This window comes from Natrix helvetica (genome assembly GCF_964273705.1).
Source record: "Natrix helvetica genome assembly, chromosome: 1".
In the NCBI taxonomy this organism is placed as follows: Eukaryota; Metazoa; Chordata; class Lepidosauria; order Squamata; family Natricidae; genus Natrix; species Natrix helvetica.
Genome location: NC_138548.1, coordinates 114773606 through 114845694, shown reverse-complemented (window position 1 = coordinate 114845694; position 72089 = coordinate 114773606). Strand labels below are relative to the sequence as shown.

General features: G+C 39.8%; 1 protein-coding gene across 3 annotated transcripts; it reads left to right on the top strand.

The window, feature by feature from the left end:
• The first annotated feature begins 22777 nt into the window (after window positions 1-22777).
• CHKA (choline kinase alpha) lies at window positions 22778-56418 on the top strand. Of its 3 annotated transcripts, none has more exons than XM_081936936.1 (12): window positions 22778-23293; window positions 30171-30282; window positions 39605-39658; window positions 45515-45628; window positions 46008-46141; window positions 46310-46414; window positions 49206-49264; window positions 50243-50330; window positions 51603-51711; window positions 52366-52472; window positions 53746-53827; window positions 55153-56418. In XM_081936936.1, exons 1-12 carry the CDS (start codon window positions 22941-22943, stop codon window positions 55210-55212), a joined length of 1377 nt encoding a protein of 458 aa, XP_081793062.1. In that variant the 5' UTR covers window positions 22778-22940; the 3' UTR covers window positions 55213-56418. The 3 variants fall into 3 exon arrangements, with proteins under 3 accessions (XP_081793062.1, XP_081793063.1, XP_081793064.1); XM_081936938.1 differs by lacking the exon at window positions 22778-23293 and adding an exon at window positions 23610-24178; XM_081936937.1 differs by lacking the exon at window positions 39605-39658.
• The last annotated feature ends 15671 nt before the right edge of the window (window positions 56419-72089 follow it).

Sequence of the window (72089 nt, the reverse complement as noted above, 5' to 3'; positions counted from 1 at the left end):
GGCCACACTTGGAATACTGCATTCAGTTCTGGTCGCCACGATGTAAAAAAGATGTGGAGACTCTAGAAAGAGTGCAGAGAAGAGCAACAAAGATGATTAGGGGACTGGAGACTAAAACATATGAAGAACGGTTGCAGGAACTGGGTATGTCTAGCTTAAGAGAAAGAAGGACTAGGGGAGACATGATAGCAGTGTTCCAATATCTCAGGGGTTGCCACAAAGAAGAGGGAGTCAAACTATTCTCCAAGGCACCTGAGGATAGAACAAGAAGCAATGGGTGGAAACTAATCAAGGAGAGAAGCAACTTAGAACTGAGGAGAAATTTCCTGACAGTTAGAACAATTAATCAGTGGAACAGCTTGCCTCCAGAAGTTGTGAATGCCCCAACACTGGAAGTCTTTAAGAAGATGTTGGATAGCCATCTGTCTGAAACGGTATAGGGTTTCCTGCCTAGGCAGGGGGTTGGACTAGAAGACCTCCAATGTCCCTTCCAACTCTACTATTGTATTATTGTATTAAGGGTCTGTATTGTAACCACTTTATGAATAGGTATGACATCATTGTCCATGTTACATTCATAGAACAATGTAAGTACTTTGCCTTTCTCTGAGTGCAGAGATCCACGCTATATTATCTCTACTGCAGTTACCAACTTTAGAGTCATGGTGACACAGTGGTTAAAATGCAGTATTGCAGGCTAATTCTGCTGACTGTCAGCAGTTCAATCCTGACTGGCTCAAGGTTGACTCAGCGTTCCATCCTTCCAAGGTCGGGAAAACGAGGACCCAGATTGTTGGGGGGCAATATGGTGACATTTTTAAATCACTTAGAGAGGGCTGTAAATCACTGTGAAGCGGTATATAAGTCTAAGTGCTGTTGCTATTTACTTGGGGATTTCATGAATGCAGATAGATGGATCTCCCAGTTTGGCAACATCTGGGGTGTGCATTCTTTCTCTTCTCCTTAGGCCATTTTCTCTATGAAGCTAAAGCAGTAGTAGCAGCAGCAGCAGCTGGGTTAGATGATTAAAATTGTGTTTACTATTCAGTAAAAAAAATGTTGTTGACTTTGCTTCAGTGTAAAGGCAAGGATGGTGTGTAAGGCAGTGTGTTTCAACCCTGTAACCTTTTAAACAGCAGTTCTCCCTCTAGCCTAAACCAATATTTACCTAAGGCCTAATGGTGATTTATACAGGGGTCATGATTTTGCAACATCTCCTATGTTACTCATTTGGATTCCCAAATAACAGGTTAATGAAAAACAGGCCGGAAGTTCACCTTGTTCAAAATATTTTCAGAGTACGACAGTGGAAATGCCTCTGTTAACATTTTAATTTTATAGCACTACTTGATTTTATAATATCAAGATTTGGCATTATGCCCCTTTAGGTTTAATTCAGGCGTTAGGTAGCATGCCTAGATATATATGCAGGGGAAACATAGATTTTACAAAGGAGTTGAACCAAAGGTGCATTTGTGTCAAAAAGACAGACACCTGCTTTATTCTTTGTGATGCTCATTGCTCTATAAAAACAGAGACACATTTTTTTTTGGTCAAGAATGAATCACTCAGGGGTTTGTTTTAATTAGGAGAATTAGATTTTGTTATTGGAGAAAAAAAAACAGTCTTGCTTGCCTGACACATTTCTGGGTCTTGTGTCCAAGTTTCACACTGTACTGAAGCCAAAATGCAACAAATTAGAATAATAAAGATTGCAGATGACACAACGGTGCTGGGTCTCATAACTGGAGGGGACGAATCAGCATACAGGGAAGAAGTCCAGAAAGTATCCGCATGGTGCTAAAAAACAACTTACATCTAAATACTAGTAAGACAAAGGAGATGGTGCTACATTTCCAGAAGCACAGAGAGGAACCTGCCCCACTGTATATCAAAGGAATAGTGCGACTACCGGGGCCCTAGACCGGGTGGCGCCTTTGCGGCCTCTCCTGCGGCGACGAACCACCCTGGCACCTTGGTTTACCGAGGAGCTAAGGGTGATGAAACGCCACAAGAGACGCCTAGAGAGTCGTTGGAGATCCTCCCGTTCCGAATTTGACCGAGCACAGGCACGAGCCTATTTGAAGACGTACCTCGTGGCATTAAGAGCGGCCAAACGTCAACATTGTGCCGCTCTTATTGCATCTGCAGATAACCGCCCTGCCGCCCTGTTTCGGGTGACCCGCTCCCTCTTGTTTGAGAGACCACGGGAAGCCCCATTACAGGGCAGAGCAGAGGAGTTTGGGAAATATCTACAGGACAAAGTCGCTCAAATCCGGATGGGATGGGCCCCTTTCAGTGGTTCAGTAGAGACGCCCGTGGCGAGTCTTGAGGGACCGCTTTGGGAGGAGTTTGACTCGGTTGCCATCGAGGATTTGGACAGGTTGCGTGGACGTCTGCGACCCACCACATGTTTATTGGACCCGTGTCCCTCCTGGCTTGTACTGGCATCCTGGGAGGTTACGCGCGACTGGCTCCTGGGCCTGGTGAACGCCTCGTTGGGTGAGGGGTCTCTACCGGCCGCCTTGAAAGAGGCGGTGGTGAGGCCCCTGCTCAAGAAGCCTTCCCTGGACCCAACGGACCTAGTCAATTATCGTCCAGTCTCCAACCTTCCTTTTTTAGCGAAGGTTGTAGAGAGTGTGGTGGCACAGCAGTTCCCACGTCACCTGGAGGAAAATGATTATCTAGACCCGCGCCAGTCCGGCTTCCGACCCGGGCACAGCACGGAGACGGCCTTGGTCGCATTGGTTGATGATCTCTGGAGGGCCAGAGATAGGGGTTGTTCCTCTATCCTGGTCCTATTAGATCTCTCGGCGGCGTTCGATACCATCGACCATGGTATCCTGTTGCACCGGCTAGAGGGGCTGGGAGTCAGGGGCACCGTTTTACGGTGGTTTGGCTCCTACCTCTCTGATCGGACGCAACGTGTGTTGGCAGGGGAGCAGAGTTCGACCCGGAGGCCACTCACATGTGGAGTGCCACAGGGATCGGTGCTCTCGCCTCTCCTGTTCAACACATATATGAAACCGCTGGGCGAGATCATCCGTGGTTTTGGGGTGGGATATCATCTGTATGCTGATGATACTCAGCTATACATTTCCACCCCAAACCACCCCAATGAGGCCGTCGAAATGATGTCCCGGTGTCTGGAGGCCGTACGGGTCTGGATGGATGGCAACCGACTAAAACTCAACCCTTCCAAGACGGAGTGGCTGTGGCTTCCGGCCTCCCGGTTCAACCAGGTGCTTCCATCTCTGGCCATCGGGGGCGTCCAACTAGCCCCCATGGAACAGGTGCGCAATTTGGGCGTCCTCCTAGATGCCCGGCTGTCCATGGATGACCATGTAACAGCCGTGGCAAGGGGGGCGTTCCATCAGGTCCGCCTGATGCGCCAATTGCGCCCCTTATTGGACCGGGATGCCCTACGCACAGTCACCCATGCGCTAGTGACGTCTCGCCTGGATTACTGCAATGCTCTCTACATGGGGCTTCCCTTGAGATGCACTCGGAGACTACAGTTGGTCCAGAACGCGGCCGCGCGGGTGATTATGGGGAGGACTAGATACTCCCCTGTAACACCTCTCCTGCGCGAGCTGCACTGGCTTCCTGTGGTCTACCGAGTGCGTTTCAAGGTTTTGATTATGATCTTTAAAGCGCTTCATGGCACAGGGCCTAGTTACATGCAGGATCGCATCCTGCCCCACACATCCCTACGACCAATTCGCTCACACAGAGAGGGACTTCTCCGGGTGCCGTCCGCCAAACAGTGCCGGGGGGCGACACCCAGGAGCAGAGCCTTCTCTGTGTTGGGCCCAGCCCTGTGGAATGACCTCCCCCGTGACATCAGGATTACTTCCGATCTCCGCTCCTTCCGTGTACAGCTGAAGACCCACCTCTTTCAATTATCTGGCCTGGCTCAATCGCAATCGTAATCTCTCTTATTCCTCCTACTGTTTTTTAAATTGTCTTTTAAATGTCAAATTTTTAACTGCATATTGGGTTTCCTACAATTGGGGTATTTTAATGCTGATTTTTAACTGTCTAAATGATGTAATTTGTTACCTCCTCCGTGTATGTGTGTTTTGTATGTATGTACGTTTATGTGTTTTGATACATCTTCTATGTTTTATATGCTCCATTGTACGCCGCCCCGAGTCCTACTTGGAAAGGGAGCGGCTAATAAATTCAAATTATATATATAAAGGGGACTGTGTGGAGAGGGTTTCCTCTTTTTAATTCTTGAGAGTGCTTATTAGTCAAGATCTCACCTGAAAAAGCAATACGTCCCTGGTGATTGGCAAGGCCCAACAGAGACTTTCTTTCCTTAGAGTCTTGCAAAAAAATCAGGTAGAACAGTGGCTGATGACCTCTTTCTATCGGTCCATGATAGGAAGTGTCCTGCATTACAGTATGGTACACTGGTTTAACTGTTGCGAACAGAAAGGCACTACAGAGAGTGATCAATTTGGCACAAGAAACCATTGGCTGCCCTCTAACACCACTGGATGACATCACCAGGTCTCGCTGCTTTAGCAGAGTAAGGAAGATACTCAGAGATGATTCACACCCTGGTCAGTGTCTCTTCTCACTTCTATCATCGGGCAGAAGACATCGAAGCATAGCAGCCAAACAAATAGGTTTAAAAATAGTTTCTATCCTTGGGCTGTCAGACTCTTAAACACAACCACAATCGCTCCACGCACATGCGGAAATGTATGACTAGTTTTTCTTTTTCTTTCTTCCCCCCGCCCCCCAATTACTTGCATAGGGATTCTTTATACTATTTATGGGTTTTTTTGTATTTTTTGTCATGGATTGCACCAGTGAGGCTAAAACTGTTGCATACATGATATACAATGACAATAAGGCTACACTATACTATACAATGGTAAAAGCAAAGAGATTGAAAGAATTCCTTTTTGATTAAAGTTTTAGTATGTATCAAGTGCTTTACATCTTGTTCTATTTCAATAGGGTCTTAGCAAATATATATTTAAGATATACAAAACTTCTAGACTATTTTATGGGATGAGTCCAAGAAACATAATTTGTACACTAACATCATGTTCTATGAGATAATGTTGATTGTCACTTCTAGATCTCCCTTTTCTCACTAAAGTCTCAGAAGATTGTACCACAAAAGTAACATGTGCAATAGTTTTTATTTTAAAAAATTAGCAGCTGATGTCTATAAAAATATTTATATTTGTTATTTGTTCTCACAATATGTAGGACCTACAGGGCAATACTGCTGTGACTAACTTGGATATATTGCAACAATAATTTCCCCATTTCACAAATTGTTCTTGGGATGAACTCATTTCTATTGAGATGTTTCCCAATGTGTACCTTAAACCGGACTTTCCCTCGAGATCTGTAAGATTGGCTGCTGCAGAAGCTGGTTCAAATATGTCCCTATGACTTATAACCCTGGCTGCAAGATAAGGTGGGTTTTCAACAAACTAAACAAATATACATAGGTTTTTTTTTTCTGATTCTCAATTATAGTAGCTGCACTCATGACAATCAAACTGTGGCAGCTTTCGTCTATAGCCTAACAGCGCAAATATGTTGCTCCAGTTATGTTACAAGTTATTAGAAATATTCCTACTGTCAACACATCAATTTTCTTCATACTGCACAATAAACATGAGGAAATGTCTTGGCTGGTGTGCATAGAATGTCTGAAAGTTTTCTTACCAACTGACTCTACAAAGAAAACTACCCTAAACTCAGCCAGACGATATCTCCCAGCTCAAATAAGTTTCTGCACAAAAAAAATGATTCCACAATTCCATATTAGCAACTTTTAAATCTACTGATATATTATTTTTCTACATGAAGTTGAAAGCAGAATTAAAGAACAGTTTCACATAATGGTGAATTGGCAATGATCTCATTTGGACTTTCCATAAACAGGGAATAAAGAAATGGTGGCAATTCCAGACAAACTAGCTAATTGGGAAAGAAAAGGTTGTAGACAATTCTGGAACCATGCTTATAAAGAACTGCCTTCTCATTATTTCCTTCAATTTGACACAGCTCCTCCTCCGCTCCCCGTCTCTCACTTGCTGTGTTGACATGCTCATCAAGCACCTGACATACATAGGACCTGAAATCTACTCTTGTCTGCTAATTAATTAATTGGCTACTTTCACACAGTGATATATTAATTTATTTCAATATAGATAGATAAATAGATGATAGCTAGATAGATAGGGAGGGATTTAGCTGAATCACATGAAAGAACAATCCTGTTTGCTATACTATTCCTATGCAGATCAATCAAACATCTCACAAGATATTTAAGTCCAGCCCACCTTGAATTCCATATTGACTCTTATCTACTGCTAATTTGCTTTGCCTGAAAGTAGTTCAGATTTTTGTAGAGAGCATCAGCTTGCAATAAACCTTTATATTCGTTTGAGCTGCCTGGATTTCTGATTTTCCTGTGCTTCACAAATAAATAAAGTCTGTGTTTCTGATCCTGGAGGCACATATACGGCATAACTAGCAACCAGAAACAGCTTTATCCTCCATTCATGATTTCATCATACAGTATATGTTAACAAGCATAATAAAATTAATGGAAATCTTAAATCTGATCATGTGGCAGCTAACATTGAAGTATTTGGGGGCAGAACTGACAAATTGTAAGCAGTCCCATTCTGCTTAACTACATGAGAAGGAAATATCACAACACACACATACAAAATTAAATGTGCAATTTCTACAGGAAGTGCAACAGCTCAAGAATGGAATTCCGAAGAAAAGAAGCCTTTGATCACAACATTAAGCCAAAGTCAAAAGATGAGCCACCTAAGCATAGCACAGGCTTTCTGGATCTTGCTGCAGTCTGTGCATCCTTTAAGTACAATAATATTTAAAAATATAAATATGTCCATTTTCTGTGTATTTCATTGTCTGAGACAAGAATGGCATTAAATACTGAGATGCCAATAATAACTAAGTATCAAGGGTAATTCTGGGAGCTAAAGTTCACACATCTTAAAAGTTGCCAAGTTTAGAAACAGTGTCCTAGCAGGTGCCAGTATAACAGACAAATGCAAACCAAAAGTTCAATAGTTTAACTCTACTGTGTGCTGCATAAAGAAATACTTTAAGTTTACACCATTCAGCTTTGGCTGCCAAGGAGCTATGAGGGAAGAATTTCTAATTTTTTCCACTAAGTGCAAGTCAGTGACAATTAAGCTGGTGTAAAGTCAATTTAAGTATGCAGATTAATTCTGACAAAGTTGATCCATTACAATAAAACACAAAAAACTACTGCTTCTCCCGCCTAAAAGCATCTGACTCCCCCAGCCTGTTGTGCCATGCAGAAGTAGAAAAAGGAGCAAGATCTGAGCCTTCATTTTATTATAAAAGGCCTTGCATTTTAACTTGGCAGCTGCTGGATTTCTTCTTAATGAATTCCTTAATTTTTGCAATAAACCTTTATATCAGAGAGCTGACCTGAGGTCTCTAGTTTTAATATCAGTCAGCAGAAACCTGGAAGGAGGACAGATTTTTATTTTTTTAAACCTATTTATTAAAACAATGTATAAGGCTGCTCCATTTCCCAGAAACGATTCTGGGAGGCATACAAGGGTTAAAAACAACACTTTAACAAAACTCAAATGCCCAAGGCTATAAATGCAATCCAAGTCATAAAGAATAACATTAACCAGTATTAACCATCAGAGTTCACTTAAACTTATGACCATAATGCCTGAGGGGACAGCCAGGTCTTTAATACTGATAAAAGACTAACAACCTCAAGACTTCATCGTCCCTGGAGGGATACCCAGAATATGTAGTTTTAATTTATAGGCATCTACTCTAAACTGTGATAATTCCAAAATGACAAAACATGCATTGCATTATCATAACATAGATCCCCTCCTTGCATACATGGGTCATGGTGTCACATGCAAAGATGTAAGGGGTGGACTTTGAGTTTCTGACATTATGATGCATGTTTTGCCACTTGTTCCTCCCTCCCTGCTCTGACTCCTCCTAAGGAAGTCCATGACTTCCTCATTATTCCATTCCTTGTTTAACCCTTCTGAGATTCTAAAAGCATTATCTAATGGGGGGGCCATTACCGTATATGCTGGCTGTTTTAAAATACAAATGGAAATCGGATCATTTTGGGTTCCCATAATAAACCACTGGCTAACTTGAAAGAGCATTGCAAGCATTTCTTTAACAATTGCAAAAGTATCATTTTAGTTCCACTCTAAACCATACTACTGTAGTTTTATTATTTATTTATTATTAAATTTATAGACCGCCCCCTCTCCCCAAAGGGACTCGGGGCAGTGTACAGACCACAATAAAACAATATACAAACTCAGATAATTATAAATACCCATTAAAACGAATTATATGATAGGCTGTACAGTTATAGTTAAAAATTAAAACAACCTAAAAAAATCTATCCCTAAACATTTAAAATTTAAAATATAGGCTAGAGGGACACAAAAGCTAGAAGTTAGGCCAGGCCAGCTAAGTTAAACAGGTGGGTCTTAAGTTTTTTACGGAAGGAGCGGAGATCGGTCGTTATTCTAATGTCGGGGGGAGGTCATTCCAGAGGGTCGGGCCCATCGCCGAGAAGGCCCTACTCCTGGGCGTCGCCCGCTGGCACTGCCTAGTGGACGGCACCCGGAGGAGTCCCTCCCTGTGAGAGCGAATCAGCCGCAGGGATGTATGGGGCAGGATGCGATCCCGCAGGTAGCTAGGTCCTGTGCCATGGAGCGCTTTGAAGATGATAGTCAACACCTTGAAACGCACCCGAAAAGCCACAGGTAGCCAGTGCAGCCCGCGCAGGAGAGGTGTTACATGGGAGTATCTGGTACCTCCCATAATTGCCTGCGCAGCCGCGTTCTGGACCAACTGCAGCCTTCGGGTGCATCTCAAGGGAAGCCCCATGTAAAGAGCATTGCAGTAGTCCAGTCGGGACGTCACCAGTGCATGGGTGACTGTGCGCAGGGCGCCCCGGTCCAATAGGGGGCGCAATTGGTGCACCAAGCAAACCTGGTGGAACGCCCCCCTTGCCACGGCCGTCACATGGTCATCCATTGACAGCCGGGCATCCAGGAGGACGCCCAAATTGCGCGCCCGCTCCACGGGGGCCAGCTGTTCGCCCCCGATGGCCAGTGATGGAACCCACTGGTTGAACCGGGGCGCCGGTAACCACAGCCACTCCGTCTTGGAGGGGTTGAGTTTGAGTCTGTTACTGCCCATCCAGTTAGGGAAGGTAAAGTGAAATGGAATATTATATACAAAAGCTATGAGAAAAAATTTTCTCAACATAAATTCCTTGGCGTAGAGCAGACTTCCCCAACCTTTCTGGCTTTGCAGACCATGGTGTGTGTGTGTGGGGAGTTTCTGCATGAGTGGCCAGCAAGCATGCATGCATGTGCAGCTCATAAACATGAAAGGCATGCAGGTGTGCCCACCATTCATGCAAATGGAGCATGTGTGCACATGCTTGTCTGCTGCTCATGCAAGTGGGGATGCACAGGTGCACACACGCTCGCTTGCCATTTCCGTGGCCCAGTTGCAAATAGCTCATGGCCCACTCTTTAATTACAAGAGAATGAATAATGGATCTCAAGATTCAAATAAAAAATGAAAACCTACCTTTGGTTTTTAAATTTCCACTTTGGCATATTATTGCCAAGGATCAAGATATATACTAAACAGCATCATTCATATGTATACATTGTACCTTAGGGATTCTTTTTTCCTCCATCAGCCATTTTCTATCTGGAATATAATAACAATTGTATGAGTACTACAAATCTCCCATCAGTTCCTCCCATCAGTTGCAAGTCTCTTTAAGAAGCTATGCATCAAGTAATTGAGAGGAACATAAAAATACTATCTGCATAAGATTAGTTTGATGCTTTTCTTTTTGTGGAATTTTCCATCAATTTCTCTTTAATATATTGAGAATATATTGAATAAGAAGCTTGGACTGAAAGAATAATTTTGCTAATTCCTTGGCTTGGTCTCTTTTATAAAGGTTGTTCTTATCCAAGCTACTTGGATAGAAGCCCTAATAGTGACGTCTGCAGTAATCCAATCATTGTGCTGAAAAAGCAGTTTTGTATTGACAATAGATCCTATGTCACTTGAGTGATGCTTGAATTATATTATAAAAATGCTAGGGTATTAGTAGGAAACTATTATTGGAAAAAGGTCAGAAAAGAATATAGATACTTCAAGGTGGAGTCCTTGGTTCTCTCCAAGATGTTGCATAGTATGTTGTATAATGGATCCAGGAAATTACAGACCTATCAGCCTGACCTCAATACCAGGAAAGATTCTGGAAAAAATAATCAAGCAACGAATTTGCGAACACCTAGAAGCAAACAAAGTAATAGCCAAAAGCCAACATGGGTTTGTCAAAAACAGATCATGCCAGACTAATCTTATTGCATTCTTTGATAATGTGACAAAATTAGTGGACCAGAGGAATGCTGTCGATATAGTTTACTTGGACTTCAGTAAGGCTTTTGATAAGGTAGACCATAACCTACTACTAGATAAAGTAGAAGAATGTGGGTTAGACAGCATCACCACCAGATGGATTCGTAACTGGCTGACCAACCGCACTCAACGTGTAGTCCTCAATGGAACGGCATCTACATGGAGGGAAGTATGCAGTGGCTCTGTTTTAGGCCCAGTGCTCTTCAACATCTTCATCAATGATTTGGATGAGGGAATAAATGGGGAAATCATCAAATTTGCAGATGACACCAAGCTGGCAGGAATAGCCAACACTCCAGAAGATAGGCTTAACATACAGAAGGATCTTGACAAACTTGAACATAGGGCACTATCTAATTAAATGAAATTCAATGGTGAAAAGAGTAAGGTTCTACATTTAGGCAATAAAAACGGAATGCACAGGTACAGTATAGATGGTACCTTGCTCAGTAGCAGTAACTGTGAAAGGGATCTTGGAGTCCTAGAGGACAACCATTTAAATATGAGCCAGCAGTGTGCAGCAGTTCTAGGCTGCATAAATAGAGGGATAGAATCAAGATCACGTGAAGTGTTAATACCACTTTATAATGCCTTGGTGAGGCCACACTTGGAATACTGCATTCAGTTCTGGTCACCACGATGTAGAAAAGATGTGGAGACTGTGGAGAGAGTGCAGAGAAAAGCAACAAAGATGATTAGGGGACTGGACACTAAAACATGAAGAACAGTTGCAGGAACTGGGTATGTTTAGTTTAAGAGAAAGAAGGACTAGGGGAGACATGAGAGCAGTGTTCCAATATCTCAGAGATTGCCACAAAGAAGAGGGAGTCAAACTATTCTCCAAGGCACCTGAGGGTAGAACAAGAAGCAATGGGTGGAAACTAATCAAGGAGAGAAGCAACTTAGAACTGAGGAGAAATTTCCTGACAGTTAGAACAATTAATCAGTGGAACAGCTTGCCTCCAGAAGCTGTGAATGCTCCAACACTGGAAGTCTTTAGGAAGATGTTGGATAGCCATCTGTCTGAAATGGTATAGGGTTTCCTGCCTAGGCAGGGGGTTGGACTAGAAGACCTCCAAGGTCCCTTCCAACTCTGCTATTGTATTGTATAATATATAGCAGGTTATATATCAATACAGCATCTTACAACAAAATAGGTACCCACACAAGTTTATCAAAAATTTCTTGGCCACTCAACCCATTACAGCATAACCAACACAAGCTATGAAAAGAATATCACTGCCATACATCAAAAATCTCAGAAAAAAACGAACAGAGTATTACAACCAAATAGCATCACCATAGCACATAAATCTACTAAAGGCCTGCAAAACATCTTAAAAGACCTAGTAGTCCAATAATTAAAAACCCAAGAGTCTTCAATGGCATACAAGTATAAGGACTGTTGCAGCCACTATGTAGGACAGACAGGCAGAAGACTAGCAGATCCATGAAAAACAACCGGCAGTCAGAAGTAATGATGAAACTGTCAACTCACAACATCGGGATAGACTCAACCATAGTTTCAACTGGGACTGTGAGCATTCAAACTAAATCCAAAAATGCAAGGGAATCCCTGAAAGCTTGGCATTCAGACAAATCAGCCAATAGATACATAGAGATTAACCACATTTACACACCATTCAGAAGTGACAATGGAAGGGGAAAAAAAGGAAACAAAAAGACCAGAATACTCTAGTGGCTGTTTCAGTAGCCTGCATTAGATAAACAGGGATTAACACCAGACAAACAAGCAGAAACAATACCCTAATCAAGGACTATCAAGAAGAAAACTGCACATCACCAATACTGGCAGGGCAAGTTACTGTATGTAACCCACACTCACTAGAACTGATGATGTTACCTAGTTAAGGAAACATCATAGCAAGCAAATGCGAGGGCAAGCTCAGAGAGCACCAAGGACTGCGCATTACAGAAAACTATAAAATCTGTCTCTTTTTTCCAAAGAAAGGCCAGGTCCCGGTGAATTACAATAATACAGGTAATGGCAGCCATTGAGTAACAAAGCACATTTTAGTCATTTTACTGGATAGGGAGAGTGGCAGCATGAGTTGCACATTCAGAAGCAAGCAGGCATAGAAGAATAAATAAGCTCAGATTTGTTACTAATGACAAAGGGCTTCATATCTGCTATATAATAAAGGATGGGGGGGGGAAAGCACTATAAACCATGTGGGATAAATTTTAGAGGAACTATTAAATCATTTTGGGGGTGGAATGTACTCCATTTAGAAAGCTTTGATTCTGTCTAATTGAGGAAAAGATAAAGGTCAGGTCTAGGTTTTGGTTGAGTACATTTCCACATATTGTCCCTGACACCAGCTTTGATCCCCTTGACAAGCCAAGAGCCAAGATAAAAAATGTCAGTGCGAAGTAGAGCAAATGAATGTCAGTCTTAATTATTTACATTACAGTGACATCTAATGAACTTACTTTTGTTCTCATGTCCAGCAGTTGTTTTAACCAAGTCCTAATCAATAGGGTTTTTTTTAGAATTTATTTTTATTTATGCTTATGTTCCCTGGATTTGGATTTCTTTTATGCTATTCTTTTAGATTCTGGTCTTACAACATCCTTCTGATATTTATTGAAAGCTGTCTTGCCATTTTATATGGGGGCTTTTGAAAGATACAAATGCTTAAGCAAATCAAACACAAAGCCTGGATCAGACAATAGTATGTGTATCTCTTTCAGAACAATCCCAGTGTAAAATATCTTAATCCTTATAGCCAAATATTGCAGGCCATCAAGCAAGACAGAAATTACGGGGCATCCAATCGAGCAGCTGTGGAGTTGGTATATTATGCTGGCATATCGAGATATAAGCAATGTTTCACTGATGCAAGAATTATGAATAGTAAAATTAGATAGGTATAACTGAGATAAGTTGCAGCAAGACGGCCCTGCCAGGTGACAACACTAACCAACATGGCAGTCTGAAAAGCTAATCAGAATTGCAGCTGCTTAGTGGTTGAATGTGAGGGACTGGGAAGCTGCAGGCACGTTTTCCAATAAGAAAAAACATATTGGAAGGAGACACTTCTGTTTCCGAATGTCAACAAAATAACATAGCATGTGTTGATGAAATAACTTATAGTTGACTTGAAGGAGACTTATATCTTTACTGTTTTTATGTGGCAGGATCAAACAAGGGAGTGTTGTGTTAACTGTATGACAGTATGTCCAATCTATTGGGAACACACCTTGTACATAAATGAGAATATTGATCCAAAGCCATGAGTGCTAATATCATAGACAAATTCAAACTTTTTTCTTCTTTGTTAATAAGAAAGAACAGTGGTCTGTTGCTTGCAGTTGTTGGGATGAAAAGCTTGCTGAATGGATGCTGTCTTCTATTTGGCTCACAATTTAAGAGCATTCACTAGATCCTAGTGACGAGGGCAACTTTAAAACAAAAACGAGTTCAGCCCGACATCTTATTTGCAAAATGTTAATTTCAGCTGGGAGGTAGAGAACTGCAAGGTTAAACAGCCCTGCTGTAGCCCTTCAGTTGTAAAGCAGACAAACCCTACACATTTTCCCATTCTCACCCACAGATAGCCATTCCATTTGCCAAGCTTAATTAAATGTATGTTTTGGCTTTACAAATTCACTTAAATCAGATGATTGTTACTACAGCAAGGAATGAGCTCTTCTAACGCTAAATAAATGTATTTATTTATTTAAGATCCTACCCAACTTCAAACAAAACCCAGAACAAAAGGAGATTCAATTACTTGCTCTATACCAGTGTTTCTCAATTTTGGCAACTTTAAGAAATGTGGACTTCAACTCAATATATTTAATATTTTTGGTTTTAATATTTTTATTGTACATACTTGTGGCTTCATCTTTTGAGAACCAGTTTGGTCTAGCGGTTAGGGCAACAGGCTAGAAGCTAGGAGGTGGAATTCTATTATACCTGCCCCAGGTATAAAAGTCTACTGGGAATCAGTCATTCTCTCTCAGCTAGGGCATTAGCTCAGGCAACAAGCTAGACCAGGGGTGTCCAAACTTGGGAACTTTAAGACTTGTGGACTTCAACTCCCAGGCTGGGGAATTCTGGGAGTTGAAGTCCACAAGTCTTAAAGTTCCCAAGTTTGGACACCCCTGGACTAGTCAGTCAATTTCTTTTGCAACCAATGGATCAACATTCGGTTGATTAAAAAAAACAAAACAGATTTTCAACTTGCAAGAAAATGCTAAGGAAATGCTAGTGGAAAAGGAAGCAATATTTTAAAAATTAACATAATGAAATGAATACTACAATGGCACAAAGTTCACAAATGTATCTATAACGAAACATTTCAAATGAACAATGTTATTGAAAAGTAAAAGGACAGTGGAGGAAAGTTGTCAACTCCAGTTCGCTTTTAACAGGTGCCTGTTTGCTGCTGCTTGCCATTTTGGGGGAATGGGGAAGATCTACTTCATTCCCAATTCGAGCCAAAGGTCTTTCACTTGGGCCAGTGTGTATTTTTATGACTCCTGAGATAGCATGTTTTCTTCGTTCCCCCCCCCCCCCCAAAGCAGCTCACAAACTGCTTTGTAAAATCTCTCTCATCAGGCCCAAACTAAATGCTATCAGAAAGGCTGATTTGCTATTGATCTCTATTTCCTAGTTTCCCATCAGAAATATCTAACAAGAGATGCCTGAGGGGAGGGGGGTCTTCAAAATGGTTAAAATTTATCTTCCCCATTTCACTTTATTTATGGAGAGTGGTAAAAGCATCTGGACATTAGCTCTTCTTTTGCTAAGACCTCCTATGCATTAGGAGAGAAATGAAGAGTAGCAGCTCCATTTCCTATCTTGGGTTTAAATTCTGAACTGCCATGAAATGGTGCTTCCTGTATACCGAGTCTACGACCATGTCTGTATATTTATTTTTTAAATTAGATTTAGGTCCCATCTGACTCCAAACTATTGTCAGTGTCAACAACCAGCAAGATAAAACCAATGCATAATATAGTGAAAAAAGTGTACAAGATAATGACATAGAAGATAGCAGAACAGATACTGTATATTACAGGTAGCAAAGAGAAAATATTATCTGGGTTAACGCATTGCACTAAGCGCCAATATTGCTTCATAAACCCAAACTGCGATTTGTAAACTTTATCCCAAGGGTTTCATGAATTCAGCTGTGATGTGTTCAGTTAACCATAAACAAGCATCCCAAGTGCGACCCCCCCAAAAAACTGGCGGTTTTTAAGAAGAGGTTGGACGATTTGTCTGAAATGATATAGTTTCCTGCTTGAGCAAGGGTTGGATTAGAAGACCTCCAAGGTCCCTTCCAACCAGTGGTGAGTTATGACCAGTACGCCCTGGTTCGGGAGTACCGGTGCCTGCCGGGAGCATCTGGTACCGTTCCAGTACAGTGCTCCGGAGGGCCCACATGCCCGCCGTCCTTATCTGTATTTGAGCTCTTTGGGGCTTCCACGCATGGAGCGTACAGCGCCTGCGCGGCACTCCGCCAAGCAGCTGGAGCATCGCAGAGGCATCACAGAGCATCGCAGGTAGTAAGTATGCATGTGTGCACTGCACGCGCTGTGCGGCTTATGCACATTCATGTGGTGGATGCCGGGCCCCATTTACCAGTTGCAACGGGATCTGGAACCCACCACTGCTTCCAACTCTGTTATTCTGTTACCTCATTTGATCATTTAGGACACTATTTTTTCCCTGATTCAAAGTGGGTCTCTAGAATGATAGGATTAAACCTCAAACCTTTAGCAGACAAAAGTTTGCATTATAAGCCTTAAAGTGGACATATTTTTATAGTTTTAAATATCTGCAATGACAAGTAATTGGTAATATTGAAGACAGAGTTGATTTGTGAGCAGGATTTCCTTTGATTTTTATGCATGTTGCAGAGGTGGTATTCAGCAGGTTCTGACCAGTTCTGGAGAACCAGAAGGGGAAATTTTGAGTAGTTTGGAGAACCGGTAAATACCACTTCTGACTGGCCCCGTCCCCACCTATTCTCTACCTCCCGAGTCCCATGTTGATAATAACTGATGGTGACGATTCCAATTTGAACTGGGGTTTTAAGTTTTTTCCATGTCAAGGCATCCATATGGAAAATGTTTATGTATCTGTAGGAATTCTCCATGTGCAATTTGCCAATGGAAGAACAACTGACCGGATTATGAATGAGGGAGTTATGCAGGTCATGGAATGGATTTGGACACACAGAGCCACACAAAAAAGGTGATACATAGAAAATTATCTTTGCACTATTGTTAACACTGCAAAGTTCTACATTTTAACTAAATCATTTTGTGCTGTTATCTTGAATCCTAGAATTATTTGGCAAAATGCAGAACTTTTCAGTGGTAATATTTGGTGGTACATTCATACCAAAAAGATGCAAAACTTTTATCCCCAAGCAAGGGCAGAAATAATTGAAAGTCAGTTTTTCATATTCCACCTAAATTAAAAAGAACATCTTGGCCTGCCAAAGTAATATCTCCATTAGCCAGAAAACCAACAGTGACAAAAATCTCCTTCCACGCACGTTGTGTTACTTCTTATGTAACTAGATGCAGAGACAGTGTATCCAGGGAACGTAGTTTTCTGGGACTGATGACATCAATGCCTTTTATCTCATGTCTCTCTGTACCTGGGGCAGGTGTAGCTCTTTGCTCCTTGTACCTGTATCTGTAAACAAGGGAGCCATCTGTTCTTTAAAAAAAAAGCAACATCCTACAGAGCTGTTATTTCAGATACATATGATCCCAACTAGTAGATGGGTTAAAAGCCAATATTTTAAAAATTAATTAAAAACAGTACAAAAAGGTACAATATGTTACATCCTGGAGTCTGCAGAATACACTTCTAGATAGGCAACAGGGCATATCTACAAAGGCTATGGCTTAGTTTTGAAATTATTCTAGAGAATTACCTTAGAGATGTTACTGGAACGTAACACTGCTCTGCTTTTTTATTAAAGCAACCAGATTTTATTTAAGAACTTGAAAAAGAAAGATGCTGCTCATTTAAGAAATCCACTCATTTAAGTTAACACTATTCAGAAAGTAGCAGCAACTGTTTTCCAGGCCTATGTTGAAACCTGGCCAGGGGAAAAAAATCAAATCTGCAGATATATGCTGTGTGCAAAGACAAAAGCAGTTTGACCAAATCATTTTTCAAAGTGTGTACAGCCTTAATGTGTTTATATTATTATTATATTATATTATTAATACCACTTTATAATGCCTTGGTAAGGCCACACTTGGAATACTGCATTCAGTTCTGGTCGCCACGATGTAAAAAAGATGTGGAGACTCTAGAAAGAGTGCAGAGAAGAGCAACAAAGATGATTAGGGGACTGGAGACTAAAACATATGAAGAACGGTTGCAGGAACTGGGTATGTTTAGCTTAAGAGAAAGAAGGACTAGGGGAGACATGATAGCATTGTTCCAATATCTCAGAGGTTGCCACAAAGAAGAGGGAGTCAAACTATTCTCCAAAGCACCTGAGGGTAGAACAAGAAGCAATGGGTGGAAACTAATCAAGGAGAGAAGCAACTTAGAACTGAGGAGAAATTTCCTGACAGTGAGAACAATTAATCAGTGGAACAGCTTGCCTCCAGAAGTTGTGAATGCCCCAACACTGGAAGTCTTTAAGAGGATGTTGGATAGCCATCTGTCTGAAACGGTATAGGGTTTCCTGCCTAGGCAGGGGGTTGGACTAGAAGACCTCCAAGGTCCCTTCCAACTTTACTATTGTATTGTATTGTATAAGTCATGGGAGCCATCAGGAGCAATGAGAGCCAAGAATCATGCAAGAAACATCAGCTACACATGACTCTTCTTTTAAGATTTTGGGGGACATTTCAATTGGTTTCTTTCTTCTCTTTTTGGATGTTAGAAAGGAGGATAAAAGAAAGTGAAAGTTAAGCAGGAAGGCACAAGTAGCCATTTGACAAATTACAGGGAGATAAATGTTTAGTTCATTTTACTTGGGCTAACCCAGTCAGAGAAATTACTATTTTTTTCTCCCACTTCCAGCAGGGCTCACTTCTTTCTCTAAAAAGGCTGCCTGCATCCTCTCCTTTAATCTTACAGGTAAGTGAGATGGAGACTTAAGGGTAGCTCTTTTCATCTCACCAGTAACAGCCAAGCCAGCCTCGTCCATTCCTGAGCAGGGTCCAGAAGTACATTAGGTGAACCAAATTAAAATTAGAAAAGTGAGTTGAAGGAAAGAGAGATGAAGCAGGAACTCTTATTCTGCTAAACGTATATTTAATATTACTTCAGCTCAAATATATTCTTCATAATTAGCATTATTTTTAATAAGCATAGGGTATGGTAATAAAGTGCAAAACTTGGAAATATTTTGCTCACCAATAATTTAAAAGTATAGCTATCTTATCATTTGTTTCATAGATCTGCAAAGGGTCTATTCTGAACATGAATTCATCCAGAGCATTTTTACCTGGGAGAGTATGACATAAAATAACTTGAACAAAAAGTGGAATTTATGCAGCCCTCAAAACAATTTTTATGACTGATATATTGGCTCTTTCAGGATATACCCGTATTTTCTGGTAAAATAATTAATATGAGTTTATCATAGCAAGTCTTATTGTGCTTCAGTTCCGTCAGACAGTGGATGATGATCAGGATTCACCAAATAATAGAATGGGTATTCCCAGTATTCTCATTGTAGATGATTTGTTTTGTATTCCATACTACATGCTCACAGTTGTAGTCTATAAAACTAGAAAACAAAATTGTTAAATAATTGACATGGCTTCTTCAGGATGGAGTTTGAGTATAAATCAATGTAACAGTAATTGTAAACATACAAAGGAACTGGAAATGAACATTCCAAAGTACAAACTTCAGCTTCTTTGTACAAAGTTCATAGGAAACAAGTTTTTTAAAATAAAGGAAGATTAATATGTTAATATGCTGTTTTGAATGAAAGGAAAATGAGCACATTTTCTCACAGAGATTTCCTGAGCATAGGGGTAATTTCACTGCCAGTGCTAACAATAGTCCTTACTTCTGTGCATAAAGGCACAGATGGACAAGGTATTGCTTTGAGCTTTTGTTTGTAAGTCCTTCCTGATTTCGAAAACATCTTCCTTTTGCTCAGAAATAAAGTGAGAACTGGAAGGATATTTATTAATCCTCTTCAGAACCCTCAGAGGTTGCTTCAGTGAATAGAGGAACCCCCCAACCTGATTAGATGGAAGACTGTCAGAGATTATGAAGCTAAAAGCTGGACTGGGAAGTCCAGAAAACATGCTGGAAGAAGACAGTGACAAATTACTTCCATACTGCCACCCAAAAAATCTACTTGAATATGCCAGGATGCATGACCAGATATGGCATTCTACCAGTTCAGACCAGTTCACCCAAACCGTTAGTGGAAATCATGCGTAGCTCCGCCCACCCTGCCCGGCTCTATGGCATCCCATTTAGGCCCTTTTTTCACAAAAGCGCATGCACAGAGGTGCTCATGCATGCTTACATTTGCGAACCGGTAGGGAAGGTCATGTACACCCCTGTGCATGACCAATCTGTCTTTCAATCACTATATTTCTCAATTTTTCAGGTTCAGACTCACTCACGCAACACACTCATCCACCGGCTGACTTGAATCTAATCCGCCCTCACTAGATAGTATGGAATGATGGAGTTTGATTGTTATGTTTAAGCAATAATCACATAAGCTTTCATATATCAATCCATGTGTTTTCCACTTTAGTACTATTCAAGTGTTTTGCATTGGGTATTTTTAAAATTGTGGAACCAGTTTTGCAACTTTTTTTATTTGGATAAGTGTGGGGAAGGAACTGTAGATAGGAAATGTATGTTGCTGGTTAATGTTTTCAAAACTAATGTTTAATGCTTGCATATATAACTAAGTAATTGTGGACATATGCATATATTTACTAGACTTTTTAAAGGGAATTCAAAGCACCTCAAACTTTCCCATAGTTACAATACTATATTTTGTGGTTTCTCTCCCACAACAATTCATAATTAATATGTGATCTCTAATTTTTCTCACAACTGGTAGACTATGCATTGGTGCATTGTCATTCATCCTATTATAGAATATTGTGTAACCTGCTCTGAAAAACTTTACAGTGTGGAATAAACAAGATGTAAATGAACAAATAAGGCATTAGAAGCAAGAAATAGAAGTGGCATTGCATTGGTTTTCTATTTATTCCAATTAATTTGGGGTCATTTCTGGGCGAAATCAAGGAAAGGAAACTTCAGTTTGTTTCCTTAGATGACACCAAATATAACTCACAATTTAGCCTTAACTGGAGTGCAGAATTCAAGATACAAAGATCATTTTGGAAATTATGTCTTTGATGACTGTTCCTTATGTAAAGGAAACTAGTATTGGGAAATATTCCTTTCTTACTCTCTTGGAAAAATGAGACATAGTTATCATATGATTATGAGGTCAATCATCCACAGGTACAAATTGCCCAATATTGAAGGGGGAAAAAGTGGCACTTGGGAGATAGGTTTCCAATAAAGAATCTTTCCCAACTTAACTGATACCTAAACACATCTTCTCCCATACTCCCATTTGATGATGTTCATCTCATCCCCTATCCAGGAGCAAAACAGGCTTCAGGCAACTTTGTTGTATCAACCCTTTTCCTCCTTATTCTGACAAGGGCAACCACAAGAGGCATAAAACCTGTCAGCTTTCGCCATCCTTCAACCAGGAGCAGTGGTTCTCAACCTTCCCAACCCTTTAATACAGTTCCTCACGTTGTGGTGACCCCCAACCATAACATTGGTGTCTCTGTTCCTAAGACAATCAAAAATATGTTTTTTTCTGATGGTCTTGGGCGACCCCTGTGAAAGGGTCGTTCGACCCCCAAAGGGGTCCCAACCCACAGGTTGAGAACCACTGACCTGGAGGAAAGTCAAGCCGTTGCCAATGATTAAGGACACTAGCAATGCAGGCTGGACAAGGGGCAATTTCAACAGGAATGATTTCCTGCCCACTCGACGACAGGCGCACAGGACTTAAATCCGACGGTTGTGAATGCCTCCCTTTTGCTCCACAGAAAAAGCACAAAGAACGGAGCACAAGTAAACCTGCAGCTAACTACAAACACAACTGCGGAGATGTTACTTCAACCCCACGCTGCTCCGGGCTTGGCATTTCCCTCTCCCCTGCCTCCGGCTCATTTCCCGCACTGAAATAGGCTCAATTCATTTCCACTCCACCAGTTGTAACTTTCCGCTTTTTTAAATCGCAAGAGGGTTTTAAATCGCCTTGCTTCTCCTCCCCCTTCCTTCTCCGGAGCAGAGCACGCCGTGTACTGTACTTCAACCCGGTGGCCTTGGCCTGATGATGCGGACTGCACTTGGCTCCAGAGCTGAGGCGCTACCGCCCGTCTCTTTGAAGGAAAGGAGGCGCGGGGCCGCCCCCACCTCCCGCCCCAGACAAACCCTGCCGCACCACGCAGAGTCCAGTGCGACAAATTCCACCTTCGTTGCGTGAAGGGAACAAGAGCGGCGACCTTTGGGGCTATTCCCGCGCGGGCTTTTCAGCCTCGGTCGGTTTCCACCGCATAAGCACCAGTTTCTGCCGGGGCGATTTCTTCCTTGTAGCCGCCCTCGCTTCGCATCCTCTCCGTTTAGCTTTCCGAACCCCTTTTGCCCTCCCCCCAAATCTAAAGCACTCCACGCGCCTGCAGAGAAAAAGAGGTTAAATTTAAGAATGGAGCCGAGAAGAAAATGGAGTCAACCTTACAAATATGAAGCAAGCGGGGTGTGTGTGTGTGAGGGGAGGGAGGGATTCACACAAACGGTGGAGCGGGTGAGGGAAGTGATGGAGTTTCGGAGACACTGATGAAAGATGGAGGAGCGGGCCAAGCCTGCCTGAGCTACTACGGGGGCGGGGGATGAGAAGCGGACAGGCGGAATGCGAGCTCGCTGAGGGCCCCGCTTGTGGCGCAGGCGGAATAGAAAAAGTACTCACATCACCTCCCCTCCCCCTCCCCCTCCCCCTCCCCCGTCCTTTTCCCCTCTACATTCTCTACGTTTGTATCTTTGGGATACGCGTAAGCCTTTAGCCCCCCTCGGATAACCAGAGCAACGAGGAAGGCAGCCAATGATCTTTCCGCGCCGCTTCTTCCCACTGGACCAATCAGGGAGCGTCGCGACCGCAACCTTGCGGTTGGATCGGGCCTGCAGCCAATCAACACAGACAAAGAGGCCGGGAGGGCGGGGGGGACAGCTTTTTAGATGAGGTGATCTCGTGCACTGGCGTCCTCGTGCGGAGCGCCTATAAGTACTAGGTGGAGGCTGTCGCGCGCGCTGTAGATCATCTGCGGGGGATTCCGGCTGGAGCGATCGGCGTCTTTTTGGGTGTTGCGTGCGAGCCTCCGGTCTTTTTTCCTTTTGCTCTTCAATCCGTGCGGTCGCCATGAAGACCAAGTTCTGTAACGGCGGCGAGGCCGACCCTTCCTCCCCTCTGGGCTTCCTGCTAGGATGCGCCCCGGGTCCGGTGTTACCCCCCGCCCTCACTCAGTCGCCCACCTCGCCCCCGTCTTCTAACGCCGATGCCGAAGTGAAGGAGCTGGGGCTCCGGGGCCAGGGCCACCAACAGCAGCAGCAGCAGCAGCCGCCTCTTGTTCTGCCGCCCACCCCTCCATCCCCGCCGACGGAGGAGCAGCCCGATCCCCGCACCCGGCGCAAGGCGTATCTGTGGTGCCGGGAGTTCTTGCGGGGGGCGTGGCGGGGGCTGCGGGAGGACCAGCTGCGCATCACGCCCATCAGGTTAGCATCTCGCTAGTATCGGGGTAGGGCACGGGACCGCTAACAGCCGTTGGGTGGGAGGGGGCTTGGCCCCTTCCCACCGGGGCGGTAGCCGCTGGGCTTCTCCTTTATGACATTCCCCGCACGTTTGGAGTGCGTTGCCTTAGCCACGTCTTTTGGGGTCGGCTCGTCCAGAAAGAGAGAAATCTCTCAAACGTTAAAACGGGGGTGTGGTGTGAGGGAGGTGTGTGTGTTTCGTTCAGCAAAACTGAGGGGGGTGGAGCTGTTAGTTTGGTCTACCTTGTGTCTTTTGTGCTCAAATGGCGGAAATAACCAGATGGCTTCTTCCCTTCTTCACGAAGGGCATTAAAGACCTCCAAAGGCCCTCAAGCCCATACTCCCCATGTCTCCCCAGATAGGAAGAATTTTGGGGGGGGGTGAGGTTTGGGCGGTTATAGGGCCACAAAAAAGTCATCCTGGAAATGATTAATGGAGACAGGGAAGGGTGGGAGTGACCGGCTTTTGGAGATTGGTCTAGGCTGCAGAATTTGGACGTCAATTTAATTCATGTTTGTAAACTGTAGCTTCTTTAACAAGCCGTGGTTACATGATTTTCACATGTAACCTTTAATCTTTCCAGCAGTCCCCGAAGGTAATGCTACAGCTAAAACGATCTTGGTTTAATACAGTAGCCAGGTTACTTTTTTTTGCTTTCTTGTAAAAACATTTAGAGAAACCAAAGAAAGTAATTAGAGAATCACCTAAAACATTTCTGATTTTGACTTCACACTTGACGATTATACTATAATGTAGAAAGACTGCTCATTTAGACTTCTTGCCAGACTATAGAATGAATAATGATGAACAAACCAGCTTCAAGCAGTATTTTTTATTCAGACTTGCAAGGTAATTTAAATTCAGGTATCACATTAATCTATAAAGTTTTCTAAGATTGGGTATTATTTATGCCTTTTCTAGATTAGCTAATACTGGAGAAAATTTGTGATAGATAGAAGATAATCATAAGCTTTTCTTTTTTGAGTATATATCTATTTGCAGTAACTTTCTAACACGTTGCAATGTTTTTTTTCTGTAGTAAAGATATTCAAATATTTAAAAATGTATGACTGTCACTTTTGATCATGAGGGTATTTCATGCTAAGTAAAATGATTTCTATTATGAAATCTTGCATAGTCTGGTATGAGGAAAACCCTTTATGACTTCAGATTCTTAACAATCTTAATGAGGCTTCAATACATTTTGTTTTTTTGTTAAACCCTTGAAATGCCCCATAAAATTGGTTGATTACTTTTTAACAGTCACTATTAGCAACTGTCTCAAGTATGCGTAGCATAAAATGTTTTAGAGATAAATTCATAGTTTGGGGTGATATTTTAAAGTTTGGGTCATATGTGGTGGTTTCAGGACAATGGAGACTTCTATTGCTTCTGTCCTCTTTTTAATATGACTGCTTAGCATTAAGAGTCATTTCTTGACTGCAAGTTCCTGTAAAATGTTAGATGCCTTTCTCTGACTCATAATCCCAGCAGTAACTGCTGTGCATATACTGCTAGGAGAATAAAGATTAAGAAGTTTCTTAATTTTATTTATTGCTATTAAAATTATGTATGTTTTCAGAATTATATGAAAAGTGTAGTTTTTTTTTAAAAAGTTATGTTTGTGCACCAGAGAGAAATGTTGAACTTTGGTCTAATTTCTTTTTTGCTTGAGTGGCAACCTTGTTAATGTAGAGCAGCCTTCTTTGCCAACAGGAAAGAGTTGAGTGGAAATGTGGTGAAATTTATTCTGCTAAAACATCTTTTTTTTCCTAATAAAACCTAATAAAATGCTGATTTCCCCCCAGCATAGCTGGAAGAGGTTGCTTAGCCTTCAAATCCAGCACCTCTCATTCTAAAAAAGAAAATGAAAGCTTATATGACAGATGGCTGCCCAGCCCCTACTCTGACAACTGCTTTGTTGCACCTAAATTTATATAGTTCCTACTGGAATTTAAGAAGCTTGCCTCTTTAATGCATAATCAAAACAAAACAATGCATTCTTAAAACTTTCAATGGACAATTTATGTAATTAGTAAATTTGTTCCTGCAGTTGTGGATGTTGTCTGGGATAGGGAAATCAAACCACAAATTTTATTTATTTAATGGAGAAAGCAGTCCTGCTGTTAGCAGACTTTAATACTTGATATTTGAAAAAAGTACTAACTTTTAGAGAGCAAAATATAGAAATATGAAATGAATGGGCGAAGTGATCACTTTCTACCTTTATATACTTGAGACTAGTGATAGCATTCAGTGACTAATTTTAACATTTAAACAATAGGATTGCATACAATCATCACTGGTACAACCTGTATGCTGTCAAAGATACTTGTTTCATTTGGCAGATTGAAAAGTAAGTGGGTAGAACAGGGGTCAGCAACCTTAAACACTCAAAGAGCCAGTTGGACCATTTCCCACAGAAAAGAAAACACTGGGAGCCACAAAACCCTTCCCGTGCCTGACTATTTCCTGAGTGGCCACAAGACTAGTATATGTAATTGAATTAAACATTCTGTTTTCTTCTAAAAATTTTATTTTCTTGGATTTAGCCATGGTTGGCCTACCAGGTGTTGAAAAGCTCAATAAATCACCTGTCAGCGAGTATTGCACATTGGCAGTTGTCATGCATATTTTGAGCAACAGGCTGCAGCAGAGGGATGAAAGAGCCATGTGTGGCTCCAGAGCCGTGGGTTGCTGCCTCCTGGGCTAGAACAAAACTGTAGAATAACTAAATTGAATTCTTATAGAAAACGGCAAAGTTTATAACAGAATATCAACTTAAATGAACTTACGGTAAGGCTGATCAATAGAGAGGATTCTCTGAAGGGAAGATGGTATGGATGGTCAAGAAATGTGATGATTCTAACAACTAGTTTTGGTAGTTATGAAATGGCTAGCTTAATTGACCGACATCAAATGCCTGTAACCTTTACTGGATGAAAAAATACATCAAAGGGCAAAATGTTTTGAACTAAAGCACCTCAAATGAGCTAGCTTACAAAACATATCCAAAATTAAGAGGTGACTCTTGTGGCATTGAAATTTGGCCAGTTTAAAAAAATATTTTATGACATAAAACTTAGCATAAAGCATTTATGGCACAATACAAAATGTCATAAAATATTTCCTGTAGTTAATTTTTATTGTTGTACTGTACTATATAGTTCACCATGGGCTACTCTCAAGGCAGATACATCTCTGAATATATCTTTGAATTTTTAAGAACTTTTCAAGTATATACTGTAGGTAATTCTCGCTTAACAACTGATCAAATTAACAACCTCAGAAAGGCTGCGTTACATCTTGTAAAGCACTCCTGCAAGTACCCCTAAAGCTGGCTGGGGAATTCTGGAAGTTGAAGTCCACAAGTCTTAAAAGTTGCCAAGTTTGGACACCCCTGCCCTAAGGTCACATGAATGCAATATGGATGTTTCACAATCTTTGCACTATGACAGGTACACTCCACAATCATGTGATCACCATATGCAATCTTTGCCAACTTCCCCAGAAAGCCAATGGTGAAGCTGGTAGAGAAGCTGCAAATTGCTGCCCCCTGCTGAGATAATTCTTCCTGTCTCTAGGACTGGCTGAATGAGCTCCCTACCGAAACTTTCAGCTCACCTGCTGAAATCCAAACAGTCACTGCACTGAAATCTTTTTTTTCTCTGCATCTCTCCGTCTGTGCAGGCAGAGAAAAAAGGATTTTATCTCCATTTGTTTGCATAATGAGCCCTGCTTAACAACTACTGAAAGTTCAGTCATTGACTGAAGCAGTCGCATGATGTCTTGCTTAACAACTGATTTGTTCAACAAGTAAGATTCTGGTCCCAACCATTCTGGTTGTTAAGCACAGACTACCTGTATTAAAAGCTCTGCCATTGTTGAAGACATTGTGGAATATGGTAAGGAGGAAATATTTCTACAACAGTGACCCAAGTGGTTATGAATTGTCTGATATATTTTTATAGGGGTAGTTTAGGATTTTTACAGGGCCTTCTGTCCTGTATTCTACTCCATTATTTCTGAAGCACCCAGCATAAACAATTGCCAAGCTGCTTGACTCTTCAACCATTTATTGAAGAGTACACAGATAGTTCTCATTTACTGATTGCATAGTTTAGTAACCATTTGATGTTACAGCAGTATATGTATATAAAAAAGCTGTGTGACCAATCCTCAAATTTATGATTATTTCAGTGTCCTGCAGTCACATGATCACCATTTTGAACCTTGTTCTTAATTATGTTTTCTAACTGCTTTTAGTTAGGCGTTTATCTTGTTGTAAACTGTCCAGAGTCACTAAAGTGGAATAGGTGGTGTAGAAGTTTAATAAAATAAAATAAAATGTGCATGCCCAACCATCTTGCGACAAGCAGACTTAATGGAAACTATGGAAGTAAAATCATAGGTGTGATTCGCTTAATCACCAAATGGAAAATGTTGCCTGTTTGTTGCAGCTACCGGTACATGATTTTCTGCTTAGCAGCTGAGAAGATGATCCCAATTGTGGTTACTAAGCGAGGACTACCTGTACATTTTTCTTTCAAGTCAAATTTCTTCAAGACTGTCTAATTTGAGATTATTCAAGTAAGAGCAACAATAGTGTCCAATTCAACAGGAAACAAATTGTTTAATTTTCTTTACATTTGAGAATTTACAGGCAGGGCTTTTCTTATTGGAGAAAGCCAACTGGTTTTGGGATTCCAACTAGCTGCTTTCCCTTTCTTCCTTAGAAAACTAAAAAACGCAGCTGTTACGTCCTAGCTCCTGCAGTACCTGCTAGGTTTAATATTTAAACTTGTTGAAGTTGCAAAAGAAAAGCACTCTATTGTACAAAGAAACTCAAAAGAAAGGCTGCTCACTTCTGCTTTTCAGAAAAAAGAAGACAACCTTTGGAATGCTACCTGAAAAAGCTGTCTTCCGTCATGAAAATTTAGAAAGAAAAAATAGTGTTACCTTGGGGGCAAACATAGATGTTACTGCTAATAGTCTGTGGGACTGTTAGTGCTATTAAGTTGGCTGTGGGATAAATCTATCCAATGGCTTTTTTATGTGGCAAAGGTTGTACTCAAAAACTAGACAGGACTAGAATAGAGTGGACAAAGCCAGATACCAGACTGTGTTTCCTCTACATAATTATAAAATCTATCAAGGCGAAATGAAAAAAAAAATGAATAGTAGATTTTTTTCCTCTGTGTCAGATGCTAAATTTGAATTTTAAAAATTGTAATATAATTGCTACATGCAGAACTGCTTGTTTTCTGGACAGTCCTAGATTTTAGTTCCCATCTTGATTCCCAGAACATTTCTGAGCCAGATGTTGATCCAGAAATCTACACTATGGCACTGCATTTTGAAATGGCTCTAGTCTAAGAGAGAAATGGGGGAGAATGGATTTTAAAAAACCAAGAAGGGTAGGGATGACTTATGACAGTCACTTAGCAACCATTCAGAGATATGACAGACTTCTCTGAAGGTACTTACTACCTGGATTTGAAGTTTCAACAACCACTTTCTCTCCACCCCCTGGGTGCTTGGCAGCTGGTCTGCATTTATGGCTGGCTGCAGAATCTCACTGTTAAGGTAAAGTTTCTCCTCGCACATATGTGCTCGTCATTCCCGACTCTAGAGGGCAGTGCACATCTCCATTTCAAAGCCAAAGAGCCAGGGCTGTCGGAAGACGTCTCCGTGGTCATCTGTCTGGCATGACTAAATGATGAAGGTGCACAGAACGCTGTTACTTTCCCACTAAAGTGGTCCCTGTTTTTCTATTTGCATTTTTTACATGCTTTTGAACTGCTAGATTGGCAGATGCTTGGGCAGGTAACGAAAGCTCACTCCATTATGTGGCATTAGGGATTCAAACCATCAAACTGCCAACCTTTCTGATCGACAGGCTCACTGGTCTTGCTGAAAACCAGCATTTACTTTCTGTTTTCAGCAAAACTGGCCCATAGTGAACTGTGAACCATTCGTTCGTTTAATGACTGCTGCGTTCAATTAAAGACCAAAATTTACAAAAAAGTTTGTAAATTCAAATCAGTTGCATGAGTAATTTGATTTACAACCATCATGATGTATGACTACAATGGGCAGGCTCCATTATTGTTGTAACTTGAGGACTTCCTGTACTAAGAAATGGGAAGATAAATGGTGAACCTGCTCAGTTCTTTAATTGTAAAATCTATTTTTAATAGTCTATACAACAGAATACATTATTATGCTAATGCCATTATGCTGCTATTAATGTCTTTCTAACATGTAAGATTAAATAACAGGACTATAGTAAATATAGTATGGTATGTAATTAAATGAATATGTTCATACAGTGTTTTTATTGGAATATTATGAGACCAAATCAATTCTGTGCAATGATAACTTGTTTAAATATATTTACTAAATGAGGCCCATGATTTTATTTAATATTCTGAAAAGATGCCACAAGCATAATCACAACATGGCTGTTCTGGGTATGACTAAGCATAAAATGGCTGTCATGGAGATAAACTTAGTAACAAAATGGGAATTCTCCCCTTTGTGTGTGCCTGCACTGATCTGTCCATACTGAAGAAAAGAAAACAGGAAGGGGCAAATTAAATGCAAGCAAGAAATATGATTGGGGGTTCAAAACAGAGGCCACTAATTGAACTTGATTTTTTTCTGCTCCAAAAGGTCTTCATGCAGAAAGCTACGTGAATCTAGGCACAGCAAATTTGGATTTGAATCCAAAATATGAGTCCATTTTTCACACTTGTGTTCAGAATCATGTAGTCCAAATCTTACTTGAATACTGATCCTCTCCTGTGCTAAATTAAAAAAAAATGATTTCTTTTTGTAGAGGAGGCCTCAGCAACATGCTATTCCAGTGTTCTTTGCCTGACACTATAGAGACTGTTGCAGATGAACCACGCACTGTTCTTCTTCGTTTATATGGTGCAATTCTGCAAATGGTGAGTATTGTTAGAACAATGGGGGAAATGATTTCATATTGTACATATGAATAATATACATTTCAGCTGTTCCACCTATGCTGGGTTTATTTATTGCATTAAAATATATGGTTTTTAATGTAAATCTCAAGTGTGTTTGAAATACAAAATATCTATTAGTTTTTGTCAACTATGCACGTAGAACTCTTGTCTTAAGCACTTATTATTGGCTCATCATTATGCAGATCTGAATTGAGAAACACCATTGCTTATAACTTTGTTCACTCCCTAGCTCTGAACTGAATCATTAGCCTTGAGTAATAGTGACTTATACATCTTTTCCCAAAATGATTCTTGCAGGAAACCCATACTAAGCCTTTATTGTTGCTTAAGCAACATTAGATTTGATATAAGTTTCTCCTTTCCCATGTTTCTACTTGCAGGCGTTAATATTAGTTATTTTTAACATTATATCTACCATATAGTGATATGGATTAGTCTAGAAATGATAAGAGGAAGATTCTGTTTAAGGCACAGGAGGTGGCCTCTCCATTCTCTCCATCAAAAAAATTGGCTTATGGAATAATAAGGATTCTTCTTCTTTATTGTTCATTGATTTGCTTGTTAGCCACCAAGTATGCTTTCAGGCACTGTGCAAAAAATAATAAAAAGAAATCATATTTTTCATGCTAAGAATTTAGTGAAAGATAAAAGTAATTTTTAAAAAATCTAAGATACAATCAAACATGTAAATAGTTTGAATATGTAAATATGTTAATGAACATTTTAAGAGATTAAATTTAGATTTAAACATTTAATAAATATTGGATAATTTTTTTTAAAATGCCTGGCACTGAAAAGGTAACAGGATTGGTCCTAGTCTCTCCCCCCACCCCTTCTCCATGGAAGTCATATCTACTTTACCTCAGGTGATTATGGCATCTGGAAAATATTCTGAAGGTAGTATCAAATAAATACAGCAGCAGGTGTTATACAGAAGTTAGAAGTTGAATTGGCTGCAGTTTCCAGGTAGTTTTCACAGGTGATTCTCTCTAGTATAATTGGTTTTGGACCAGGATTGAGGTGACCAGATTCAAATCTACCTCAGTTTATGAAAGCTCACTGGGCAATTTTGAGACAGTTATTCTCTGTAACTCCCATATATCTCACAGGCTTGCTTTTGGGGAAGAATTAAAGAAGAGATATCTATTTACATCACTTTGACTTTCTAGACAAAATATAAGATATAAGTTTAACAAATTATGTACAGTTTCTGCAGTACAGGTAGTCCTGAAATTGCAACCACAATTGAGCCCAACATTTCTGTGGTTAAGCAAGGCAGTTGTTAAGTGAGATTTGTCTCATTTTACAATATTTTTGCCATAGTAATAAAGCAAATGATTGCAGTTGTTAAGTTAATCATGCAATCATTAAGCGAATCTGGCTTTTCCCATTGACTTTGCTTGTCAAAACCTGGCTGGGAAGGTTACAAAAATTTAGCACATGACCCGGGAAAGTGCAACTGTCATATCGTAAATATATGCCAGTTACCAAGATCCCAAATTTGGATCATATAACGGGATACAGCATTGGTCATAAGTGTGAAAAATGGTCACAAGTCACTTTTTCAATGCTGTTCTAACTTTGACGGTCACTAAACAAATAATGTAAGACAAGGACTACCTGTAATTGAACCTAGCAGTTATCAGAATATGTGTAGCAATGACTTAATTTATCTATACCAAGTTTAGATTCTGATTCTCACAGCCCAAATAGGAGTCATTGAGGCTACATAGAGTAAATCTGGAGTACCCTGAGATTGCTAAAAATCTGCTTATGTTCTTAAGGCTCCCTTATTAAACCAAGAAATTCCATCTTATGTAGACATTGTATCAATAATGGGTGCGAGACCTGCTGCATTTTTGTGTAAAGGTGATGCTATATCACAGAATTTACACAACAAAGATGTTCTGATTATTTAACATAAATCCCAATAAAGCCAAGGGATTTGTTCCCAAGTAGTGCTTTTAAGTGAGATGCCTAGAATTGATCCAGTGGGAAAAAGAAAAGCAGAAATGTTATGAATAACCATTTTCTGCTCATTGAAGTATTTATTACCACTTTTAACATTGCTAATACTATGAAATTAGGTTTGAAATTGGTCTGAAGCCATTGCTTATTAATTAATTATTTGTAGAAATTGTTGTAACCCTAAATTTCCAGTTGTTTAACTAACAGAAAAATCTCTAAGGTTAACATTATTCATAATTCAGTATCACTGTTGTTTACTTTCTAAACGTATGCATATTCATAGTATAGAATGGTACAGCAAGACAATAATAATGTCTAAAATAGGTCTTTTGGATAGGTTTACAGATTAGATAATCTGACATTAATTGAAATAATAGTTCTTGCAATGTATCGTCCCAAAATTTGAAAGATGTGTTCCATCGCAACATTGTTCAGTAGTGACAGAAGATGCAGAAATTGTGTTTAAAGCTTGGTAAATTAATGTACCGTAATATAGCTTTCCTTCCATTAAGAATCCTTAGTGCAAATTTTTGATTTGGTTCTTAAAAGAGTACTCATGATAGTACTGTATTCAATTTCTTATAACTAGAATGCTCCTGAACTCCAAATATATTGAAATTCAATATTAAATGCCACTTGAGTGTATAGTGAGAGTAATCCTGAGCATAATTTATTATGGCTATGTTTTGAATCTTGGATTATGTATTGCAAACTAAAAAGTAACGAGTTGAAATCTTGCAAGGCAATAACCAAAGAAATAGATATTTGCTGTTGCTGATTTATTGCTGTGACCTAAAATACTGGTGCTAGAACTACAATTCAAAATAACTGTTTAGTATTTTACATTAATTTACAAATGAATTAAGTCATGCTGCTATTATTACTTAGTGTATAAGATTACATATTTTTTTAAAAATTTGTCTGCAGAGTAAATACAAATTAGTGCCTGGTTGTGATCAGCTCATTTTCATTTCAAAATATAGTGGAGTTTTCAGAATTTTAATATGTACTAGCATGCATTTTGACATAAATACTGTAATTATAGTACTCTGAATATTTAGTCTTATAGAATCATAAATTGGATTGGATTGTGCTTAAGCTTCCCCCAAAATAACTATTTTTATAATATATTTTCTGCCTTTTTATGAAGAAAATAATTCAGAATTTTTAGATTCAGTCCTACTTTGGCTGCTCATTTGAGTATTATCCTAATTTTTTTTTACTTGGTATTAAGATTTTTGAAGATATCTAACTTCCTTTATTTCCATAGTGGCAGTGAAATGACTGTTTTTGTTGGTGCAGTTCACTAAGGTTTAAGTAAGCAGAGACAGTCCTAAGGTAACACTTTCAGATTATATTGAGGGTCTCAGTATAAACATTTGTCTCTTTCTAAACTATTTTTAATGCATAAGCAAACTGATTTTTTTTCTAGTGTCACACTTTTCTATCAAAAATCAATAAAGTAATAAAAATAAAACTGAAGCTGATGTTAATCTTACAGTGCATATTCACAATTTTTTTTCATTTAGATTCTTAACTGTAATTTTTATGGATAAAGACTGCAGAGTTAAGAATGGCACCTTGTATTTAATTTAAATGAATTTCTAACTTTTTAAGTTAGAAGTAATGCTTATATTACACTGGCATTCAGAAAACAATTATTCCCATTTTCAGATTCATATCAATTCTCAGGACCAAACTTTAACTCTTCAGTTCTTTTATTCCGAATTTGAAAAGTACTAATTGGAGGATACCTTACCAGTTCTTCATATTCCAACTGAAATGACATTTTTTAAAAAAATGTGCCCTGTTGTTTACTTTCCAACGTAGTCCAGTTTGCTTATCATAAATACTGGAAGACACAAATGTCAGTGCATACATACTGTTCAATTATATTGCTTTAAATTGGCTACAAGAAAATGCAGAAAAGACGGGATATTCCTCAGCCAACTTTTATTTTGTGCCACTATGCTGTGTAATATGACGCTAGGAAGTAAGATGTAAAAAAATTGTCAGCTTTTCTGAGATTAATAGAAAGAACAATACTATTGGTCGGTGTATACATCTGAAAGGCAGTTATTAAAGCAATTGAAATAAATAGCATTACTCTTTACTACTACAAAAATGTACAAATTGTGTTGTGTATTGTTTACTTGTGGCAGAAATCTCATTTTAGCCAAATAAAGAGAATATTGGGGGGGGTGGGAGATGGTTCACGCTCTATTTTAGCAGCCAGATGTTAGAATTCTGTTGTTATTACCAGCCTGTCTCAGGTTTAATAAAATAGAAAACATTTAAGACTATTTAATGTTCACTAATCAGATATAGATTGACTGCAATTGCTTAGTATTACATACCTACTTCCTACTTTTTATTTGTTTGTAATTCAGTAAATATGTGGAATTCTGTAATGCTCCTTCACTGTTGAAATTTTTGCTTTGATTTACCTGGTAGCAAGGAATAACTACAAATGCCTATTTATTGGCATATAGAATTCCTGATAAGGGGACACTTGTTTGTTGGGTGGCGTTAAGGGTCATCTGAGGGTAATGTACCATTTTAGTTGTATGTGCATGTGTTCTCTGCTGCAGGCTTGTCCATGCGATCGTGCCTAGAGCACTCTGGTTTCCAGGTGACAGACACGATTCACGGTATAGTATGAGATCTCTGAAGTTGGAGCATTCTCTGCTGGTTTCATTTCCTTTGGGCTCAGAGTATGAGGCTATGATGAAAAAGCTTACTTTTTATAGATATTTTTGTAATATCTGCACAGTTAAATGGAAACTGTAAATGGATTGCACCATTCCGTCTTTCTGCTCCCTTAAAAGAATGGTAACTTTATCAGAAGTAAAAAGGATTAGGGATGTTCTTGGGATTTAAAAAAACCCATATTACTAATAAGTCCCCACATCAGAAGTTCCCCATGTGCAGTTTATATCAAGACCACATAATAAGAACTAACTGAGATATAAAAAATCACTTTAGATATTCAATGCAACTCTACCCATATCCTGTGGAGTTTCTTTGAGTGCTCTACAACAGGTCTCCAAACTTGGCAACTTGAAGACTTGTGGACTTTAAGTCCCAGAATTCCTCAGCCAGCCATGCTCGCTGGGAAATTCTGGGAGTTAAAATCCACAAGTCTGCCAAGATTAGAGAGCCCTGCTCTACAAATAAATATGCTCACCAATAATTAAACCTGTAATTTAATGCCTCCCATCTGATTTTTTAGTGAACACAAAATGTTATTTTTAATAAAGAAGTGAACAATTTCTCTTTATGTATGCTTATAATTTGAGAGATTGGTGTAGGTGCTCTCAACAAAATGGCTGCCATGAAGGATATGATGCCATATAATACTTATTTACCAGTAAGTGATAGTTCCCAGACATCTCTCTACAAAGCTTTCAATCCCAGTTTTTTACAGAGACAAATGGTTGAATTTCTAAGGAAGGCACTGGATTACAAATGTTTTCTCTACATTCATTTTCTAAGAAGAGCTTGATTTTTTATAGCAATTAAACATTACAATTAAAAAGAAAAAATATAATACAAACTACAAGAAAAAGAAAGAAAAAATGCAGAAAAGAAAAGATAGAAAAATAAGAATATACTTTAAAAAAGAAAAGAAATATATAAAGAATTGACTTTACCCTTCTCTTAAAATACAACAAATGATCTCTTCTAGTATCTCATCTCTTATCTATAAATAAATCCTTAAAACCTCATAATTCAGTCCTGGTCAGTAAGAATCAATTAAGGGTTACCAGAGATGACAACATACCTATTTTAAGCTTGATCAAATAAACTAACTTTATATTCCTTTCTTTTATTTTTAACAATCATGATATTTAATTCATTCAAAAGATATCCTAGAACTTGTTTTGTTTGATTTTTTTTCTTTTTTTCCATAAAATTCTTCAAAGTTAATACCATCTTTTTTATAAATCCAATATGGGAAAGGCCCAAATCCAAGTCACTCTTGGTTTGGCATTTGTATATTCCCCTCTAAATATTAAGACATCAGCGGCTTTCATTTGTATGTCCAATATAGCATCTTCTTCCATATGATTCTTGTACTCTGTCATTTTTAAATGCACTTTCAGCTCAATGTTAGTCTTAATCTCAAGTGTAGTGAAACTTGTTCCTATTCTATAACATCTTTTGTCTATAATGGCAAGCACTCTTAAAATTCACTTTTGCGTCCATTGTTCCCAAACATTCTGCAGTGCATCCAGTGTTCAAGTATTTTGCTCCATTCTGTAATAGTAAATCAAATTTAAATGTTCTTCTCTTTTAATTGTAATCTTCAGTACCTTCTGTTCCCTTTAGTTTGCACCTGTCAAATTCCAATCCTATCTTTTTTTAAGAATTCAAAAAAATAGCATTTTCTCATGGAAAGGATTCTTATAATTAATTTCAAATTTTTATTTTGAATCCACCTGAACCCTTCAGTCTGTAACTTTCTCAAGTCAGAGTTCTAATCACCCATTTGCTGTTTATTCCAAAAGTTTTAAATCCTTAAACTTATTTCGCTAATGATTGAAGGAAACTCACTGGATGCTACAAAACTTGTCAAATCAAAGGTTTCTAATACAAGTAATCATAGACTTACAATCATTCATTTAGTGACCATTCAGAGTCACAATGGCATTGAAAAAGTGACTTATAACTGGTACTCGCACTCATCAAGCATCCTCACAATCACATGATCAACATTCAGTTGCTTGGCAATTGGCATATTTACAAGGGTTGTGACATTCTAGGGTCATGTGATCGCCATTTGCAGCCTTCCCAGCTAACTTCCAACAAGCAAAATCAATGGAGGAAGCTGGATCTGCTTAATGACACTTGATTCACTTAACTGCAGTGATTTGCTTAATAGCCGTGGCATAAAAGTCATAAAATCGGGTATGACTCACTTAAAAACTGCTATGTTTACCAACAGAAATTTCATTTCCTATTTTGGTTGTAAGTCAAGGACTACCTGTAGCTGTATAGCAGTTAGCAAGGAATATATTCATTTTAGCAAGTTCACATGCAAATTGATTGACTTCATGAAAATCTATTAAGCAGCTCATATTCCCAAGCAGAAAGCATGGATTCCTAAATATATGGTTATACTACATAGGTAATTACACATCGCTGGTCTTTACACTAGTATATCAGACCATTAGAATTGCATCTTGCAACATTTTTTTAATGAACTGTACAATAATGTTTTTAAAAATTATTGGAAGTTGAGAAAATATGCTACTTTTATGCACACAATATGTAAACTGCAATGCGACTCTATTGGTCTGATTATTTTTGTTTCAGGAATTCCTGAAGCAAATCTTCAATAAATTAATTTTATATTAACCCAGGCCATCAATATAATATAGGCATGTGACTGCTATAATGTAAAGTGATGTAGGACTATTCTACCTAATGGTTTTTCATTCTTTTCAAATATACTAAGCAATTTTGAAACACCTTAATTCTAGATTACATTTTTAGAAGCAAGTCCCATTGATTTTAGAATGTCTGTATTAGGCATTATTTATAACTCGCAGTATACAAGACTATTGTACAATTCTCTTTCAATGAAATCTTTTGGATATTATATTCCTCCCCCTTTTTTCTTTAAATTAAAACTCAGTCATGTTAACTAGGTTCATTATGTGCTTATTTGAGTATGGCAAATGCAAAAATACTAGCCAGTTTCCATATTTGCATGATCCAAATGACTTACAATCATTTGTTTAAAGACCAATTTTACAATCACATCCATCTGGCTTCTGACAACCAATGTCAATAGGAGACCAGATTTGAATGCTTCATTTAACAATTATGGTGATTTGGTTAAGGATCAGGGCAAAATAGGTTGTAAAATTAATCAAAACTCACTTAACAATAACCTTGCCTAGTAATGGAAAATCTGGTCCCAAAATTGTTGAGGACTATCTGCAAGTTAAAATAAACACCTGTTAAAATTCTGAGGAAAGCCTCTCTAATCCAGTTTGCTTCTGATGGATTGTACTATCAAAAAGGAGCAATAAGCCAGAAATACCTCTGGTTAATATATAACTTTGATTGTTATTCAACAAGTAGACAGTCAGTGATTGTCAGTTAGTGGCAGTGACATAATGTTTGCATAACATTTCTATTTAGTATGCAGTTCTAAGCTTGCCTTTGTGAATATTCACAATAATCTCTGCTTTGATTAAATATAATTTTATAGAAAAATGTATGAGTATCTGCTAATATAGTGTTTTAATGGAAATACTTTATTGTACAGAAAAGTTTTCAGATTGAAGCAATTGAGCAATTGTGTAGCACAACTCTTGAATTGGTTATTCATTTGTTAATTTGTAGAAGTATGATGCAAAATAAAAAAACTATGCTCAGTTCCATTATCACCTTTAAATAATTTTGGTGAAAGGCTCTCTGTGGGAGTCTTTAAATGTAGTTTGGTTTTAAACGTATCTGTTATTAGAAGTACAACATTGGAAATTACATTAAAATGCCATATATGATATATTCAATGGAACTGGGAAATGGAACAGACCTATGTGTTTCATAGCTTTGAAAGCCTTAATGGATTACAAAGCTTGCATTAGTTGCAATGAAAGCATGTGCCATTGAACCAGACATTATTACAAAACCAGAAACATTAGAACGTGTTTAAATCTAGATGCTAAGAAACACCCTGCTGTCCACCAACTCTGAAATTCCTTGATCTTTATTTTGATTTGCTTAAATTGCCTTGAAACATGACTGGTGAGCATATATAAAATGTATTAAAATATTGTTACTTTACAGTGTAAAAGACATCTGTCAACAAATGGTTACTGGGATAAGTGAGTGCCTTCTTTACCTATACAACTAGATAATGCTTCCACTAGATTTTGTATCTAGTAGTTGCTCCTGTAATAATTAGTTTATATTGTGATGCTAGCTTTATATATGTTAGTATATCTAGTTAGTGCTGAACCCTCATTTATATTCCAAAATCAGAATATTGTGTACCTGGAATATTTGGTAGACAAGGAGATGACTACATATCATATATAATGGTCTTGTCTGTCTGTTATTCTAGGCACATTTACACAATGGAGTTCAATGGCACATCCTTTTTGAATAATTTGACGTGATACCTCGTGTAAATGATAGGAGTTCCATCAAAATCTCTGATATTCTGTAAGATAATTGTTGAATATACATTCTAAATATAGCTGGTCTTCCTGGCTCTCCTTATTATGGTGGCTACAGAGTGATTCATATTAGTTTTCAATGTCTCATTGGAAATGTTGGATTTTCTCATTCATAGAGGTCCTGTAATAAAGGAGGATCTGGACAGGCTCAAAAGGAGAATGATTTGCAAGTAAGTACTGTCTTGCTGAATTTCCATATCTGATTAGTACAGTACATACAGGGTAATTGCTATCTGCTTGTCTATTATCCCTGTCTCCACAACCTTTTGAATGTGACTTCTCTGTTGGAAGAGCTTAAAAAAGTACTTCTGTAAGAATAACAGAGCTAAAGTAACTTCCTTTGGCATAGACTCACCTATGGTATATTTCTCTTCAATAATTTGTCACAAAATCTGCTTTGAATTGATACAAAACTTAACCAAAAAATATTCCCTTAAACCAGAAGATGTGAGTCAGTTTGAGATATCAAAGAAACGGTACTTCCGAAACCTCCATTCTTTATCTTTACTAGCAGCAACAGGAGCTAGGGCAAAAAAAGATCTTTTGGAGAAAAGAGCAAACTGTTGAGAAAGATTCTGACATGTGACAGGAGTAACATATAAGGATGATATCCTAGAATTAACATTGAGAATATATTCATATCAGATGGGGAGGATCAGTGCCTCAAATCAGTTGAAGCAAATAATGTACGTAGTATATACAGAATACATAAAATCATATGTATTAGATTGGGATTTTAACTGCACAATTAAATGGCTTTTATCTGGAGAAAAGTGTGGGGGAAGAGAACTGTAACCTTGAACTGCATTTCAAAAGTAACACCAGCCGGTTGTAGTCAATAAAAACCAGCTGTAGCAGTCATGGGGAAAGCTACAAATGCTCATGTAAACAAGTATATTGAGCCAAAATGCCTTCAGGCACTCTAAAGGCTTCCTTATCCAGCAGTATTGAGAAAACTTTGACCCGTGAAGCATTTAGTAGCAGAAACAAGAGATATGACATTTCCAATCTAGTACTGAGCTCCTGTTTGTATCCTAATCAAGTATGAAAATAGAAGAGACCATCACCAGCTCTTCAAGATAGTGTTTTCCCCAAATTCATGGGAAGCCTTAATTATGTAGAAGTATACAAACTCGCTTGTTAAAAAGAAATATTTAATTTATTTGTACAATGTATACAGTTGCCTATCTCACTATATGACTAAAACAAAAACATAATTTACAAAATGAACATTTCAAAATAATGATCCAAAATAGTCTTCATAACAACATATGATTGGATTTAAAACTTGTTCCATTTTCAATCGATAAATGTGACAGATACACCTACAGTATTGGTTTAACTCCTTGGCCCAAATGTCTGAAGGATTATCCAGGTTTTGAATGTCTTATGTAAGGTCAAGAGGGCTGGAGATACCTTTGATCACCAGGAGGACATTGTTCCATAAGGCAAGTGCCTTATCAGCAAAAAAACCCACAACTTCTAAGTTTTCTGATTGAAGGGACCTTTAGTTCTTGATGGGCAGGCAGAAACAGCTGCTGTATATCTTATAGGCTTTATAAGTGACACCCATCACCTTGAATGGTATGAGTCAGCTACTGTGAGAAGGACTTCCTGGTCAATAGGGGAAATTTGTGTACAAGATGAACCTGTGTAAAATCCCTTTTAGCCACAGTTGCCACTAGCAATTTGAGCAGGAGTTGTGAGTCCAGGAGGACTCAGATTGCTCATCAGTTTTGCCTAGTGCTGCCGCATTCAGAGATAATGTTGGAAAGTCTCCAAAACTGGGGACAGTGGGTCTCAACATGCTGATATACTCAGTTCTACTAGGGTTGAACTGAAGCCGGTTCTTCTTCATCTGCACCCCAACACTGGACATAATCTTAACAACATTACAGGCAATCCTCAGTTAACAGTAATTGGGACTCGAATATCTGTCACCAAGCGATACGGTCTTACAGCTTGATGTCCTTGATATTCGACTCCTTCACTTAGTGATAGCAATCCTGGCAGTTCCTGTTGCTATTGTTAACCAAATCACACATGTTCTTAGGTGAGGACCCACCCTGATCCAAGCCATGGTTTCTCCCAGCCCCAGTCTTGTTAAGTGAAGGGATTGCCTTCTCTTGAACTACCCCCACCTGCCTGTCTCCTCAGCCCAGTGATGGCTTCTTGAAGTCAATGTGGATAACTGCTACTTTTAAAGCAGATAACAACACAACCCAGCATTAGCCACTGAAGCCAACCATATGTCACCTTCTAGGAGGCCTTTACCAACCAGGGGAGGCATAGATATAAAACATAGATGACTGGACTTCTGTGGACCTAGCTAGTTAATCGGGAGTAGTGTGACTTCTTAGATAACTTGAGGGAGTTTTCATTAGGTACATCACATTTATCTTTAGTTGGCAGGTGAGCGTACATGTCAAAAGGTGAATCCTGTGACAATTCTATTGAAAATTTAAGATAAACATTGTAACTATTCACTCAACAGTGGTTAGCTGTATAAAACAATTATTTTAGCCTGGTTTTAAAGAATCAGACAATTTTCTGTCATAGCAATACTGTTTTTATGTCTGTTTTGTCTGATTTTGTTCCATTTGAAATACTGTTCTATTTTCTTTCTTCAGTTACACATAATTAGGGGTAGTAGTTTTGGCTTCTGGGATTCTTTTCTAAGTAATCTGTTTGTTTTCCTACATTGTCAGATGTGTATATGAATGTATTAGCTGGAAGAATACCTGCTTGTGTTCACTGGTTTCGCCATTCTGAGATATACAACTAAGCATCAGCCTATAACCCTGATGGTGAACCTATGGCACGCGTATCACAGGTGGCATGTGGAGCCATTTGTTAGGGCATGCAAGTCATTGCCCTGACAGCTCCAGGGTGCATGTGCACACTGGCCAGCTGACTTTAGCCTTCATTATTGGCTGTTTTTCGCCCTCCGGAGGCTTCAGGGAGGCCTCGGGTGGGCGGGGCAGAAGGGCGAAAAACAGCCCAACGTGCAAACCGGAAGTCCGTTCCCGAACTTGTGGATTGCCCTTAGGGCGATTTTTTGCCCTCCTGACGCTTCAGGAGGCTTCTAGAAAGCCTCTGGAGCCTGGGGAGGGAGAAAAATAGGTCCATTGCACGCTGAAGGGTGGGGGTCATGCACACATGCACGGGGTGTAGCATGCACATAGAATTATGGGTGTGCACACGCCCATGCACGACCCCCCGCCTGCGCTCCCCTCGCTTTTGGCACGTGATAGCAAAAAGGTTAGCCATTACAGGCCTATAACATTATCTGAATGGACACGTCTGAGCGGAACAAATCATAACTGTAAACAAACTTTCACAAAAGTTTCATGTAGAAATACCTTGAATGCATTGTGTTTGGACCATATGATAAATTACAGTATCTTTCTGAAGAAGAGCTAATTGGCACAGCCCATATTAATGTTCCATATAAGCTTGTTTGGTTGAATACATCCAGCAGTAGTGATAATTTCTAACAGGTGCTAACTAAAATGGAAAGAATAACCTTGAAATCTCTTGTTTGAATTAGGCCAATAATTTTAAAGTTAAAAATTAACACAGTTCATCCAGCAGTCCCTAAAAGGTGTGCTCTAATCTCTTTCAAATAACTCTTTGAGTAAATCATTAATATTTTAGCCTTAGTTTTTTTAAACATGAGATTAATCATTGTTAAGATAAAAACAAATTAATTGAAAGGAGTGTATGTTACTGAAGTATTTCTATTTACAATTAGATTTGAAAGCTAAAATATGAATGTTTTCACGGGCCTTCTCAAATTAGTATTACTGGAAATACCAGCAAAAAAGATACTATATTGTATATGTATAATGAGCAATATTAAGTATGATTGTTTTAAGTTTTTTGTTATTCAAGAAATTGAGTGTGTGTGCTCCTAAGAATTCACATGCAGGTAGTCCTTGGCTGACGACCACAATTGAGCCCAAAATTTCTATTCCTAAACAAGACAGTTATTAAGTGAGTGGTGCCCTATTTTATTATCTTTCTTGCCAAAGTTATTAAGTGAATCATTATAGTTGATAAGTTAGCAACATGGTTTTAAAGTGAACCTGGGTTCCCTATTGACTTGGCTTGTCAGAAGGTTGCAAAAGGTGATCACATGATCCCGGGATACTGCAACTATCAAAAATATCAGCCAATCGCATATGCTTGAATTTTGATTGCATGACTGTGGGGAGATGCTGCAATGGTTGTAAGTGTGAAAAGCAGTCAAAAGTCACTTTTTTCAGTGCCCTTGTAACTTCGAATTGTTACTAAACGAATAGTTGTAAATTGAGAACTATCTGTATGCATACAGTACCTAGATATAGTTGGTTTAGAGTTGTTTGTCCTCAATTTAAAGAGAAAAGTGGGCAGTGTGGCAAAAAGAAATAGCTGTCTTTTCTGCCAAAACTTTCCTATCATTCTTGGAGATGCACTTTTTAAAATTTAAATAATTTTGTAAGTTTTCACATCCTGCCAGTTTTGGCCCTGTCCCCTTTTTAAAAGAGCAGTCTTCTGCACACCACACATGAATGAGAGTTGTTCTCAATACAAAAGAATGTCTTTGCCAGCAAATTGGGAAAGTCATTGGCATGTCTGGCCTGTTTAAAGAAATCAAATTCCTTAACTGTCTGGTGTTATTTAGAACCAGGAAGATTTTATTGCTAATAATTCTATTCGGAATTCTGCTTCCATTAGAACAGGGATGTCAAACTCAAGGCCCGGGGGCTGGATCTGGTCCACAGGGTGCTTAGATCTGGCCCAGGGGGCCACCCTGGAAACAGCAAAGGACCAGCTGCAGTGCCTCTGCCAGTGACAACAGAGCTCAATTTTCGCTGGCAAAGGTTGCAGGAAGCAGTTGCCGACAAAAACAGCTTGGGAGCCTGTTTTCTCTCAGAGTATTTGGGCCACTACAAGTGTCACAGACACGAGTGAATCGAGCTAGCCATGCCCACTTTAGCCATGTCCGCCCTGGTCCCCCAAGGACAAACACAACCCTGTTGCGGCCTTCAATGAAATTGAGTTTGATACCCCTGCATTAGAAGATGCTAAAATGTTAACCTCTGTTAGGGATCTCTCTTCTTTCTTGAGTGCATTAGGTGGATATACAAGCTAGCAAAAAGACTGAACTTCATAATTCAGGACTGAATAGTACATTGTTATCGTAATGCACATATTTATTCAATACCTAACAGAAAGTTGACCGCTCTCTCATGTCCCACTGCTAGAGAGAAGAAAGTTTCTCACTAGAGTCCACATTGGTCTTGCCCCAGCGGTGAAATTCAGATTTTTTTACTACCAGTTCTGTGGGCATGGCTTGGTGGGCATGGCAGGGGAAGGATATTGCAAAATCTCCATTCCCACCCCACTGAGGCCAGTCATTTGCCGGTTCTCTGAACTACTCAAAATTTCTGCTACCGGTTCTCCAGAACCTGTTAGAACCTCCTGGATTTCACCCCTGTCTTGCCCCCTTGTTGCATTCCAGTGTCCAGGATGTTACATAGAATAATTTTTGGATTATAACTTCAATCATTCCCATGCTAGTTAAGGTTAATAGAAATTGTAATCTAAAAACATAAAACTATCTGGTTAGCATAACTATATAAGATAGATGTATTGCTACCTCTTCTCTAAGGGAAGTGTTACATTCCCTACTTGTCCTATTTTGAAGAGAATACTTTTTCTCATTTTTATTGCACTTCATTTATAAAAAGCCAGTTTGTAAATGAACAGCCAAAAATACTAATATGAAACTTGGTTAAGTACAATTAGATTATCCTGTCCTATATTTAGGATAATAAAAACAAGAAATACCTCATTAATTGTAAACAAGTCTATAAGTGTCTCTCTGAAAGTTTTGGAAGTTTACACTAGGCATAAATTACATTTATTTTGCAACAGGATTATTGTGCAATTTAATTTGTATTTATTCTGCAGTATAAATGTTGAGGTTTTGATTAACATTGATTATATTTGTACAGCTTTAGTTTTCTTTTCTTTCGTAGGGTGCAGAAGCTGTTGTTCTGGAGAGTGTTATGTTTGCCATTCTTGCAGAGAGAGCTCTTGGACCAAAACTCTATGGAATCTTCCCACAAGGCCGTCTGGAGGAATTCATTCCTGTATGTACCAGATATAAGCTGTGCGGTGGTGGCAGTTGAAACTGAGTTTGATACTCTAGCACAAATAAAGACAAAAGTTATATATTTGCCAAGATGTACTAATGGGTTTGCTTTAATGTTAGATTGGGCAATATGTAGACAATGCAAACTTGATCTTGGATTTTCTATATTAATTTTTTGCCACTTTCAGTTAATGAAAGACATGATAGGGTATTCTGCTTTATAGTAGCAGAACAGAGAATGTCACTGTTAGAGTAAATTACGGCACTGAGAAATAATGTTAGTCCTCATTTGAGTTCCCTTATTTGTACATTTGTAATTCCCCTGGTGGATTCTTTATTTCTCATCATTTATGTCCTTTTTACTATATATATTTCAGAGCAGAAAGTTGGATACCGAAGAACTAAGCGTGCCAGATATATCAGCAGAAATAGCTGAGAAAATGGCTAAATTTCATGGGATGAAAATGCCATTTAATAAAGAACCTAAGTGGCTCTTTGGAACCATGGAGAAGTAAGCAATAGAATAGCATTTTTCATTTTGTGAGAAAGTTTATCTAATTTGAAGCACACAAATGTCTTTAAAATGTTCAATTATATTTTTATTTCAGAATACGATTGTGGGCAAAGGGTCGTACATGTTTTCCTAGAATACTAACTATACAATAAAATCTTCATACAGGTACTTGAACCAAGTCATGAGAATCAAGTTTACCAGAGAGTCACGTGTGAGAAAACTGAACAAGATTCTCAGCTACAACTTGCCTCAAGAAATGAAAAACTTAAGGTATCATTCTAATTCTCACTAGTTCTTAGTTCACAATTTTGTTGTGTAATTGATTTAATTACTACATTGTAAAAGGTAAATTTTTATGACTTATTTTTTAATGTCTCTGTGGTTAGTACATCTATCTCTAGCTGTTTAAGAATATAGTTGTAACTATTTGTACCAGTGTTTTCTCATTGTCTAGACCAGCGATGGCGAACCTTTTTTGGCTCGCATGCTATAAGGGGGGGGGAGTGCAGGAGGGTTGTGTGCGGGCGTGCCGCACCCATAATGCAATGTGCGACACCACCCCCAGTACACATGCGCGCACTACAGGTGCTTCCCCCCCATTTTTTGCATGCTTTTTTTGAAAACAGCCTCCCCCGCCCCTCCCGGAAGCCCTCCAGAGGCTTGAAGGACCTTCAAGACGCTTCCCTGAAGCCTCCGGAGCAGTCAAAACGACCCTCCGAGCAAACCGGAAGTCCGTTCCCAAACTTCTGGTTTGCCCGTAGGGCCGGTTTTTTGCAGTCCGGAAGCTTCAGGGAAGCTCATGAAGCCTCCGGGGGGGGGCTCTTTTCGCCCTCCCCAGGCTCCTATAAAGCCTCTGGAGCCTGGGGAGGGTGAAAAATGGCTTTAAAAAAGGGTGAACCCAGCTGGCCAGCACTCACATGCGCACTGGCCAGCTGACAGGGCAGCGCCTTGCGTGCCCTGACAAATGGCTCCGTGTGCCACCTGTGGCATGCGTGCCATAGGTTCGCCATCACTGTCTAGACACTGCATTCCACAATGGAATATTTTCTTTTCATTGGTTGTAGTGGCAGGGCTAGAAGATTACGATAGTTGTTCCTGTGGGAGGAGATCACTACATCACAAAATCTGGTCCTGCCATGCAAGTATAAATGTACTTGTTGGTTCCTTCAGGGGCTTCTTCGGTCTCAGCTAAACTCCTCCTTTTCTTTTTATATTACTCTGCCTCACGCAAATGTGATTCTGAGGACATAGACTATTGAATTCAAGAATTAGTTAAAAGGTGCATAGTATCTCCTTGATTCAGATGTATATTTTCCTTTTGTCACGTGGCTATCTGTTAAAGAGGCAACTGGCTTCAGGTGAGACTGATGAATGGGGTGTGGACACCTTCTCCAAAGGACAGCAGTCAACAGGATCCTAACTTTTTTAAGTGTGCTTCCTTTGAACTCTCTTTGGCTCAGCATTCTAAAACTGGAGATGGGGCTATCTTCTCCCATGGAAGGCACCATCAGAATCTTCTAAGCCTACCTCTGGATCAGGGAGAGGGGGAGGAATCCTATACTATAGAATGCCATATCTGAGCTGTAGAGAAAGGACTTCCACTGCATATCCAGTGTGCCGTTTCAGTGACATATCCCATTAATATGGAAAGAGCCAAGCAAGTATCCATGGCAGCCTATTAAAATAAATTGAAAGTAAATTCTCTTCTCTCCCCATTATACATTTGCATGACATGAAATGTCAGCAAATGATGTTCAACTGTGAACGTAGCTCTTTTGACCTCATTCCCTAAATGGTGCATTTACAAATCATATTACAACATACCTCTTTTGCTTGTTCTAATTAGAAGAAGTCATTGTGCTAGTTGTTCATAATGCAGCTATCAGACCATGAAGCACCAGGGGGAGGGGGTGGCTTTCAGGGAGCAGAGCTAGGACTCAAATGTCTGGAGCATGCTCTGGAGCTCTTGGATGCGGGTTTATTCAAGCCTGAGGCCTGGGACAAATGAGTATGTAGCAGTCTGTTACAAAGTCAGTGCTGGAGCTACTGCCTCCCAGCGCTCTATATAGCAGGGACCATGCCCCTCAGTCCCACAAACACAACCATCATCTGGCGTCAGCGTCCAATTCCACGTTAGCAGTCCACCATCCGGTGCTGAGGGCTTCTGTCCCATGGGCTGTAGACAGCTTCCGGCCTGCACACTGTTGTCGCCAGCGCCAGCCAACTGGGCCAGGAAGGCCGCCAGGCAGCTGTGTGGGAATGCCACCATTGCCACCTAGGCTGCCAGCCGGTGTACCGCCGCGCAGCTATTCCTGCTCCTGTGCTCTCCAATTTCCCCCTCCCCCCAGGTATGGCAAACCGATTTTGAGCTTGACAGGTGTCTACCCCTACCAGGGCCGCACCTGGAAGATAGTAAACATATATATGTTAATCACAATTGTGTATCCATGGGTGCCTGATTTCCATCTCTTCCCCCTGGTTTATGGGGATAGGTCTTGTGGAACTTTCGGATTAGTTGGGTGGCCCGCAGGTCCTTCTCTGCCACCCAGGTGGCCTCTGTCGAGGGGTACCCTTTCCACTGCATCAGGTATTGGAGTCTATCCCTATGGACTTCAGAATCTAGTACTCAATCGATTTCATACTGATCATTGCCAGATTCCCGAGTCCACACTAGGATCATGTTTATAGCTAAATTATGGCAAGTGTTGCCTCTCAGAATATTTGTTCAAATGTTGGTTTGAAGAAAGGGGGGGGAATAATTGACTCTCCAAGACTTCCAAATGGCTCTCATGGCCTCACAAGTATCATTATGGGAAGAGGGAGAGTAAAACCAGCAGGTTTTTAAGAATGCAGTAGGTCAAGCTGTTGTTTTGTACTTTGAGGAAACACAAAGTAGTAAGGAAATGTCTTCATTCAAAAACAGTTTTCTTGATTTGGTTCGTATAAGAGAAGACATAGTTGGTAGAAAAATATTCAGGAGATGAGATGTAGAAAATACTGTTTGTCTTCCTGTATTTGTGTTCTTAAGTTTAAAAAAATGATTTTGATTTTTCCCCCTTAGATCTTTACTTGAAGCTACTCCATCTCCAGTTGTGTTTTGTCATAATGACTGCCAAGAAGGTACAATAACATGGTCTTTGCGTTGTTTACAGTTGTGATTGTCTTAAAAACTTAACAGTTATAGCAAAGCAAATGTTCATATTTAGACATCTGATTAAATTTAGGACATGTTCTATTTGGTGAACATCAGTGGTGAAATTCAAGATTTTTTACTACCGGCTCTGTGGGTGTGGCTGGGCGGGCGTGGCAGGGGAAGGATATTGCAAAATCTCTATTCCACTCCACTCTGGGGCGAGCCAGGGTGGTATTTGCTGGTTCTCCGAACTACTCAAAATTTCCGCTACTGGTTCTCCAGAACCTGTCAGTTAAGGAAATATAGAAAGGAACTTTGGTGTGTGAAAATAATTTGGATTTTAAAATGGATTAGAGTCATTAAGATTGTAGGATTGTTTAGGCCTCAATCCAGCCATGCCCTAATAAATTCCTTCTTTCATTTAAATAACACAAACACACTATTTACTAATGGCACTCTTATTCTTGAGATGAACTGTAGATTTAAGTGCACCTGCCCAAGATATTTGCACAGGGCATGAGTCCTCTTTGCTTCAGAACAGATCTCTCAGATGCAGCCTTCCATGAAAAGATACAAAAACTTTATCCTCACCCAAGGTGCAGCAGTTAAGGGTGGACAGAGAAAATGGAGAAACTCTGGTGATCACAAAATGGCAGTGGAAACTTAGAATTGCTTTTATTGTATCTCTTTCCTGCCATTTAGTGATATGTGGATTTTTATAGCCCATGTAAATTAATGCTGCCCAAAGTGGCTGCCTCCCCTGCCTTTATATGCTTCCCACCATCTCCATGTACACATTCTATATACAGACATTTTGCTAATGGAACATTCATAGTTCTAATGTTAAAGTATCAGGATAGTTGAGCTGTCATAAGCTATGGAGCCATTTCCAATGTAATGATCTGAAATTTCCTCAGAAAGCTTGTACAAATCATTTTACACCTCTTGCTTCTCCATATCACCAGGAAATATCTTGCTTCTTGATGGCAGAGAAGATTCTGAAAAACAAAAGCTGATGCTTATTGACTTTGAATACAGCAGTTACAATTATAGGTAAATGTTGGATCTCTCCTTGAATGAATAAAAGTACAAGCTTAACAAATGCCAGATTAGTTGTATGAATTGCTTTTTGCATACATAGTCTGTTTGCTGTTAATCCATCAGGATTACCAATGTTTGCCTAAAAAAAGTTGTGGTAGATATCTAATATGGTATTTGAACATAAAGTGTTTGGCAAAAAAAATTGGAGTAATAAATTTATGCTAAAACTAGCTAAATAAAATTTATCTATAAAGTAAATCTATTTCAAACGTTTGTAACTAATTTTATGATAAAGCTACATTATAAGATAAATAGCAGATAATAGAAACTCTGTTCATCTTTATCAATAATTACTTAGCATGCTTTGTTGTGGTAGTGTTTCATGTTCAATTTGATACCTAAACTGACAGTTTTTAAATGTATTTGCATTGTTTAGAGAAGAAGGTATATCCTCTGAGATTTATAGGACATTAAACTAATTGGTTATTATATCAGTTTTTTGCCAGAATAGTCTGATCATGCTGATTTTTGTTCTCAAATTTTTTCCAATGACTAAATAATGTATATGTATATGAATATGTGTCTGGGTCGGGAATTAGAGTTTATAGTACTGATCCTGGGGTGGCAGCTTCATTTTGCTAAGTCTTCAGTTACTTGATACTACTGTAGCATAAGAATTGCTAATAAAGATGGATCCTTAGGTCATTTGGTCATTGGAAAATTTTTCAAAAACAGGATAGCAGGAATAATGTATTCTTCAGGCAGAAAAAGATTTATATACGTTTTTTTTTTTTTTTGAGAATTGAATAACAAAACGTGATATGCACCTGTTAGTCAGAGTGTATATATTAGAATAGATAGATGATTTTATTTAATAGACTGAATTAGTTTTAACATCATTTATGAACTTTATTAGCCTTTAATGACGAGAAGATTTCAACCCTGCTGGCTGATGAGGTCGATTAATAGTGGATTGTAACAGTTGCCATTCCCACTTATTTCTAAAGTATCTTCCCAACTTTCTCAACAAATATAAAATAAATATGCCCCAACAAATAATTTGAGAGAGAAAGCTCATCTGATCACACTAGTTTACATTGTTTTGTGATGTCACAAATAGATGAATGCTATATGTAGGCCATCCATCTCTCACTGAATAGAATTCTAACAAGATAGAACTTAAGTTTCATCCAGCACAGCTCTTTCTATAATCCCCAAATTCTTAAGAATATAAATTTTGGAGCTGAATGTATTTCTTACATATTGATAATGTTTTCACTTTAGAGGGTTTGATATTGCTAATCATTTCTGTGAATGGATGTATGACTATGTGCATGAAAAATACCCATTCTTCAAAGCGAACTTCATGAACTATCCCACAAGGAAGCAGCAGGTAAGCAGTAAAAAGAACTGTCTTGAGCTATAATGTTCTTTACTTTCAAATTGAATTTCATTTCTAAATTGTATGTAGTCAACTTTAATCTGCATTCGCAGGTTAAATCTTGCCAAATTGAATTTCTTAATCACATAGAATGGAGAACTATTGTCCTCCACAAATTGAGTTATTGAACTAAAATTCTCAGAATCCTTCATTATTGGTTATTTTGGCTGTAGAATAATATTCAAGTATCATCTAGAAGACTATAAATTCCCCAATTCTGTGGTAATCATCTATAAAAAGTGACCTCTGTATTTTCAACCTATGACCCTTGTAGTAGGAAAATTAAAGTTTTCTTGAGTGTACCTAGAATACATTTTCTAAATTTCATTTAATTCATCCAGCTAGTGAGAGATACTAGGTGTTACAGTTTAGTAATATACTGGAGGGAGGCACAGTTTTCTCAGCTCTAATAATTGTTAAGCAGATATTGAATGAACTGGAATACAAATAATTAGATCTGGAATGAATTTGAAAATGAATACTGTTGCTCTGCTTTTTTAAAAAAAAAGTGCTTTGAATTAAACTGAAGTTCCAATAATTTGTGTTATTGGTATGTTGGTGTTAAGCAAATCCATTGTTGTTCTGACAACACTTTTGTGCTTATAGCTCCATTTCATAACGAGTTATCTAGCTGCATCTCAAAGTGGATTTGAAAATCTGAGCCATGAAGATAAGTCCAAAATAGAAGAAGATATGTTGGTTGAAATAAACAGGTAGCCTCTCTCTTCATTCAAAATTATATGTAATCCTGTTCAGAAATCTTCATTTTCAGTTAATATATGTAGATTATATGTGACATTCTTCAGTGCTTAGTTTGGTATTTAATCTGAATTAGTACTTACAGATGAGGTTGGTGGTTATTTAGGTTGTAATTATTTTTCTAAGATGCATTATTTCCTTTACTACTTGCTCTGAGAAAAATCTGGTTTGATCAGTAAGCATAGAAACATGACAGAGAAAGCTTCCACAGTTGAAGACACATTTAATACTTACTAATTGAGGATACGTGATCTGGTTCCTTGGATATCCTTGATGTTAATCCACATGCCTCCACTATTTTACTCTGATTAAAAATTAAATGGAAAGTGAATGAACTACAAATCAAAATTCCATCCTGCAATATTATTTTTATTTCCAAGAATACCTTTGTTCCCTACCTAGGCTTAATAGGGTTAGAAAATTAAAAAAAAGAAGAAGCATGGAACATCAGTTGAGTGTTTTCTTCAAAATTGTGCATGCTTACCAATCACCCTCTCTCTCAGCCCAACTCACCTGACAGGGCGGTGGTTGTGTTTGATATGTTTGCCACTTTGAGTTATTTATAAAATGATAAAAGTGGAAATAAATAAATAGCCCCCCAAAGAAACAGAAGCTTAATGCAGTATTTGGAAGGATATAAAAGTAGAAAAACAGAATTGTCTCTGCTTTGTTATCTTATATTTGATTATTTTAATGTTTCTTAATATTTTTATGCTTTTAGCCACCCAGACTCATTTGACATGACATGGGCAGCAAATATATTTCAGGAATGAATAGGAAGACGCAGTCTCTCAGATAAATTATATGGGTGCTTGTGGCTAGTAACACCCACTTTTATTAATTTGACTATGTAAAATTAGAGACCATATAAAGTAGCCTTTCAAATTATTAAGAGTCCAGGATACCTGAGAGTTATCTCCTCTATAAAGCTGTTCATGTCTGAAGGTCTGTTGGAAGGAAACTATCTTCTTTCGCTTTTCAGAACACGAGCAGCCCTTTTCTATTATACAATTTAGGTTAGAGAAGATAACATGTAGCCTTCCAGGTATGAGGGGCTTCCACCATCCCACATCATGTATCTGTCATGCCAGGAGAGGTGATGAGTTCAGTTGGAGGACATGTATTGTCCATCTCCCTTTTATATTCTAGTCAAGAGAAGCAAGGGTAGTTTTGTGTTTGGTATCAAAACATACTGTGACCATATTCAATTATGTTTTTCTTTGACAGGTTTGCTCTTGCATCTCATATCTTCTGGGGTCTGTGGTCCATTATACAGGCAAAGATATCATCTATTGAGTTTGGATACATGGTATGCCTTTTTAAAAGTCACATTTTTAAGCAACTGCATCCTTCACAGCTGAGTTCTTATGTCTGTGTAAGAAAGAGTTGAGAAATTGGAGCTTTGTAGGATTTGCAGAACTTCTAAGGCCCTTCAGCATGATCAACGATGAGGAATGCTAGGAATTAGTTTTGTAACATCTGAAGAGCCCAGGCTCCCTACTTGTCTCAGACTGATCTTTTTTTTTTTTTTTAGTTTTATTAGTTTTAAAAACATTTATGGGAAAAAGGTAGTCTCAGACTGATCTTAATCACCTCCAAAACCCTATGTTTTCAGCATTTAATTTAACTGAAAATCAGTTACTATCAATTGTAAGTGTTTGCCTCATCAAGCATTTAATGACTGTCACCTTGTCATTAAAAAAACATGGCATTTGCTAGTCTAGACTGATAGATGATCAGAGTAAATAATACATGGGATGCTTGGAATTGTTAGAGTGGTGTATAGCGGAAGTCAGGGGGGTGGGTTTGAGTGGGAGGTGGGGGAGGGTTAGGGTGGAGGGTGGGGTAATATATATGTATAATTAACCTAGAAAATGGGATTAATGAAATATTGTTACTTTAAGAGAAATTTATATCATGATTTATATATGTTCAACTAACTTAGAAGATGGGATTAATGGGCTATTGCTACTATAAGAGAAACTTATATTATGATTGTTGGGAGGTGAGGGGGTACAATATGTGAATGAGTAATCTACCTTAAGACGGGGGGAGGGGAGGGGGTACAGTATTTGGTACAATATTTGAATGAGAAATTTTTTTTCAGTTGGGGGAGGGGAGGGAGTATAGTATTTTTATGTGATTTACATTATATGGTGGGGGGGGTAAAAAGGGGGAAAATGTGTTTGTATAAAACTTTTTCAATTAAAAAAAGAAGAAGAAAAAAAACATGGCATTTGCTATCACCAGCAACTAGGCTTTGACTGCTTTAATGATACTACATTAAATGTTAGTTAATTCTATAATTTTGATTCTTCTTAGCTTGTCCTTTTAATTTATTTTCAAAAACTAGTTTATACATATACTGGGCACATAAATACAGTTTTAAATACAGGTTGCAACAAAATTAATTGAATAAGAATTGATACCTGAAAAAGTATTGCATTTCCGTCCTAAGTGATGCTAAGTGATTTCTTTGCATCACTTAGAATGCTCACACCTATTTGTAAAAGAGAACCAAGTGTCATACAAATAGGTCTGCATGAAATTTTAGTATAATGCTTGTTCCCTGAAATTGGGATACATTGAAGGAGCTTCAGTCTTTTCAATTGTAGTATTTTTCCCCCCACTTAGGACTATGCACTCTCCAGATTTGATGCCTACTTTGAGCAGAAGAGGAAACTCAAAGTGTGAAGGTTGAAGACTGGACAATCAGTCACTGTACTGTATAAGGAAGGCAGCTGGGCAGAAATTCCACTGTGCTTAGGCTACTGTAGTTGTAATGAAGGTTTTGCAAATTCCAACTACTCGGATGCAATGCTGAAGACTGCACAAAATGGCTGTTTACTTTTTTACAGTTTCATAAGTCTCTGGAATGCAAATTGATAGCTGATGGATAATATAACAGTGCAATATCAAATGTTTTAAATCTAGAAGGTATTATGAGGGAAACCTTGAGTGTTAATGTGAACCATCCCTTATTTCAAAAGCAAGAAGTGTTAACTGTGGGTATCTATTTTTTTAACTAACATATTTTATTGACAATGCATTATATAAACTACCAATTAAGGGGGAGTTCCAATTCTCATTCTCTTTCTTTCTTTCTTTCTTTCTTTCTTTCTTTCTTTCTTTCTTTTCTTTCTTTTTCTCCCTCTTTCTTTCTCCCTCTTTCTTTCTCCCTCTCCCTCCCTCCCCCCCTCTCTCAAGAGGAAATGATTACACTGTGAATTTTTGCTGAAGCCTGTTTAAGCAAAGATCATTGTTATGTGACAGATGTATGTCAATCAGTTCAGAAAAAGACTGGTAAGCTAACACTAATACATACTGAAAGTATGAAAGAACTCAAAAGAGCGTCTACAACCCAGCTTCTCTTTTCATGCAGTAGCTTTCATTTTCTGGTATATTGGTAGAACAAGGCAATACTGATACGTCTCAAACTGGAGCATGCAAGTCTTTCTATTTCCTGTTAGCTTATTTCACAGTTTCAATACAGGATATGCTAAACGTTCAGCAGCGGTCATGTTGTATTGCATTATTCTTCTCTAAGAAGTTCCCTAGGCTGATAGAAATGGGATGAGTGCCTTGAATTCCTCTAGCAGCTGCTTCTTGCTAAAAGGAGAAAAGTAGGGGCAAACGAAAAACAGGGAGGAGCTGAGGGATGCTTGGGCAGTAGTGGCAGGCTGGTGCCTTGTTGGTGGCACGCTGCTCCTTGTTTAAAACCCTGCCATCTTTCCAACAGTTAAGTGGATGTTTCTTGTGCAAAGAATACATTGAACTATGTATGTGAAAACTCCAACAAGTATAAGTTTTGTGAGGGTATCTAGAAAATGTATCTCCTAACTATTTTTTGGTGTGCTTTCTGCTTAACTTGTATTGGACAAATAAACTTTTTAAAGTCTTCTTGTTGTAATGTTTGATTATTTCTTTGTCCACATTTAAGTCTTGAATTCTGTTTCCCCTTTCCTGTAGCAATGTGCTTGACTTGTACAAGCATCTTCGGTGACTTAGATAGAATGCCAATATGCATGCGATGTTAACACACAAATGCCATAAACGTATTTGCAGTTCATTACAGATAACCACAGCTAATCTGTCACCTTGTGCTAAGCAACTTACTTTGTTTAGTATGGGTTTACATAGTACGGGTTGATAGTAACATGTAAATCCAAGATTGTGGTTTATAAAATAGAAAGTATAGCTTATTGATCTTGTTTAGTAAACCAGGATCTATTATTGTTTAGAACTCTAAGCAAACCTCTATGGTTGCTATCTTTCTTCTCCCCCTTCTTTAGGAGTAATAATTTTGGGGTTTTTTTTTTACCTTTTACCTTTTCAATGCAATAAGGCTCTAGTCTATAATTTGTCATGGATTCAGGTATTTCTTGATAGTAAAAAGGTTCATCATTGAGTTCTTACCAAGATTCATGGAGTCGGTGAAATATTATGGGAGATAAATTAAAACAACTGTGGATGAAGGGTTTAACTTGAAATTAAATCCAGAAAGGTGCTGCATTTTGAAAAGCTGGGATACTGCATAGCTGGAAGATGGTCAGTTGCTACCTTTTTACCCTTGACATGATTCCCAGCTTCTCTGGCAGATTTGCATAATTATGGTCCTTTTCTCAATTAAAAATTCAAAGAACGGGACTTGACAATAAGGTTTGTATTGTACAGCAGCATAACCGTTGCTGCAGTAGAATTTCTCTGAGCCGTTTCCTCTGCCATCCATAAACACTCTTGTACTGAAAACCAAAAGTGCTCTCCATAACTTCTTCCAGAGCCACCATCAAAATTGCAGTGCAAAAACATGGAGGGAGGCAGGGAGGGCCCAAGGATTCCACTCTTCAAAATGACCATCAAGTCTTCCTGCCAATAACCTCTCCTTTGCTGAAAGCTATAGGTTTAATGGAGGGAGTGGGAATAAGTTTCAAGAGAGAGTGAATAAAACTGTTTAGCAGAGGGACAGGATTTGAGGACTACTGGGAGATTTTTCTTTATTACATGTTTTAGGCTTACTCTCAATTGTTTGCTTTGTACCTCAAAATGGCCAGAAGCTGAATTCTAACAATGTAGTTTGAGGAGGCTCTGGAAATCCCCCCCCAAAAAAATGCTCTTTTCTATTTATTCTTGAATTTTGCCATTCCTTCATTGATAGCCATTTTGGATTGAATCATTTCAAACTATAAATGCTGCCTTTTTACTCCTTACAGCTAAATCACTTTGGATGTCTGATTAGCGTATTGGAGAAAGAATAGCTGACATGGAAGAATCTAAATTACTGTCAGTTCAGTTGATTTTCCTATCCAATAATTCAGCTTTGACTAACAAGATCAATGTCCAAAGACAGGGGAGATGATGGCAAACATGCTGTTAATAACACGCATCAGTTTTAAATACAAAACAAATCCATGCTTCTAGGTTTTAGAATCAGTTAAATTATTTTGAGAAACTCTTGACACTTTTTTTCAATATGAAAAAAAGGCAAATCAGTGAAATTATGGTGAGGGAGAAAAAAGGATTCCACAGAAGCATTGTGAAGTTTTAAAAGTGAAACCACCGCTGTTGCAACTCCTAAGACGAGTCCAAAATTATTCAGCTGCATGCTGTTTTCTTCAGCTTAATGTATATAATGTGTTGGGTGCAATTTCTTCTTTCTCTCTCAGGCTAACCTAGCAAAGCTCTGCTCAGGAAATTTCCATGGAAGAAAAGAAGTGATCTTTGTTGCTTGGCAGTTCCCAGGCCCTGCCCACTCCCATACTTTCTGGAGGGATGTCAAAATTTTCCAAATGGATTTTGTAAATCTTTAAGGGGAAAGGAGATCAGCAAAGTAATCACCTCTTTCTCTAGTTTTGTCAGTGGAAAAAAATCTGATGGATGAAAAGCATCGGATCTTCCTGTTCCATATCTGTCACTGGACCTTGGCGATCCTATTTTTATCAAAAGCCACACGAAAAAGTGCTGCTGAGTTTTGTCCAAACCAATCCCTTAGATTTTGAAGTCATGGTGTTCTTCTGCCTGGACCTCATTTCAGGTTTGGCACCCATAGAAATTAATTGTCCCCAGCTGCAAGATGATGTGAGATTATCCTGACAGTAGTTCAGTAAAATGCTGGTCTTTGTGGGTAGCTACCTAGTCATCAACTATTATCTAGATTTGATGAATCACCTAATTGGGCTAACACATGTGATTAATTTGGTGAGATTAGGGATTGTCTTCAGGGGCATCTGTCCATGTCTCCAGGTTCCTGAATCCTTGGGGGAGCATTCTGGATCAAACCAAAGTATTTCAGCCATTTAAATAATAAGGAAGGTGGAAGGAGGTGGATTATTTGGGGGGAAAGGAAAGAGGAAGGGAGGGGGGAGGAGAAGAGATTGAAGAACCAAAATCAAAGATTAAAATATGTTTTAATGGACAGACCCACATCTCTGCCATCACAAGTTCTTATTGTTGTTTGTTTCTCTAGTAAAAGTCTAAATTACTTTTCAGCCAAATTAGGCAACCATGAGTAAAAATCAGATATATTAAGGATTCAAATATACATGAATATGCAAAATCCATTTTGAGATCACAACCTCTGCAATTTCAGTCAGTTTCCCACATTGAAACTTCTATTTTTCTTACAAGGGAAAAATTGAAGCACTGTGGGTACTACAGTCCTGTATATTTTATCCAAGAGGAACCTAAAGTTGCCATTGGGGGGAGGGGGGGAATAATTTGATTATCAGAAAGTGAAAATGTAAAAAAAAATTCCCATGTAAGTGCTTTGTAATTTCCATTTCATGTCTAAATTAAGGATAAGATTAAATGTGTCCTCAGGCCAGATTAATTACTGCTGGGTCTATGGTTCCTACAGTGGTGGGATTCAAATTGTTTTACTACAGGTACTGTGCCTGTGGCTTGGCTTGGTGGGCGTGGCTTGATGGGCATGGCAGGGGAAGGTTACTGTAAAATCCCCATTCCTCCCCACCCCACTAACCTGCTTTCCAGCTCCATTCTGTTCAGGGTAACAAAAGAAGATCAGCTGGGAGGCAGGGGGGTGGGGTGGAACCAGACCATTTGCTGGTTCTCTGAACTACTCAAAATTTCTGCTACCGATTCTCCAGAATCTGTCAGAACTGACTGAATACCACCTTTGGGTTCCTCCTATAGTTCTGAACATTTAAGGTATCTTACACATATTGTTTTATAAACCTATTTAATATACTCAATGGAGTACACATTTCTTGTTCAAATTAACCGAACAAGCAATCTTTGTGTTTACAGAGTCCACCTTTTAAACTGCTGGATTAGGTTTTGGAGTAGCAAACACAATGGCCTTTATTACTGACTGCTACCCAAATTACTCTTTTGAAGGGTCTACGTTTTTTTTTCCTCAGGCCTTCATCTTTTCTGTCTTTCCTTTTATCAGTTAAAGCTGTTGGTCATTAGAATGTGCAGTTAAGGCCTTTTAAAAAGCCCTACCAGCCTTCATTCTTGCTTTTGTCCACATAGGGTACATTAGATTTGCATTTCACCTATCACAGGAAACCACACACTTCTCTTTTATGTCTGAATTCATAGCCATGCTTCAGAGCCAAGAAATAGCTCTGGAAGATACTGAAGTTACCTATAAAGTAACAAAGATGGAGAATGAATGAATGAATAAATCATCCATCACTTGGAATGAAGCCAGACATTGAGTAGCAAAAAACGAAAAGGAAACAATAATTTCCCATTAAATGAACGATGGCATGAATGTGGCGATAACTATGAGAATAAATGCACCATAGCATTTGTCGTGTATAAATAAACCTACGTAGAGATGGCATTGTTAAAAGATTCACTTCAGGCTGGAAGGGGAGAAGAAAGAAGGGCACATCAGAAACAGTGGTAGGGGGGTGTTGTTTGTTACATTTCATTATAAATATAAATGCATTTTTTAAAAAAAAATCCAATGAACTCTGAGTAACTATCACTTAAAGCCTATACAGACCCATTTTAAACCAGAAAATCTGGCGGGTGTCCAGCCTCACTATTTTTCCCACCAGCTCTAATGAACCTGATTAGCTTTCTGTACATTCCATTTCTCTTCTAAAGCTGTAGGCAAGATTCTTCCCACCCTTCGGTTTGGAGATTTTGACTATTTGTGTATTCTCTCAGAAGCAGCAGCTTCAAGTTCATGAATGATAAAGCCAGAAAATTGAAGGGGGGGGGGGAAACGCGCATGGGGAGCAGCTCTTGGCAGTTTCCTCAAACTAAAGTTCTTCACTGCCACAATGCCCATATTTTGTCAATAGGCCCAGTGACAGCCGCAGCCTGTCTCAAAGCCTGTGGCATGTGACCAGCCATACTCTTTAAAATGCCACCCAGTTCCAGTTGCATTGCTACCATGGCAGAGTTTCAGGATGGAATGGCACAAGGACCGTGGGAATCGGTAGCAAGGGGAATGGGTCAAGATGCGGAAGGTGAGATTAAACATAAGTAGGTGCCTATGCGTGCATTCACACACACACATACACAGCATGTAAATTTAATCAGAACAGAGCTGGAAGGGATGTTGGAGGTCTTCTAGCCCAGCCCACTGCTCAAGCAGGAGACCCCATACCGGTGATGACAAACCTTTTTGGCACTGAGTGGGCCGTGAACAGGAGGAGCTGCCCAGGGGGCATGCACGTGCCAGAAAATGAACTTCCGGTTTCCGGTGCAGTGTTCTGGTTACTGCCGTACATGCATACAAACCAGGGGTGGGGTTCCTGCCAGTTCTAACCTCTTCTATAGAAGAGGTTCCACAAATCTACAGTGCCATTTAGAACCGGTTCCAGCTTCCTCCCCCCACCCGTCTGCACATCATCAAGATGAAGAGCGAGAGGAGGAATTCTGGGAGTTGAAGTCCACAAGTCTTAAAGCTGTCAAGTCTGAACACCCCTGGGGTTTTTTTTCTAAAGGGTTAGGGATGCAAGGGTCTTGTAACTTGACAGCTTTAAGACTTGTACATTTCAATGCCAGAGTTCCTGAGCCAACATAACTGGAGGAGGAATTCTGGGAGTTGAAGTCCACAAGTCTTAAAAGCTGTCAAGTTTGAACACCCCTGGGTTTTTTTTCTAGAGGGTTAGGTGTGCAAGGGTCTTGTAACTTGACAGCTTTAAGACTTGCGTGCTTCAAAAGCCAGTGTTTCTGAGCCAACATTTTGGTTGTTAAGCAAGAGCGTTGTTAAGTGAGTTTCACCACATTTACAAGTTGGCCATGCCCACCCAGTCACATGGCTGGCAATCCACTCCCACCTGGTCACATGGCCAGCAAGCCACACCCACAAAGCAGGCCACACCTACAGAAGAGGTTCTAAAAAAATTTGAAACCCACCACTGGTACAAATCAATCAACTGGCCAGCATTCATGTTCACAGCAGAAAATGGAAGACCAGCTCTTCGGTTTCCAGCACTGACACACACACAAAGGCCAGCTGATCGTCGCATGTGCATGCACACCAGAAACCTGGAAGAGGAACAGGTGATGCCGCGTGTGCCAGGTGACATGGCTCCTCGTGGCACTTTGGGTATGCGTGCCACAGATTCGCCATCACATCCCTATACCATTTTAGACAAGTGACTGCCCAGACTTTTCTTTAAAAACTACATTATTAAACATCCACAACTTCTGAAGGCAAGCTGTTCCACTGGTTAATTGTCCTCACTGTATGTATTTTGTGTCTTTCCCTGCTACTTCCTGTCAGAGATCTGAGCTGGAACTTGCCCAGCAAATCAGACTGGAATTAAGGTAAAACTTTATTCAGAATCTTGTTTGGGTATTTTTTCAATCCATTCCATTTTAGACACAGCAAGCTGTGGCACAATGCAGGCCAAAGGAATAGGAAAGCAGAATCTGTAATAAATTCAGATTGACAATTCTGACCGGCAGTGTGTTCCCTGCTTGGCATCTCTCTGCATTAGGGAGAAGGTTATCTGCCTATAGATAACCTTTTTATTCCTACAAACCTATTGCAATAAAGAACAATGGGAACTCATACGTATCCTGCACTCTTTGCACCAAGGTAAGGGCTCATGTCCTTTTTGAAATTTCTCTCACTGAGCTAGTAAGAAGCTCAAAATGGAGACATGGAATCTTGACACGAAGCCTGATTTAGACAAGGAAGAAGCAACCTCTTGCATTGCGCAGATTGACAGCTGCTCCCCTGACAATTTACACCTGTCTTTCTTAAGCAAGATCTTCCTGAATAGAGCTACTTACTTTAACATGCAGCCAAAGGAGATCACACCACTCCTCCCCCTCTAGGAAAAAAAGCTTTTGTTCTCTTGAAGCAGTTTTGGGGAGGAAAGAGAGAGACAGCCAAGTAGGTAGCTACTGTGGCTATGAAAGATTGTTTCTGGGCTCTGATAAAAGTCTATGAGAAGCTAGGAAACAGGCCACAGATATAAAAATGTCCTTTGAGTTTCAGATATCAGGTCATACCAGAATTTTTACCATATGGAGGGCAACTGTCCAGGGATGGCTGCTATAGAAAAAGAGGTGGAATCAAAATACTTTCAACCCAAGTCAGAATCTATAAACTGAGAGCAATGGGTTCATGTTGGCTTTCAATAGAGTCACAAACAGGGCAATGAGACACCCCTGCCTCCTCAGGTTTAAGCTCTAAGTCCCATCCCAACCTCCACCTTAGTCACGAGAATGTGTAAGTTATGACAACTTGCAGCAGAATGGCAAAAGATCAGAGACTCTGTAGGCTATGCAAAGTTTACATTCCTACAGAAACTGAAAAGAGTGTCTCAAGTGGCCAAACCCAAGCTATAAATACTGCACTGAGTAAATTTCATAAAGCTTGCCAGACTCCTTGGACAGGTTACTGTCAGGTTTTTCTACTCCATGATTCCAAACAGTTGCTGCAAAGCAACTGTTTTGCTGATATCAAAATCCCTGTTCTGTTAGGAATAACTAAAAGTGAAAATACCTTAGCGTGAATCTTGAAAGTAGGCTTGACTGAACAGAAGCAATAATGGAAAAGAGTCCGTGTGGACGTAGGTTCTGTAACCAGCTAATATGAGAGGACCGTTGTGGTGTCCTGTAGTGATTAACACATTGAGACACCGGAATTTAATACTGTCACCCTCTCTCAACCTTAGGAAGAAGGCACTGCCAAGATCCTTCCAAAAATCCAGTCTATACCAGTGGTGGGATTCAGCAGGTTCTGACCAGTTCTGGAGAACTGGTAGCGGAAATTTTGAGTAGTTTGGAGAACCATCTATTCTCTGCCTCCCAAGTCCCAGCTGATTGGGAGGGAATGGGGATTTTGCAGTAACCTTCCCCTGCCACACCCACCAAGCCAGGCCCACCAAGTCACTGCCACAGAACCGGTAGTAAAAAATTTTGAATCCCACCTCTGGTCTATACAAACTAACAATCTGCTGCTGGAGTCAATTTTGGTATAATATGTGGCACTGAATAGCCTCATCATCATCCCTGGTAGAAAATAAATCATGATGTGCACTGGAAGTATAGAAAAGTCCTCCCCCTCTGAAAATTCAATATGGCCAGCTGATAAAGGAAGATCAATCCATTTCCTGCTATATAGGCCTGTTCAAAAGTATCTCATTCCTACCGCATGGGTTTACAGTCATATGATTATAATTTCACTCATATCCCCGAGTCACTGAGTCACTGACAGCTGACTGAAATACCACGTGAAGCTGCTGCTGGACAACTGCACCTCAGTTATGTGTGAATCAGCTAGAAGAGTTGCTTCATTGTGAAAACTTGCTTCATAGTTTTTCTTCTTTTTCTCATGCTTTCAACAGAACCAGGAACTCAGAGAATGCTCATTATGAATAGCCCTCTGGATATGACCCAGGCCAGAAAAGATGTTTCTCTCACTTAAAGGAGTGCAACTAAACTATACCTTCTCTATATTGTCTTATGTTCAACAAGTTACCTGTTGTGTCATAGGTGGGTTTCAAAACTTTTTACTACCAGTTTTGTGGGCATGGCATGTGACTGAGTGGGCATGGCAACTTGACATCACTCACGCACACTCAGTCATATGACCCCCTCACCAAGCCATGCCACCAAAACGGTGGTGAAAAGTTTTGATGGGGGGGGCCTCCAGGCTCACTGGAGCTAAGGGAGTGCCTGCAAACTACCCAGTAAGAAAAAAAATGTTTTTGTCTTCCCCGCCCCCAGGAATACTCTGCAGGCTTCAGTGGAGCTGGGGGAAGTAAAAACACTCCTGTTTTTGTGGAAAATGGGCAGAAAACGGGCTGTTTTTCACAAAAACGGAGGCATTTTTGCCTTCCCCCAGTCCTGCTGAAGCCTCCATTTTTGCAAAAAACGGCCCATCTCTGAGACCTCTCTGGGACTGGCATGCGCACACCAGGGGTGGGTTCCTGACAGTTCTAACCTCTTCTATAGAAGAGGTTCCACAAATCTACAGTGCCGTTTAGAACCGATTCCAGCTCCCTCCCCCCCCCATCCGCCCATCTGCCCATCATCAAGATGAAGAGCGAGAGGAGGAATTCTGGGAGTTGAAGTCCACAAGTCTTAAAGCTATCAAGTTTGAATACCCCTGGGATTTTTTTCTAAAAGGTTAGGGGTATAAGAATCTTGTAACTTGACAGCTTTAAGACTTGCACACTTCAATGCCAGAGTTCCTGAGCCAACATAACTGGAGGAGGAATTCTGGGAGTTGAAGTCCACAAGTCTTAAAAGCTGTCAAGTTTGAACACCCCTGGGGTTTTTTTCTAGAGGGTTAGGTGTGCAAGGGTCTTGTAACTTGACAGCTTTAAGACTTGCATGCTTCAAAAGCCAGAGTTTCTGAGCCAACATTTTGGTTGCTAAGCAAGAATGTTGTTAAGTGAGTTTCACCACATTTTACAAGTTGGCCATGCCCACCCAGTCACATGGCTGGCAAGCCACTCCCACCCGGTCACATGGCTGGCAAGCCACTCTCATCCGGTCACATGGCCGGCAAGCCACTCCCATGAAGCAGGCCACACCTACAGAAGAGGTTCTAAAAAAAATTGAAACCCACCACTGGCGCACACCATTAAAAAAGGGGGGAAATTACATTTTTTTCAATGAAGATTGTTCTGCGCATGTGCAGAACAGAAAATAAAGATGGCGGCGCCCAGGATAGAACCGGTACAGTCACGCGTCCAGTTGATTTACTACCTATTCAGCCGAACCGGTAGGACCCCACCTCTGTGTTGTGTCTTTTCCACTGCTCCAAGACCTGGAACGTCCATAGGAAACAGTCGAATAAAGGTGGTGCTTCGATCACGCTGTCATGGCTGCCATCTTGACTTTCTTGATCACATCCTGTGCACATTTCTGTCCAAGACATACAAATCAGGAGTAGATTTTTCTGTTGTTTTCTTTAATGAAACTTCCAGCAGAACTGGAGGTTTGCAAGAATCATAACCCAAACAAGCAAATGTAATTGACACACAACACCAGGCAAACTATAATCAATAATAATAATCAAATATACTATGCTGATATTTTCAGAGGATCACTTATTCTCATGCAGGCTGTTTACACAATGCTTAAGCACTCTGCAAGTGGCAGCTTTTAAACAACTTTAATCGTCATCTCAAAATAAAGCTCAGCAGCATCTGATTTACTCGTACTTGGATGAATGGAAGACTATCTGCAGATCCCAGGACTGCAGGCTAAAGAAGAGGAAAGCAAAAGGCAGGAAGGATGAATCACTTCTGTCATTGCTTTTCCAAGAAACCATCAGGAGCCGAGCTTGACTCAAGGATGTTATTATCTTGACAATATTCTAAATATCCTACTGTCCTTTGTGTTGACTTACGTTGTCACAGATTTCCTTAACCTGCTTTTATACTCGCCTGAAAAAACAACCTCACCATAAAATCTCAAGCAAAGTGATGGGAGCATTTCAAGTCACAGAGTACAACATTCTTTAACAAAGAGGCCATAGTTTCTACTTTATCTGCATGTCACCCCATTGGAGATACCACCTCCTGCCCTCCACCCTCCCCCAATGTAGAAATGGTATTAACTGCTCTGGTAGATCCAGATGTCTTCTCACAATGATTTAACTTCTGAACACCAGGATGTTGGTGGGCGAAATCTGAAGAATTATGGAAGAGTCTACAAACGTTCCTTTTAAAAAGCATCTGAAAACATTCTTCCATAAACAAAACAGAAACTAATTCAAGATACTGATTTACCAAAGAGATGGGGAAAAATGATCCTGCTCATAGTAAATTGATATTGTAATTGAACTAATATGTCCTTACATGTTGCACATATAAGTTTGAATTCTTTGCATAGAGCAGGACATCCATTTTTTTTACTGATAAGGTACTTGTAATCTGTCTCACATATGATCTACATCTGTCTTCCCTTTCCTCCCCATTTCCTCTCAAATCACACAAATTTTAATCCTATATCTATCTAGCTGCATCTGATGACATGACCTGTAGCTCACAAAACTGTGTTATTTTTAATGAATTTGTTAGTCTGAAAAATGCTACCAGACTTTTTTTAGCTATCACAGATTAACATGATTCCCCTACTATGCTTACAAAGTCAAATAAATCATTACTATTTACTTACACGACCTCTGGAATAATACACTGAATTATCATGTCCTGGTAAATCAGTAGAAGATTTTTTAAAAAAAAACCAATTCTAAGAATAGGTTGAAATGCATTGCTTTGAATACATTGGACAAGTGGAGAGTATTTACTAAGGATTGGTTATAATTGGTTGCAATTCCTTTGATGCTGGTGATTCAACTTGGGTCATATTAACTAATTAATGGATTAATGTCACACTAACATTAATTTATATAGTTTGCTCTTACAGCATATCTATCAGTTCTTGAATACTTTTCCTACGCGCAGGATGCTGTTTTTCTACTCATTCCCAGGAAGTTTTAGAATTCTAAAATTCTTGTCACATTTCCTTTTGTGCATTTTTCCTTAGTGACGTCAGTTGGTACAGAATATTATTGCTTTTGTTTTCTGTCCCACCACTGTGCCTGACTCAGAAGGTTCCCTGATGGATTTGTTCCCTAATCTGAAAACATGCCAGAGAAGATATTATTTCTTCATGAGGACTTCACATGAGATTTAATTGATAAAATGGAGAAATTGTAGGCTGCTGCAGAGATTGTTGACAGTGAAAGGCAGACATATAAAGAGCCACACACCTTTCCTTGACCTTGGAAATAAGATAAATGCAAATACCCCACACTCCATCTATAAGCCAGTTTGGTCTAGTGGTTAAGGCAGTGAGCTAGAAAGTGAGAGACTGTGAGTTCTAGTCCTGTCTTAGTGTAAAAGTTGGCTCAGTGACTTTGGGCCATTTAATCTTGGCCCGATAGGGTTGTTATGTGGGGAAAATAGAAGGAGAAAGGAGTATCAGACTTGTCTGCTTGACTTGTTTATTGAAAGTAATAAAAGGGTGGGATAAAAGTAAAAAAAAACCAAGAATGTTCATTTAAAAAAATGTTTATTTTCTACCTCCTTAAACAGGAATCATTTTTTTAAAAATAAAACAGTTCTTGCCACAGTACTGGCTTTCACTATAAAGAGTCACCTAGCACTTCCCTGATATTTAGCCATGAACAAAATTTAACTTTGAGTTTGGCAGCAGGGGGGTGGGGGATCTAGAGTCCACCTGATTCATCATTTGCCCTGGTTTTCTCTTATTTATATAGACTCTGCTTCCATCTTTAGCCTAGCAATTCAGGGTCACTGAAGTCTAAATTCAAATACCACATGTTTATTTTTAGCCTGATTGCCTTTTGTAGATTCTTTCCATACAATCGATCTTTTGTACTCTTGAGAAATTGCCCTTGCACAATGAAATGGAAACAGATATTTCACTGCGATCCTGGCTCCACTTTTAGCCTCAGCCGCTCAATACTACCACCGCTCAAATTAAGATACTAACCAGTTTTAATCAAAGGATGCTTCCCTTCACAGAAATTCCTGCAGGTGAGAAGAAAGCAAATCAGAGGCTTTAGGTGATATAAAGACATATAATCGCTGTTCAAGCAGCTCTGTTTGACAGGACTTGTTTTGAGTGCTACTGCCACTCCTAACACAAGTGGAAAAGCTGAACCAGATGCCCATCACAAACAACTAAGTCCTTGATCTTCTAAGTGAACAATGGGGTCACTTGGAAACAGTCCACTGCATCATGCAATCCCAGTGATCATTCATATTGTCAGGCCCAGATTTCTCCAGTAAGGCCTGTCCAAAAAGCTACTGATGGCTGGTAGGCATAGATGGAAATGAGGACGTTGCAGTCCCAAATGACATCTTCAGGAAGGAGGAACAGGGATGTTTCGTTGATAGAAGTAACTGTTGCAAACATGTGGATTCTGGAGTTTTCTGCTTCTGGAAGTGGAAGAAGGCACAGGAGATTGATGCTTTCCAGGCATCTGTGTAGTCTTCCAACATAATTAAAGCTCTATTTGGCATAGGTTATCTGCAGGACTGCCTTTCTCTAAGGGCATCTACCTATCCTACCAGAAGGGATCCTACCTGATCCCTTCCCTAAAACCTTTTCACTCTATGGGAGTTAGGAATTGTGTCTTTTCTCTTTCAGCCCCTGCTCTGTAGAACACTCTTCCCCTTGATGTTCAGCAGGCCCTTGTCCTCCTAGCCTTCCAAAAAGCACTGGAGCTGTTTCTATTTTTAGAATTTGCTGCCAGAATTATCAGCCAATATGCCCAAAAGCTAGTCAGTAATCAGGAGACGTATAGTCCCAATATATCCATAGTCTTCATGTCTATGGAGATTCTCAGTCAGTCAGGTCATGGATGTCCCAAAGGTGCTTTTTACAAGAGGCAACTGGACTTTCTGGTTTTTTTATTTGAAGACGTTTCGCTTCTCAAATTGGTGTGGAGCCTTCTTGGAACTGTTGAAAGGACTGTGTTGTAGACTGTGTTGTTCAACAGTTCCAAGAACGCTCCACACCAATTTGCTTCTTGGATGAGAAACGAACCGTCTTCAAAGAAAAACTGAAACTCCAGTTGCCCCTTGAAAAAAAGCATCTTTGGGACATCCACAGTCTTCAGTTTGTAAGGCACTTAGGTGACACAAAACTTCTCCAGCTGTGTCCTGTGAAAGGATGGGGATATCCAGTCAGTTCTGTGGATGTTGTGAACTGCCATTTTGTAGATACCCCTCTTCTCCACAGTTGTTCTATCTGGGACCTTGGAGAGAACCACATTTGCAATACTGTGTTCAGTTCTGGTTGCCACAATATAAAATAGATGCCGAGTCCCTGGAAAGAGTGCAGAGAAGAGCATCAAAGACAATCAGAGGTCTGGAAGTTAAACCATCTGATGAACGATTAAAGGAATTAAGTATGGCTAGTCCAACAAAGAAAAAGGTTAGGGGTTGCATGATAGCTGTTTTCCAGTACTTGAAGGGTAGTCAGAGAGATGAGGGGGGGGGGTGACTTATTCTCCAAAACACCTGAGGGAAGGACAAGAAGCAATGATGGAAGCTCCTTAAAGCTTCCAAATCCTACCTGGAGCTAAGAAGAAATTTCCTGACATTGAAATATATTAATTCAATGGAATAGCTTGCCTTCCAGAGTTGTGGGTGCCCCATCAGTGGTAGTTTTCAAGAAAAAAAATGAACATTCATTTATCCAGGATGACATAAGGATTTTTGCCTTGGACAGGGAGTTGGATTAGAAGACCTCTGGGGTCACAGCCCTATGAGATGATAAGTTCCCACACAAGAGACCTGCATACCTTTGTTGACCTACAATGCAAGCAGGGTGACTTGGAGGAACTGTCAGGGAACAAAAACGATGGATTCCAAGTCAAGATTTGCCTTTTAAGGCCTTCTGCTGGACAATAATAATAATAATAATAAATATTTATTTCTTAGCCGCACCCTCTCCCGAAGGACTCGGGGCGGCGTACAATGAAACATATGAAATAAATATGGACAAAACAAACATATAACAGAGACATATACCGAGACATACACAAGGAGGAGGTCGGCTGATAAATAGAACAATTAAAATACAGTCTTTAAAAACCCCTAGATAATTAAATTAAATATAATTAAAATACCCAGTAAAAGCCCGTCAGGAGCGATATGGTTAGATCAAAGTTGAGCCAGGCCAGCTGCTTGGAATAGGTGGGTCTTAAGCTTAATACGAAAGGAGCGGAGGTCAGAGGTATTCCTAATATCCGGAGGGAGGTCATTCCACAGGGCTGGGCCCGCCACAGAGAAGGCTCTACTCCTAGGCGCCGCCCTCTGGCATTGCTTAGTGGACGGCACCCGGAGAAGTCCCTCTCTGTGAGAGCGAATTGGTCGCAGGGATGTATGGGGCAGAATACGATCCCCCAAGTAACTAGGTCCTGAGCCATGGAGCGCTTTAAAGATTATTATCAAAACCTTGAAACGCACCCGATAGACCACAGGAAGCCAGTGCAGCTCGCGCAGGAACGGTGTCACATGGGAGTACCTAGTACTCCCCATAATTACCCGCGTGGCTGCGTTCTGGACCAACTGTAGCCTCCGGGTGCATTTCAAGGGAAGCCCCATGTAGAGAGCGTTACAGTAGTCCAAGCGAGATGTCACCAGCGCATGAGTGACTGTGCGTAAGGCGTCCCGGTCCAGTAGGGGGCGCAATTGACGCACCAGGCGAACCTGGTGAAACGCCCCCCTTGCCACGCCTGTCACATGGTCATCCATGGACAGCCGGGCATCCAGGAGGACGCCCAAATTGCGCGCCCGCTCCACGGGGGCAAGTTGAATGCCCCCAATGGCCAATGATGGAATTAATTGGCTGAACCGGGGAGCTGGTACCCACAGCCACTCCATCTTGGAGGGGTTGAGCTTGAGTCGGTTGTCATCCATCCAGATCCGTACGGCTTCCACACACCGGGACATCACTTCGATGGCCTCGTTGGGGTGGTTCGGGGTGGAAAAGTACAGCTGAGTATCATCAGCATACAGATGGTATCCCACCCCGAAACCACGCATGATCTCACCCAGCGGCTTCATATATGTGTTGAAGAGGATTGGCGAGAGGACCGACCCCTGTGGCACCCCACAAGTAAGGGGGCGTAGGGTCGACCTCTCTTCTCCTGCCAACACACGCTGCGTCCGGTCAGAAAGGTAGGAGCCGAACCACCGCAAAACGGTGCCCCGGACCCCCAGCCCCTCCAGCCGGCGCAGCAGGATACCATGGTCGATGGTATCAAAAGCCGCCGAGAGGTCTAATAGGACCAGGATAGAGGAACAACCTCTGTCTCTGGCCCTCCAGAGAGCATCCACCAACGTGACCAAGGCCGTCTCCGTGCTGTGACCGGGGCGGAAGCCGGACTGGCGCGGGTCTAGATAATCATTTTCCTCCAGATGTCGTGGAAACTGGTAGGCCACCACACTCTCTACAACCTTCGCCAAAAAGGGAAGGTTGGAGACAGGACGATAATTGGCCAGCTCCAAAGGGTCCAGGGAAGGCTTCCTGAGCAAGGGTCTCACCACCGCCTCTTTCAAGGCGGCCGGGAGAGACCCCTCGCTCAGCGAAGCATTCACTAGGCCCAGGAGCCAGTCTCGTGTAACCTCCCAGGA

Excerpts from the sequence above, each read along its gene's own strand:
- CHKA (XM_081936936.1), top strand. The coding sequence starts at position 22,941 with ATGAAGACCAAGTTCTGTAACGGCGGCGAGGCCGACCCTTCCTCCCCT. Across the intron at positions 39,659-45,514 it reads AAAAGGAGAATGATTTGCAA|GGTGCAGAAGCTGTTGTTCT; the intron begins GTAAGTACTGTC and ends TTTCTTTCGTAG. Across the intron at positions 53,828-55,152 it reads CTATTGAGTTTGGATACATG|GACTATGCACTCTCCAGATT; the intron begins GTATGCCTTTTT and ends CCCCCCACTTAG.